Below are 71,504 nucleotides of genomic sequence, written 5' to 3'. Positions count from 1 at the left end.
ACATTATGTTTACTCATTTTTATGTGTAATCTCCATTAATCATAAAATTCTATTAAGATTAAAATAGAAAATATTAATTAATTGTACTTTAAATTTCTAAAATGAAAAAGCAGGAGGGAGTATTATTCACGTACAACGTACTAATTATATTTAAGAATGGGCGGGTGCTTTTGTAGGAGTTCCAAAAGTGTCTCTCCTCAATTCAAGGCACTGCTTTTCTACTTTTGACAGAACTTAAGTCACTTTGTTGCATTTTGTCTTCTTTGGTTTGTTTATCTTGATGCTTTTCGTAAGGCTGGTTGATTACCTTTAACATGTTTGACATAATGACTATTTGTATTTTTTTTTTCCGGATTAGATCGAGTATAGTGGTGGAAAGAAAATGGAGACAATGAAAATTGATTGGGTATGTATGAACAAAATTGTACATGTGAGGTTTTTGAGAGAAAATTGTGTTAGGCTTGATCCAAAGCGAATAATATCATATCGTGTTAAGTGTATCTCTGAGCTAATTTAACATAATTACGGGTGTTAGAGCTAATGATTTGGTGTGACTAGTATGAAGAAAGCGACGTGATGGTGTGGGGCCGCTGCTATTGCCTTTGCCTATCTATGGATCAATATATGTACTGGTAGCATGGAGACGCACAAAACAAAGAAGCATATGGATTGGTAGACATCAATTACTCAGATGATGTTAGGTGACATACAATTAATTTTTCTTCAAATTAGCTCATGAACGATGATGAGTCAAATGAAACTTAGTTCATGATGAGATTGTTAGGGGTGTCGAAAAAAAGTTACCAATAAGATATTGAATATTCTTAACAGTTTGAGATCTTTTGGGGAAAACCGTACACATTTAATTTCAATATAACGATCTTACACCAAGTTAACTGTAGCTTTGATCAATTTCGCCCAATAAATTGAAAATGACAACAAACTCTCACTAGCATTACCAAACTATAACCTTTGGGGGCGTTTTGACTTCACAACTTGACCTTAGTATTGTAGTAACTGGGAATCAGAAAAGTAGTCAATTTTTTCTTTATACTTTCTCGGTCCCAAAATGAACGAAGGCTTCAGAGAATGAAAGCCAGCACAATTTTGGTGCAGATTTTGGGGTGTAAATTAAGCTGCACCTAAAAGGTTTTGTTGAAGTAAATGTAGTAAACATGAAGAAAGATTTATTAACTTATAAACATGAAGAAAGATTTATTAACTTATAAACATGAAGTAAGATTTTGCCTTGCATAGTGTTTAACTGAACATATGAACAGTTATGATTGATTAGTGGTTTTGTGTAATGCAGATTAGAGGAGTCAGATCAAAGATTGGCAAGAATGAGTGTCTGCTTTGCTGCGTCGACTTCCTTTTTCATTTGGTTGAGACCTTAGTCCGTTTCTTCAATAAATATGCTTATGTCCAGGTAGTTTGTCTAATACTTTTGGTGCCATATCTTTGTCCATTCTTGAAGTCATGTTTTGATTTTTCAATATATTTGTAAAATATGTCCCTACAAATGGACATTTTTACGAAGGTCTTATTTCACCTAACAACGGCTGACCATCTTTCGGGGACGATAATCTCTTGTCCAGACAACTGAACTTCAGATCCACAATTCCCTTTTCTTCCTCAATTGCCCATCCGTTTGGTACCCTCTATAAGTCTTGCATGGTCACTTCTTACCAAAATAAGTAGCAGTTCCATATCAAAAACTAAAGAGTAGCAGTTCAACATCCCAGAAAGCAGTTTTCTGTAATTCATGATAACATATAAGAAGAAGAAAATAACAACAATCTAGTTAACAGTATGCTTAACAGACTTTGAGTCAATTACTTCTTTTTGGGATCTTACCTAGTGGTACTTCCCTTTTTACTCATATTGAAAGAGACTGAGTGAAAATCTTTTGATTTTTTTCTGTAGTAGTCATTGTAACATCATTCATTTGAGTTATCTCCAAAGGATTGACGGAGTGGTTGAGGTATAGGAGTAATGAACCTGCAGATCCCATGATCACATCCTAGCTACAACACTCATCATGAACCCATCTTCTATATTCTTGAGGAGCATCCAACACTTGTACCTGTTTATTATAGGCTGCCCGTATTAGTTGAGATGTGCGCAGGTTGGCTTAGATACCGCCTTAACAAAAAATATTCACGTGTCATATTCTGGAAATTAGGTGTATAAATAGTATTGCATACATGGATAATAATAAATCTTTGGAGTAACTAGAGAGTGACACGGCTTTAAGTTACACATCTCAAGTCTTTGTCCCACTTAGGGTTGTGGTGAAAGGAATTTAAGGAAATATGTGATTTAAAGTGGCACATGCACTAATCAGTTAGTTCTTTGAGTAATTAATCCATGTTGGCTTTGGGATATTGCTGCCCATAAAATGTAAATGGGCTTCCAGGCTTGAGTCACGACAGAACAAAGAATGGGCCACTAATGAGGCATGAAAAGGATGCTGAAAAGCATAGTCTCTATTTGACAGTCTTTGACTTCTGTAATTTTTATATAATACATGTAGTTACCTGCATTTGGATTGCTATTTAAGCTGTTGCCAAACAGTTTTATCTTTCAAGATAGATGGATTTTCAGCAAACAAGGCCCATACCATACTTCCGTTTCCAGGATGAGCAAGATCTGAGATGGGAAGGGTCCTTTGGAAACCTTTCATATATCTTCCTTTGAACCTAATATACTTCTTGTACTTTAGATACCTACCACTTTTGTCTTATTTGATGATGATGGTGTTCTTATCATGCATATACAAGTCGCACTTAGCAAAATTTTGCGTTGTAGTGAATTTTTTTAAATTTCACCAGAAGCAGATGTCAATGAGTTAGTGAATTTAATGTCATATTTCAAACATTCTCCTTCGCAGATTGCAGTTTATGGTAAAAACTTTAATCGCTCTGCAAGAGATGCCTGGGAGTTGTTCCAATCAACTGGGGTTGAAGCACTTATTGCCTATGACTGCTCTGGTGCTGTTATATTGATGGGAACTCTTGTGGGTGGGCTGGTAGCGGGAACTTGTGCAGGAGTTTGGACAAGGATCAAGCATCCTGACAGAGTGATGATGGTTGGTTCTACTTCCATGTTGATGGGAATGATCGTGGTAAGTCATAGTGTCAGCAAACCGCACCTCCCGTCTTACTTTTAGTATCTGACAGGGTCTGCCTCGTTTTTTCTCTGTCTGAAACAACTCCCTGTCCATATCTCAATTAGTGGTTTTGTATTGATGTGGAAAAAGAAATCCATTCACACTAAAAATAGCCACATAAGTTGAGCCAGATCAATGCAGAGAGCTAGAAACCGTGATTCGGTGTCTTCTTCATCTTTTTATTTTTAATTCTCTTTTTTTGTGTGGGGGGAGGGGGGTTGGCTGCTTCATTATTTTCTTTCCATTTGTCTGAGTCTTGATGGGATAGTTATTCAGTACCTCTGCTGGTGGGATGTAGTACTCGACGAGATAGTCGAGACGCTGGGGTGGCTTTTGGGTGAAGCCTCTAAAGCCTAGGCTTTAGGCCCCTCATTTTTGGGGGCTCCATTTTTCATCAATATAGATTATTTTTGAAAAGTTATAAAGTATTTTAAGTACTTTTTTTACATTAAAAGAAAATAGTTAATTAATTTACAGAAAATATGGCCCCTAAATCAATAAGTAATGTATAGTATACAAATACTCAATCTATATTTACTATATTGACAAAAAAGAAGGCCCTAGATTGGTTTTTCGACAATGCTCAATCTACTTTTAATCTTTCTCTAAATTCTAGTATACTTCTATGCTTTCACATTCTTCTTTGTTTCTCCAAGAGAATCTTTGACCATGTTGCTATGAAAGACAAGCTACAATCTATGAATTTGCTATTTTTGTTTATCTCGAGCACCAAATAAGTATGAAATAAGTATTCTCAAATCAAGTTATCAACTTCATAAATCAGGTTCATTATTTCAAACTTTTCATTTTTTTTTCCATCTAAAACTGGCTTGTTTTTGATATTTTACTGCGTAATATATATTGTCTCTTTAACTATTTATTAGAATATAAAATATGTCAACTAGAAAATATGAATCCGGTTGTTCAAAACTTAAAAAGGAAGAATTGCATCTTTGGTACAATCTCAAAAAGGAGCTCTTGAGGAAATAAGTGAAAATAAGTGAGATATCTGACGTAGATCCTCAAAAAGTAGACTTCAAATGAAAAATAATTATGAATTCCTTTTTCTATTCTCGTTTTTGTGATAAAAAAAAGTTAAGGCTCCTCATTGAAGTTTGGCTTTAGGCTCCTAACAGTATTGAGCCGCCCCTGTCGAGATGTGCAAGATATTCCGTATACATACCATTATAAAATAATAATGATTGTTAGTCGCCAAGTTAGTTGCCTTTGAGATCAGCACTACACACTATTTGATGCTTAAGCTTGTTTTTGGTAACAAGGTCGATGCGAAAAATGTTGGGGATCTTTGCAACTAACCCTCTTGTGTCATGGCTCTTAATCTTCCCTATTATTTGTGACGTATGATATTGGCTTTCAGGTCGGACTGGCTACAGTTGTGGTGGAAAGCGCGGTGACATCCATATATATCTGTTATGCCGAAGATCCTGTGTTAATACAAAGATGGGATGCAGAGTTTTTCAACAAGATGTCGGAGATGCTCCACCAGCGATTACAGCACAGAAGTTCACGGGCAACACAAGTATTGACTAGCAGATTCGACAGCCAAATGCAAGAACCTGCTGCTGTCTGAATTCCTCACTTTTAGAACATTCATGTCTTAGCTCCTTGTCTGCATGTATTAGTTTTTTTATTGTTAATAGGTCTGTAGATAGATAAAATCCATTTTGGTCTATTTCCCATCTCAAAGGGAAGGGAAAGCCTCAGTTTAAGATGATCCCAAATAGCTTGTCTTTGATTTGTTTTTGTTTGTTTTAATTTAAATTTCTTAGGTTTTAGAGTGAAAGGGAAGTGAACTTTGAAGTTTGTCCTCCATCTTCACAACCCATTTTGGGAAATTGTATTTGTATTTATGACTCAGGTATAGTCTGTTTCTTTTAAGATTGAGATGTTTGAATGTGAATAAATAGTTGATTATCAAGTTGCTGTCTCTAAATATTAATTAATATGCATAATTAAGGCAGCTTGATTTCTTACTCCCTCCGTCCACTTTTACTTGTCACGTTTCGCTTCTCGAGAGTCAAAATTGTATAAACTTTGATCAATATTTTAAGATGTATTTTTTTATCATATTAATATGAGCAGAATTGCAATTTAATTTCTTACTCCCTCCGTCCACTTTTACTTGTCACGTTTCGCTTCTCGAGAGTCAAAATTGAATAAATTTTGATCAATATTTTAAGATGTATTTTTTTATCATATTAATATGAGTAGAATTGCAACTTATAGTGTTTTTCATATAGTTTCCGAACATCTAAAGATAAGTTTTAAAATATTGAATTAATCTCATTTAATTTAACTCCAAAAATTAGTCAAATTGACTCTCGAGGAGCGAAAGGTGACAAGTAAAAGTGGACAGAGGGAGTAGCATTTGAATGTTTATAGTTCGTCTTTATTTAAATGCTAATAAATATAAAATTTAAATGTAATTATAAGTGTATTATATTCGTAAGATATTTTTGAAAATTATTATTAACACGGTAGCTGATGACGTTGTTTATGAGGTGCTGCTAGGCAGTGATGGATGTGTGGTGGTCATGAAGTGGTGGCTAATGATTGTGGATTGTTGTTTTGGGATGATAATAAATAGAGTGGTGGTAAAAAGTTACCTTCGCTGGAACCTTAAAATGAACAATTTCGTAATAATTTGCTGACTTGTGTAAGATCCTACGGGTTATTTTGGTTATTGAGTAGAGTTATGTAGGAATTAGTTATCTACGGATTAATTATGCAAAGTTTAATTATTCATATATTAGTTATTTTACTTTATATTCTGCATAAAATAATACATAAATTGACTTATAAAAACATATTTTAGTTGTACGGGATTGTAAATATGTAATCAAATACACTGATTTTAATACATGAATAATTCACTTACTAACTGTGAACTAGGCTTGCTTAACAAAGTGATTTTAAAAGAAAGAATCACAATGGGCAATTCGCAGAATTGCCCTTCTTTTGGGGTGGTCTTTAAATTTTGCCCCTCATAGTTGAAATGTTTAAATTTTGCCCTTCGGCTAACACCCATAGGTTCCAGGTTCGAACCCACGCAAAAATTAAAAAAAAAATTCGCAAGGCAAAGTTTAAATTTCGCTATGCGCTTAACGATACACTTGTGAAGGAATTACCAAAGTTATGTCGACCCAAGATACTTATGCCTTGTGGGCGACTTGGCATAAGTATGCCGGTCCCATAACTTTGATAATTCCTTCACAAAGTTATGCTGATCCGGATAAAAGTTTGCCCATCAAAAGTATGCCCACCGCATAACTTTGTGAAGGAATTATCAAAGTTATGCCGACCCGATACGCAGCCTTAAGGGCGTACTTGGCATAAGTATGTCGGTCCGCATAACTTTGATAATTCCTTCACAAAGTTATGCCGGTCCGCATAAAAGTATGCCCTCACCGCATAACTTTGTGAAGAATTATCAAAGTTATCTGACCAAGATACTTATGCCAAGTCCGCCCATAAGGTACGAGTATGCCGGTCCCGCATAAAATTTGTAATTCCTTAACAAAAGTATGCCGGTCCCGCATACACGCGACCCAAACCTTGTCTATGTATTTTTTTTTTTAATTTATGCTTGAGCGGGGGTTCGAACTCGAACCTCATGATTTCGGCGCGAAAGCTCAAAGTTGAATGCGAAGGGCAAAAATTAAAGACCAAAGAATACGAGGCGATAATTTAAAGACTATAAATATGAAAAAAGAAAAATTTAAAGACCACCCTGAAAGAAGGGCACTCCGCGCAAAAAAATGAATCACAATAGTGCTTGTATCAATCAGCGACACAAGCCCAATCCCTAGTCACAAACATCAATAATTTTGTTATGGCCATGTATTGAAGGATTTTGTTTAGGCAAATCCTCAAAATGTCTTCTATCTTAATTAGGCCTTATATAATTGTCAGAACTTTACTAATAAGGATAAGAAAAAGATTAGATTTATCCCATCTCATCGTTTTTTGTATTGAAATTAAATAGTATAGTGGGGACTGAATTAGTGAACAAAAGAAGCGAATGGGCTTTTAAAGGGGAAAATGGATCCCCTTAATTTTGAGTACAACAAAACTTGGGCAATTTGCAGGATTGTCTTCCGCTGGGGCTGGTCTTTAATTTTTACCCCTCAAAATGGTGGTCTTTAAATTTTGCCCTTCAAGTAGAATTTTTGTCTTAAGGCAGAATTTGCATGGACAGCAATTCTCTGTCTGTACCCATCTGCCTTAAGGCCCAAATTCTGCCTTGCTAATTTTTTTTTTACTGAGTTGGGATTCGAACCCACAACCTCAAAGTATTAGGCGAGGGGCAAAACTCAAGGACCACCAATTTGAAGGGAAAAAATTAAAGACCACCCCAAATGTAAGACAATCCGCGCAAAAAAAGACAAAACTTTGTCATCCGTATCTGTGGACTACTTGGATCTACCCATCAGATCTGGACCACAGTGGAATTCAACCTAGGAAGCATGAATATGTAAATTGGATAAGGACCCCGGATGATAAGGACACATTCATTAACAAAATTGTATTACTTCTTTTGTTTGCAAAATCATCTATTCAAACCTATTGGTCCAACTACTTCTAGTTTGGTATTGCAATGCTTGACTCATTAAAGAGAAGCAGCAACAACAACAACATATCCGGTGTAATTTCACAAGTGGGGTTTGACATATGCATATCGCATATGCATGACTCATTAAAGAGAAGCGATTCTTTCTAAAATTTCTTCAGTTCGGCAACAGTGAGTGAAATGAAACATGAATTCATAAGATCCCAAGTCACAGGGGGAGCAAGGGTTCTAACTGCGCGCTTGTTGAAGAATGAGCGTGCGACTCATAGGTAGTGGCTTGGTTAGTGGCATTAACCGGTGTTGTAGCGTAATTGTTATTGCTTATGGACCCTAACCTAAATGATTTATCCATGATCTAGATGAAACTTGGTGAAACTAATTGTGGACATTTGAATGATTGTTGTTGAAGAATCAACTAGTGAGTATGTGCTTGTGGTTAGGGATGAAATGCCGCCTGAATCAGAGTTAGTTGAGTCTTCCCAAAATGTGTCGCTATAACACAAAATCTCAAATTAAAGATGGAGGAATTACATACATCCCACTATACTCTTTAGTGATGCAAATTTACATTAATTATGTTTTAGAATACAATCAAATATACATAATCAAATAGTTAAGGCCGGCACCATTTTTCAATTAGTATGAATTTATCTCGTTCACTAGTTAGATGGACTAAAGAATCATAATCCCATATTTTGCAAAGGAATGTAAATTATTGAGTAAGTAATTTTGATGGAATCGAGAATACAAAATACGAGGATATACAATTACATCGACCTTGTTTTTGTGGAATTTATTCAAGCATAGGAGCAGAAAAAGCCAAAATCGCCACAAATTTTATGAGACTCCCTCCTTCTAGTGTGTATACCCACGAGTCTAAAATCTGCTCTTTATAGAACAAGACATAAGTGGATTAAAATTTTATATTTGCAATGATATATATTAATCATTATGAGCTTGCAAATACAGCGGTCATTTCTAAAATGAGATTACGTTTTCTAAGTTAATGGTTTATGGATAATTTTTTTATTGTAAGTCTGATATAATAACCTAAAAATATAATAACAATCTGTTAAATCTACTATAATTTAATTGATAGTGTAGAAGCTTATTATACTGCAAGCATATATAATTTAAATCCTTTTAAAAGTAAAGTTTAACTTCTATATAAACACACTGACTTTTAAATCCTGTTAAAGTAAAGTTTAACTTTTGTATAAACACGCTGAGCTATGAAATAAATTTTACACTATTATGTTCCTTAAAATAGTTACATACATGATGTATGAAATTAGTAACCTAGGATATAAAACGAATAATTAGCTATAAGTCTACAACAAATAAAATTATATATTGTCTTTTTGTATGGAAAATTTAAACTAAAAATCATTACACCAAAGATTGTTGGTGCTAGCAATGTAATGCCAAGTTGAAGTTGTTTGCGCCATCCATATTTCATTTCAACTGGCACGACACTTCTAGCTTAAAGGCTTACTTTCTAGGCTCCTTATTTATCGTCAAGGACAAATAAATTGATCAGAAATAGTTATCCAAGATGGCTAGCTTCACTATATTAGTTATTTTACCTTATATCCTGCATAAAATAATACATAATTGACTTATAAAAACATATTTTAGTTATGAATGATTGTAAATTGATAACCAAACACACTAATTTTAATACATAAATAATTCACTTACTAATTGTGAACTAGGCTTGCTTAAACAAAGTGATTTTAAAAGAAAGAATCACAATAGTGCTTGTATCAATCAACGACACAAGCCCAATCCCTAGTCACAAACATCAATAATTTTGTTACGGCCATGTATTGAAGGGTTTTGTTTAAGCAAATCCTCAAAATGTCTTCTATCTTAATTAGGCCTCATATAATTGTCAGAACTTTATTTATCAATAAGGACAAGAAAAAGATTAGATTTATCCCATCTCATCGTTTTTTGTAAAGAAATTAAATAGTCTACACTGTTGTGGGGACTGAATTAGTGAGCAACGAAGCAATGGGCTTTTAAAGGGGAAAATGGATCCCCTTAATTTTGGGTACAACAAAACTTTGTCATCCGTATCTGTGGACTACTTGGATCTTCCTATCAGATCTGGACCGCAGTGGAATTCAACCTAGGAACCATGAATATGTAAATTGGATAAGGACCGCTGATGATAAAGACACATTCATTAACAAAATTATATTACTTCTTTTGTTTGTAAAATCATCGATCCAAACCTATTGGTCCAACTAATTCTAGCTTGGTATCGCAACGCATGACTCATTAAAGAGAAGCAGCAACAACAACAACACACCCTGTGTAATCTTATAGGTGGGGTCTGACGTATGCATATCGCATAGGCATGATTCATTAAAAAGAAGCGATTCTTTCTAAAATTTCTCCAGTTCGACAACGGTGAGTGAAATAGAACATGAAATCATAAGATCTCAAGTCATAGGAGGAGCAAAGGTTCGAACTGCGCGTCTGTTGAAGAATGAGCATGCGACTCATAGGTAGTGACTTGGTTAGTGGCATTATAACTGGTGTGGTAGCGTAATTGTTATTGCTTATAGACCCGAATCTGAATGATTTTCCATTATCTAGATGAAACTTCGGTGAAACTAAGTGGAGATTTGAACGATTGTTGCTGAAGAATCAACTAGTGAGTATGTACTTGTGGTTAGGGGTGAAATGCCGCTCGAATCAGAGCTAATTGATTCTTCCCAAAATGTGTTACTATAACACAAAATCTCAAATTAAAGATGGAGGAGTTACATCCCACTTTACTCTTTAGTGATGCAAATTTACATTATGTTTTAGAATACAATCAAATATACATAATCAAATAGTTAAGGCCAGCACCATTTTTCATTTAGCATGAGTTTATCTCCTTCACTAGTTAGATGGACTAAAGAATCATAATCCCATATTCTGCAAAGGAATGTAAATTCTTGAGTAAGTAATTTTGATGGAACCGAGAATACAAAATACGAGGATATACAATTACATCGAACTTGTTATTGTGGAATTTATTCAAGCATAGGAGTAGAAAAAGCCAAAATCGCCACAAATTTTATGAGATTCCTTCCTTCTAGTGTATATACCCACGAGTCAAAAAATCTGCTCTTTATAGAACAAGACATAAGTGGATTAAAATTTTATATTTGCAATGATATATAATCATTATGAGCCTGCATATACCGCGGTCATTTCTAAAATGAGATTAAGTTTTCTAAGTTGATGGTTTATAGATAATTTTTTTATTGTAAGTCCGATATAATAACCTAAAAATATAATAACAATCTGTTAAATCTACTATAATTTAATTGATAGTGTAGAAGCTTATGATACTGCAAGTATATATAATTTAAATCCTTTTAAAAGTAAAGTTTAACTTCTATATAAATACACTGATTTTTAAATCCTTTTAAAGTAAAGTTTAACTTCTATATAAACACGCTGATCTATGAAATAAATTTTACACTTACGTTCCTTAAAATAGTTACATGATGTATGAAATTAGTAAGGATATAAAACGAATAATCAATATATAATATAAAGCTAGGAATAAACAATCCTATGTGGCACCTCTCAATGGCCAAGGATTCTATTTATCTTTTTTCTCCTTTTTTTGGCTTTTTATATCATTTTTAATTATTTTATTTCAATTTAAAAATTCATCTCCATAGCTCACACCCCTTCATCTTCATAACTTGTATTAATTAGTATTAGTAATTAATTTCATAATTCTAATTTAGTATACAAGTTATGACACCTAATTAAAATCACCAACATTATATATATTAATTTTTCAGTAAGAAAAGTTCAAAGGACAATGCAGGAAATTAAAGCTGTTTTTAAATAATTTTTTAACAATCCTACTCGGTACTTCCTCGCTCCTATATTTCTTCTTATCATGTAGTTATAACTAATTTTCTGTCTATCTCCCAAATTTTTTAAATTTTTTTTGAACAGTAAATGAACAGGACAAATGAACAGTACTTTTTAAACAGTACCTTTTTTTATTTTTTTTGTATATTTTTTTATTTTTTTTTATTTTATTTTTATGGTTTTTGTCCAGTCACGAATTTTGTTATACCGTTCATCTCTTTCTCTTAACCTTTGTTCTTAATAGCAGTCTTCTTTAACCACACCCCGGTAACCACGGCCAACATCGTCTTGTATTTAGACATTAAAACGGCCTCTTTTAAACCTAGAAATTTACAGGTTAATCCATCGAGGTTATTAAGAAGTTAAGAGAATAACCATATACTAAGGATAACAAATTCATGAGGATAAGGAAGTAATTACTTAAACATAATAATCACAAAGTAATTTACATAGTAGGGAGATTAGTACAGAAAACATAGTAAATAAACTTACATGGTTTGAAGAAGGAGGGAGGTTTCCCTTTCGGGGAACCCCAAAAACTACTTCACACTAGGGGGTAGTTATTAAAAAACTTAATACTATTTTACAATAGGAGTTTATATTACACTGGTTTTTGGCTGGGTAAGGGATTGGAGCATTTGATGAAAGGGAAGGGGAATATGAAAGTTTTCTAGAGAGAGGTGGTTGTTGCTCTTGTTCGTGATGTCTTCGCTTCTCCACAAATGCTGCTATTTATAGGTGTCTTCGCGGACTTCAACTCCGGATTTCAAAATGTTGAAGAATCTTTTGAGTTCAAATAGGGTCTCTCTTTGGGCCCCATCGTCACGTGAACTTTTTCAAAAGAAAACTTTATCTTCTTGTCCGCTAGCTGATCTGTCCATTTACTGTAGCTGATCTGTCCATTTACTGTAGCTGCTTTATTAAAGTTACTTTTAATAAAGCTCTCTTTTTCTGCAAATGTCTTCTAGCCATTGCTTTTGTTCAACGAGTCTTTTGTCTCATCATGACTATTTTTTCCACTACCTTTGTCCGATTATTTTGCTTTTCACACATACACATACACACACACACACACACACACACACACACACACACATATATATATATTACTATTATATATAAGAGGGAATGTGAGGACTTTTGTAGTCCTCACAATAATTTCCCAAATTTTTAAAAAAAATTTTATTAATTACTTTTATGTCCTAATTTTATTTATTTAAATCAATTTTTTTGTTTTTTGTTTTTAAAGTCCACTTTTCAAAAGCTATCGAGCCTGGGGACTTTTGTAGTCCTTACAATAATTTTCAAATTTTTTTAAAACTTTTTAATTAATTACTTTTAGGTCCTAATCTTATTTATTTATGTCAATTTTTTTGTTTTTGTTTTTAAAGTCTACTTTTCAAAAGCTATCAAACCTCCTACCTCATTTTTCACGTTCTTTGATTTTCGATTGGTGCTCGATATCCGCATTTGAGCCCAATTAATCCAGAATAATTCGCACCGCATCGCGCTTATTCGGGAGCGCTTCCTCCAAAGATTTTTTCCATATCCATGTTCAAACCCCTAATCCCTAATTAAGAGAGGAGCGGCTCCATCTGTCCGCACAAGTTAAATTATGTATTTGTCTTAAAAGTTCATTAACTATGTATAGATTATTTATTTAGAACTAAATAACTTCAGAAAATTAGGATACATAAGTTATAATTTCATCAAAATGGAAGTTAAAATATTAAAGGAGTGGAATGAAAATTTTGCTTTTATATAACTACCCACTTGTGGGACTACAATGGGTATATGGTTGTTGTTGTTGTTGTACACTTGTACTAACACAAATTATATTTTTTTAGTTAAAATATCTGCTTTATATCTTGAGTTTGGCCCGGGCCTCACATAACTAGTTAGCTATAAGTCTACAACAAATAAAATTATATATTGTCTTTTTGTATGGAAAATTTAAACTAAAAATTATTACACTAAAGATTGTTGGTGCTAGCAATGTAATACCAAGTTGAAGTTGTTGCGCCATCCATATTTCATTTCCACTGGCACCACACTTCTAGTTTAAAGGCTAACTTTCTAGGCTCCTTTCAAAGATAGACTTATCGTCAAGGACAAATAAATTGATCAGTAATAGGTTATCCAAGATGGCTAGCTTCACTATGAAGGGGTGAAAATCGTTCACATCCGATAAAATTGAAAAAATAGCAAAAATAGCTATTCTAATGGCAAATCATATATACTATAGTTTGTTAGATTTAGTAGGCGTTTGGTCATAGATTTCAAATATTTTTAATTTTATTTGGAACTTAATGAGTTGGCGTTGAAGATGAAGTTGTGTTTAGTTATTATTTGGAATAACATTCATGCTTGAATGTACTTAAATAATATAACTTCAAAAGTGAAAAATGAGTTGGAAAACATGTTTAAACTGTTTTAGAAATTTGAAATAAATATTGTCAAGTTGGATTTAAAATTTTCATGGCCAGACATTAATTTTTAAATAAAGTGACAAATTATTTGAGAAGAAATTGAATAGTTTTTATGGCCAAACAAGTAGAAATTCATCCTTCATTGCAAATATTATTTCAGTTAGGTGATTTTTTTTACAGGAAATTAATATACAATGACACACACAATTAAGAAATTACTATTTTTCCACTGAAATTTCTCATTAAAAAATATTCAATGGCTATTTCACACTGAATGTCGGTGAAAAAATTTTAATAGTAGTATTTTCACACAAAAAATTAGAAAGTTTCACAGCATTTCAATGAAAATTTGTACCATGTGTTTTTTAGCGATCTGATTCATTAAAAAAAAATTATGTTTTATAATATAAATTTCACACTGAATGTACTAGGAGAAGATAAAACACAATAATACGAGTAGATCTTAACATCATTTTTCAAAATGTAAATCATAAGCAAGCAAATCATTTTCTTAACTTTTTTCGCAATAAAAGAAGTAGGAAGAAAATTGATGAGGTGATGTGATGTTTATAGATAGAGAAGTAAAGACAAGATAGAGCCAAAATAGAGAAAAGATTCACATTCCAGAAAAAAGACCCCTGACATTTCCACAGCGCCGTATCAAATGAGTCCGTCATATGTATAGGCGGGCCCGTACACATTTCTCACTTCTCCCTATTCAACTTGGGCTGCAACATGCTTGCTTCCAAGCAAACCCCTTCTATTTATTACAAATCCTATTCTTTATTTAATTCTCCCAACTCCCACAATTTAAAAGGAGGTAAGATATTTTATCCTTTTATTCTTAATAATAATTGTTGTGTCCGCATCAGCTTGAACACAATTAGAACTGTCAAAATGAGCTTGGCCCCCAAGGCCAGCTTAACCCAACCCTTTTTTTCAAGGAGGGTTGGTCCAAGCTTTTTTAGTCCATTCAAAAGTGAGGCTCAATAGCCTAGCTTTTCTTGGCCACCTACTTAAGGGTTGGACCGAGACCGCATTAGGTTTTAGAAAATAATAATTAATTAATTAGTAAAAAGTTATGAGTAAATTAAACAAAAAGATAGATATAATGAAAAAAGAAAGAAAGTACTAACTACTGAGCAGTAATTTAGTTAGACATTTGTGTGGCTGTAAATCTTCTTATAAAGTTAAATTGTTTCTAAATATAGAAAGAGGACAATTTTTTGGGATAGACTAAAAAGGAAAGGAGGACAATCTTTTTTGAGACAGAGGGAGTATATGTTTAATTTTTTTGAACCTGACTTGAATTAGTGAATAAAGATAGTAATTTATATTTGTTCTTTTGAATTTATTTTGTTTATGTAATGTGAGTTCGTGCATGAATGATACAGTAGAAAATTCTATTTCAAATTACAAATTTTTTGTGTTCAGATTGTCTAAAAATCACTTAGAGAATGCTCTTTCGGAAGAACAAAAACCTTAAAGGGTTGGCTCGTCTTAGACGCGGCCCGCATAGGGCTGAGTTGGGTTGTCATTTTAGAGGCTCTTTCATAAAAAATAAAAAAAATAAAAAAAGCCCATTTTGACACCTCTAAACACAGCTATACTAATTTTATATATCTATTATCTATTACCAAAATAAATATATTTATTTAATTATACTCTCAACAATATATATATATATATATATATATAATTTATAAATAAAATTACCAAAATAAATATTGAGAAATTCGGTCTTCCATGGCTTAGAATCTAGAATCTCGTGATTCTAAATCCATTTTATTAATTACTAGATCACATATTTTAGTGCAAAAGTTAAGAAATTATTCTAACCAAATATTTTTTGGAGCGGATTTTTTTTAATAGGATGTTTTTTCTCTTATAGGTTTGATTTTTTCTTTTGATAGTGTCCAGGTTAGTGTGTGCGCACTTCAACTAATTTCATTGGATATTCGTCATCTCCATCACCAACAAGTAATTTCAACATAGGAAGAAATCGGTGTTTTGTCTATTGGATATTCGTCATCTCCATCACCAACAAGTATTGGGTCCACCAAAGGTAGAACATATAGGAAATAATTTAATGTTTTAAATCATGTCTAAATAACATTCGAGCCAAAGATGAAACACCTTGCATCATAACTAAACCGACTAGTCTATGAAACCTCTAATCGTGAACCCCGACGCCATCAACCCATTTTATTGAGATTCTAGATTATATGACACGATTCTGAATTCACCAAACCTATGCATTCCGAGAATGAAATAAATACAATATCAACAACATATCAGGTGTACTTGCACTAATCACTTGCACGGGGACACGAGATTTAATAATGAAAGGATAGGATGTATGCAAAATTCATCCTTACCTTTGTGAGGTAGAGTGACTAAAGTTTGAAATGGTTTTTTTATTTTTATTTTTTTATTTTGGAAATGATTAAAGCGATATTTTTTTTTACTCCACTATTTTTCATTTGCTATGACACACTTTTTTTCATACATAATATAATCATGGACATGGACCTAGGGTTATCATAATAATGAAACTTTTTTATACATTTAAAAACTTAATTTTAAATTTGTTATTTTATTATTAATAAAATAATTTATATAAAAATATCTATGTTATATTTTAGACTATGATTTTTCTGAAAAATATTTCTTTTAATTTTTTTGTGTCATTTAAATCCATTCACGTAATTGAAAGGTGAAATAAACAATTAATCCAAGAAAAAAAAAAAAAAAAAAAAAGGAGAATTCCACAACCTTCACTTTTCATACTTCGAATGCTTTTCAATCACGTCACCATCACATCATCTTTAGTGCCCTAAATATTCTGATAATATTGATCACAACTCCCTATATTACAAATTTTTCCACCATTTTATTGCATTTAAGACCACAAGCACACCTTCCCAGAGGGGTACTCAGCAACATATCCAGCCAGTATTCACAAGAAAAGTCATTTAACTGTATCTAGAGTGACTAAAGTTTGAAATGGTTTTTTTTTTTTTTTTTTTTTTACTCCACTATTTTTCATTTGCTATGACACACTTTTTTTATCAGTCAGTTTACATAATAATGAAACTTTTTTATACATTTAAAAACTTAATTTTAAATTTGTTATTTTATTATTAATAAAATAATTTATATAAAAGTATCTATAGTATAGTTTAGACTACGATTTTTCTGAAAAATATTTCTTTTAATTTTTTGAGTCATTTAAATCCATTCACGTAAATTGAAAGGTGAAATAAACAACTAATCCAAAAAAAAAAAAAACAAAAAAAAAAGGAGAATCCCACCACCTTCACTTTTCATACTTCGAAAACTTTTCAATCACGTCACCATCACATCATCTTTAGTGCCCTAAATATTCTGATAATATTGATCACAACTCCCTATATTACAAATTTTTCCACACGCATTTAAGACCACAAGCACACCTTCCCAGAGGGGTACTCAGCTATTCACAAGAAAAGTCATTTAACTGTATTTTACTCCCTCTGGTCTAAAATAATTGAAGTTTTAAGAAATTCATTCATACCTAAAAAATTTAAAGTTGTTTTGACTAAAAAACTCTTAATTATGACTTTTTTTTTAGATTGACATAATTATTATAAGAATATGAGAATGTATCAAGGACAAATTAGAAAATTAAAGCTAAATTCTTTTTTGATTTTGTGAAAACTCCATTATTTTAGAACATCTTTTAGAGGTTAAAACCTCAATTATTTTGAATTGAAGGGAGAAAAAATAATGTATTCATAAGATTTTGTATAACAAATTAATAATTAATCTATAATATAAAATATTGCATCATTGATATATTAGTCGTTATTAAAATTTGCTACTTCGGGAGCAGATTTCTGAGTTTGCTACTTCGGGAATAAATTTTCGTGTTTACTACTTAGGGAGAAAAGTATAGAGTATATAAAATATTTCTTCTCAATTGTTCTACATCTTTTGAAGGTATCTCCATAATAACTGCACGTCCGTATTTATTAGCTTTTATTAAATATTGTCACATTCACTTCATGGAATGAATCTTTAGTTGTAATATTAATCAAAAGTTCTCATTCTTCAGGAATGAAACATAATCATGTGAACATGCCTTAAGTATATTAAACCGTGATAGCTTAAAATCTCTTTTAAGATGTTGCTACATCGTGAGCAAATTGAAGCATATGTATAATGCAGAGAACTTTTCCAACATATCTTCAATTATGTAATCAACAAACAATAGCTTTATCCAAAAACCCTCTATGTGATTCATGTAATGAAAAGTATTAATGTCCTTGACGGGTAGTAACATAAGCAACAGTATCTACCAAACTGATTTGAAGTATATAGCAATAGATATACGAGATAGAAAACTACATACCTTTGGGTCAGCAAATAAAACTATAAATTTGGAGTTCAAACCTTTGGGACGATTACGTAGCGAACTGGAAACGTTCCACAACTTTACATTACTATCCAATTTCTTGATTGGTTAGAGCCTTGTGCTGATAACCTGTTATAAAATAATTAAGTAAGAGAATAATAATGTGGGGAAAGAGAGGAGAGACGATAATTCTTCTTTTTCTTGTTAGGGATGTCAATACAATGAAGAGAACCTCTTTATTTATAAGGAAAAAGTAATTTGGTCTCAAAATCACAAACTCTAAATTTTTGTCCTAAAGATAGACATCCACAATAATAAATAATATTTATAACATAAGGATTAGTTTTTTAGTAGGCCTGCAGAACGTGATTCGGTATTACCGGGTTGGTAGTACCACATGTTTAATGAGTACTTACCGATTAAAAAGTGAGTTAGTCCATTTTCTAGGTATTAAATACAGTCTTGTTTAATCTCACTACAGCTTTTGTTTAAATTAGATCACATTTCATGTAAGGTCAATTTTTTTGTCATAGCCCTGAGAAAAAAAAAGGGATAAATTCACGATCAGAATAAAATTTGTTAATTTACTGGATTGTAGTTACGCTGGATGCTTAAAATTGTATTTGAATTTGAATTTTCGAGTGTTTTGTATAGCATAGAAAACATAAGATTGTGTAACATTGGATGCTTAGAATTGTATTTCAATTGCTGATCGAGTGTTTGTATAACATATAGGAAACACAAGAATTGGGTATCCAAGATGAATCTACCATTAAATATCTGCAAACACTTTTGGGAATACATTTTACAATAGAGTAAATTAATAGGATCTTCCTATAAGGTGTTACACTCGAAAAAAGGGTAAAAAAATTCCCCCATTTGATGTTTCGCATCAGTCCAATGAATATATGATATATGTCTTCATTACACTCTAATCACTAAATTCCCTCCGGTTCAAAATAAGTGTTCACTTAGCCTTTCACACATCCCTTAAAAAAATATTAACTTTTAGGCAAAATTAGGTGTTTTGACTAAACTATCCTTAATGCATAATATTCTTGATTATCAGTAATTGTTTGAGTAAATAAGGGCAAATGTTAAAAATTAAGATTAATTCCTTCTTAATTATGTAAGTGAACACTTATTCTGAATCAAAATGAAAAGACTAAGTGAACATTTATTTTGAACCGAAAGAAGTAGTTGATTTACAAATTAATTCTCACCTTAAGTTTTAATTTAACCATTATAAATGTGTATAATTCTGTGTAATCATCAATGCACGTAAGCTTTTACACTTGAAAAATGAAGGGTTAATTGAATTTTTTAGTCCTTTACTATTTGGTTTTTAGTTTTATACCTTTTGTACAAAAAAAAAAAAAAACTTTATTTTTACACACAAAAAATTAGAAATAACAACCAATTTTTTTTTTATTTTTACAATAATATCATTTTCTTCTATTTATTAAATTGTTAAGAATTATATTTACCATTTCCTCCTTAGGAAACAGATGAAAAGAGAAAAGAATAATAAGGTGCTACACATTTGTTTTTAAGCTGAAATTGATCAAGCATCTAATTTATTACCATTCCTTATATATACATTTTACCGTATCGTACATGAGAACTCTACTTTGTTTATTAGTACAAAGTCGAAGTGAATTTTGCAGTTTTACTTTCTCAACGTGCAATTTTGTCACAGTATCTATTGTTGGAAATTTTACGGACTTACACCTGCAGTTTTACTTACAGTAAAAACCATTATAACACGTAAGAAACAATTTTCAAGAAGAGCCTGCAATATGTGCAGAGTATCTGCAAACATAAGAGACCTTACCACAGCTAATAATAATAATAATCATAATGAAATACTCACAGACAGAACAAAAGCATCTGTACTAAACAACACTATATAATAACTAATGTTTCTCTTTTTCGATTTTTTGTCAGTATTAAATATTTGTATTGAAGCTCGATTAAATTTAAAACAAAAAAATCTCATATATTTGTGGAGATAAAAGAACACTATCTAACAGAGAAGATTGGTATCAACGAACTCCAAATATCTCGTTAAAGACGAAAACGTATTTGCCACTTTACTACTAACAACTTTTATTGATAGTAGTACTATATAGCTAAATGCTATTAAAACTAGCACAAGTACTTCTGTTATTAGCTATAGCCTTGATGTTATTTTTTTTCGTCTTGGAAAGTGCACCTTAATTTTTTTTGTCTTTTTTTCTTCATGATAAAATCTATAACACTGATATCATATCCGATTTCCGATCGGAGAATATTATTACATTATGGTATAAATTTTGAATAGTTATGAAACTGAATCTTCAATATCTGCTTGTATGAATTACTCCGTATTATTAGTAGAGTTGTGCCAAACATTCTAATATGACTCAGATTTTTTTTTTTAAAAAAAAAAAAAAGAAGGGAAAATTAAAGCTTTAGATTTGCTCTTATACTTTGCAAAAAAGTTGAACTTTGTCTACATTAGAAGTTTAGTTCATCCATACCTTTATCATTATAATTTTGGCTCGAAATTATCTTTAGTCACCACCGACAAGGTAATTACTGAACTAATCTTTTAACAACAATAATAAATTCGGTCTTTTCCCTATTATAAATAATGAGTCTATGATTATTTAGATTAGCACATAAACATAATTACCAGGTGGCTATATTACCATAGAAATGATATTCACAACGATCAAAAGCACACAAAAGTATTCCTCCACGACACAACTAAAATGCGTCATGGCTAAACAGAAGAGAAAAAGAAATCTCCTTTTCCAATTCATTGTCAGCTTCATTTTGTGTATAAAATTCGTTATCTTAAAGTTTTGGAGTGATTTTGAACGCGAAGACCGTTGATGTTCCCATGATGAAGAATTATCGTGCATGGTATGAGTAAATGAAAGTTGTGATTTGTGGTAGGGAGAGTGGATTGAAAAAAAAGAGAAGATTTTTGATATGAAGTTAATGGAGAAGATAGAAGCGTGAAGTCAACATTTACATGGTCACTAACAATTGAGTATAGGTGATGAAAATGAATTACTGAGTTGTGAAAATAAATTGATTGAGGGACGATGAAATTAGCAAATACTATGGTGAATGTTAGTCCAATTAACTTTAAATCCCAGTTTATGCTTATATTTGTTCAAAGGAATACTCTTTTTTGACGCCTTAATATTTTTTTCACTAATACCATAGCAATTTTAGCATGTGGATCCTATCCATAACCTATTTTTATGACCAAAATATTGGACTATTTGGTACGTGAAGTGTTGGAATATGTAAAGGTATTATACTAGTAAAAGTTTTTATTGGGAGTCTAAAATGCTCAAATGGCAGGGGTCAAATTTATAATAATGAAAAAAGCTGAGAGCCTATCTGAAACTCAGACGTTCTATACATTAAATTACTATACCATACTTTAATAAGTAACGTACTGGTACGCAATCCTTTGTTTAAAAATATAGCTTTTCAAGATTTTGTCTTAAATACAGTGACACTGTAGTTTTTTTTTGTCCTTCTTGTTAGTTCTTCACTTCGTTTGCTCTTTTCTTTCACCACATTTTTGAAGCAGCACAGAGAAAAATACAAACAAAATTATTGGGAAAGAAGAGTCTTTTTGTTTTTATGTTTTAAGAAGTTGGTGTTGAGAATATAGAGGAAAAAAAATGCAAGCTTTCAAAGCAGCAGTAGTACCAGCTGTTACTCTTAATAATAATAATAATTATAATTCTAATATGTATAGCCACTCAAATTATTACCTTAGGTATCATACTCCTCTTGTTTATTTCATTCTTTTTTAATGTTTTCAACTTGATTTGTGCATGTTTATGGAGGTTAAGTTCTTATTTTTCATGTATTCAGCGTGATTTGTGCATGTTTTTATGGGGTTTGATTTTTAAATTCTTGTTTGGATAATAATAGGCTTAAAAAGATTAAATTTTTACATGTTTTTTGTGGGGTTTAAGTTTTCTTGGCTTTTAAGTTCTTGTTTGAGTAAAGGGCCTAAAAAGATATAAATTTTACATGTTTTCAGCTTGATTTGAGCATGTTTATGGGGTTTAAGTTTTCTTGTCTTTTTTTAAAGTTTTGCGTGAGTAAAGGGCTTGAAAAGATATAATTTTTACATATTTTCAGCTTGATTTGTGCATGTTTTTGTGGGGTTTAAGTTTCATTGAGTTTTAATCTTTTGTGTGAATAAAGGTCTTAAAAAGGTTAAATTTTTCATGTTCTTAGCTTGATTTGTGCATGTTTTTTGTGAGGTGTAAGTTTTCTTGGTTTTGAAGTTCTTGTGTGATAAAAGGGCTTAAACAGATCCATTTTTTTGTTGATGTTTTCAGCTTAATTTGTGCATAATCATGGAGTTCAAATTTTCTTGGTTTTTAAGTTCTTATGTGTTAAAGTTTCAACTTTTATGTGTTATATACAGAAATGATGATGCAAGTAGACATGCAGCACGTTTTGCAGATATTGGAGAACTCGAACAGTCTGCAGGGTTCACTCAAGAAGATACTGTTGATTTAAGCAGAAGTATACATTTTTTTTTTTTTTTTTTTTTAAATTATATCGCCACCAAACAATATCTCATTTGTTTTATTTCTTTGATTGTGACCTTAACAAGATTAATTTTTTGTTGGGTTTTTGGTTCTTGATAGGTTCTCTGTATGGTGAGATGAGGCCAAACAATGGTGGTGTAGTTTCTTGTAACAACAATAATAACTTACACTTTGGTGAACTTAATACGGTAAGTGGAAAGAAAGAACAATCTTTGCAAGTATATAATCTGTATATTTTGTGTATATGTTATGTATATGTGATGTGTGAAAATGGGAAATGCAGAGTATTGGGTCATCAGAAACAGGGGTGGATAATACAGGGAGGTTCATGTTGCAGCACAAGGCACAAACAGCAATGGTGGGGGGTGGTGGTACGGTGGCATTGGGAAATGTGCAGCATTTTGAGAACTGGGGTGATTCTGGTATTGCAGACCATAGCCAGCAGACTGACACTTCTACAGATGTTGATACTGATGAAAGAAACCATCAGGTTTTAGCTTTTCTTCTCCCACCCCAATGATAATTGCAATTTTTGACATTTAGCAGTGGTTCATCGTTGTCTTTTTCCCCCTTAGGGGTAGTTTGGTTGATGGGATAAGGTATAACAATCTTGGGATATTCTGTAGGATCATTTTATCTCGTGTTTGGTTATGACTATTAATTAGTCTCGGAATCCATTTTGGGATAATAGCGATAAAGACAGTGAAGATTCATGTAGTCGACCCCAGTGAAAATTTCAATTTTTGACCTTTAGCTATAGACTATAGTCCATCCTTGTCTTTTTCCTCCCTTAAAGGGAGCAATAATGTGATATAGACAGTGAGGATTCAAGTAGTTGACCCCCATGAAAATTGCAATTTTTTACATTTATCAATAGTCCATCCTTGTCTTTTCTTAAATTGAGCAACACAAACACTTAGGATTCATATAGTCGGTCTTGACTTGCGTGTGATTGAGGCATATTTATCTTTTTTTTTCTTCTGTAGTTTTAATGGGAATTACTATTTTACAAGGTTAGCAGAGTCTAGTTAGTGGTTAATACTCCCCCTGTTTCAATTTAAGTGTCGTGGTTTGACTAAACATGAAGTTTAAGAAAATATGAGAGACTTTTGAATCTTGTGGATCTTAAACTTAAGATATGTGTAATGTCCTAAACTGCTCTTTGAATCTTGTTGCATTAAACATGCCATATAGAGGATTGGATTTAGAAAATTACTAAATATAGAAAGAGGTAATTTTTTTTGAAACAGACTAAAAAGGAAATTAAGACACATAAATTTAAACGGAATAAGTGGTACTTGGTTATCTTTATATGTTGGGCTGGTGAGTTCATAACAGTTCCATGTATAATGAATTAAATTGTCGGAGATTGTCTAAGATTGTAATGTTATGCTCGAGCTTCATGTGTAAGGAGATGTGTTAATTTCACTTATCTGAAGTTGGGCTAGGTAGGTAGCATTGATCTTATGTCACTCCAAAATCTTGGTTAATGAAGTGACTTCATTGGCTGACTACTGAAGTAAGCTTCTGTAGAAGAATTTAAACTTAGATCAGTGCTTTTGGTATAGTTTTTGAATATCTAAATTTTAATGTTAAATTATTGAGTTGATTTAATTCAGTTTAGCTTCAGAGATCATAGTCAACTTGACTCTCTGGAAGCGTAAAGTGCCACGTAAATTGGGACGGAGGCAGTATCTTTGGAATTTAATGGATGATTGGGTTGGACTGGGGAATGGATAGGAAATTGTTCAATTAATGAACTGGTTTGGTTTGTCCTTGGATTCGTTTTAACGAATTTTGTGGATTATTTTTATTATTTGTAAATGCTTTTGACCCGAGAGGGGTCGAGACATCTGGATATGATTCGATGTATTTATAACTAAGCCATCCCCTATAGTAAACTGTTTGTATTTATATGTTTTAATGTCACAGAGCCAAGGAGTTCAGCATGGTGCATTAATAGCTGTGGACTCCATTGATCAGTCCAAAGTAAAGCTTGGAGACCAGAAGGTGGTTGTAGTTTTAATTTACTCTTATCTCTTTATTCCAACGGTTAGTCTATTGGATTGGTTGTTACATTTTACTGCTGTATTTACTTAACCTAGCTTACTTGCAGACACTTCGCAGGTTGGCTCAGAATCGAGAAGCTGCTAGGAAAAGCCGATTGAGGAAAAAAGTAATATATTCACCTTTTTCCAAAATTTAAATGAGATTCATTTGGCTCATCCCAAGTTATTGATATTTTTTCGAACCCAATAGCTTTAGTTCAAACCGTATTTGTCTTAAAAATTAAGTTTATAGCCTAGTTACTAACATCATCTGATGTTGCTATTCTAGAATTTTGAATCCATAAATTCAAATCCTAAGTCCGCCTCCATTAATACGTGTACATTTGCAACAAACAAATAAGGTGTATTTTCAACTTATGCCAACCTAAAGTTTCTCTCCCTGCAACTTATCAGGAAAAACAATAACAGAAATTTTCCCTCTGCTGCAAAATTAACAAGATATCTGAAGCTCATAGATTAATGTTTAGGCTGCCTGAGTTGTTGATTATTGTGATCTACGAGTATTTATTTTAAGTCTACTTCTATACTTGATGTTTAATTGATTATTAGGTTTTTGTTTTGCATAGGTATATGTTCAACAGCTGGAGAATAGTAGGCTCCGACTTTCACAGTTAGAGCAGGAACTAAAACGAGCCCGCCAACAGGTATCTTTAGTATTCTTTTTTTAAAGAGTCCGGTTTTATGCTTTTGTAATAAATCCATATTTTAAAGTCATTTCTGTCTTGCTCATTTCTTGGACGCAGGGCATATTTATTGCTAATGGATATACGGGAGATCAGAGTCTTTCTGCTGGTGGAAATGGTTAGGAAATTTCCAACCTTGTTGACATTTATCTCATTTGTCATATTTTCGTGAGGAAGTTTTTGATAAATTTATGATACTTGCTTAGGGGCACTGGCATTTGACATGGATTATGCACGTTGGCTAGAAGAACATCAACGACATATCAGTGATCTCCGATCAGCTGTAAATTCTCACAGGGGCGATAATGAACTCCGCCATCTTGTTGATGGAGTAATGTCACATTATGATGAAATATTCAAGTTAAAGAGCATAGGTGCAAAATCAGATGTTTTTCATATGCTGTCGGGAATGTGGAAAACTCCTGCAGAAAGGTGTTTCATGTGGTTGGGCGGATTTCGTTCTTCTGAGCTTCTCAAGGTAGACTAGGCTCTTGCCTTTAGTTATATAATATAAGGGATAATTACATTTATAATAGCCGACAAATGTATATGTTTTATATATTTAGTATAAATATACATAAATATACATACATATTATATAGATAATCAGTGTGTTAAGGTTTGTATATTTCAGCTAGAGCCTGTAATTAATTTTGGTCGACTGGCCAAAAATGAAAAAAGCCCTATATTTAAGGTGTCATATGCTATAGCTTTTTTTCTTAAACTGATGTCCGACGTGGGGAATACAGATTCTTGGCAACCATCTTGAACCGTTGACGGAGCAGCAGCTCATGGGCATATGTAATTTGCAGCAGTCTTCTCAGCAAGCTGAGGATGCTCTATCACAAGGTATGGAAGCCCTGCAACAATCTCTAGTTGATACACTTTCATCTACGTCTCTCGGCCCTACTGGCTCGGGAAATGTAGCCGACTATATGGGGCAAATGGCAATCGCAATGGGCAAGCTTGCCACACTCGAGAACTTCCTTTATCAGGTAATGTTCCTCTGTTAAAAGTTCTTTACAACTCTTAAGGGGGCGTTTGGTTGCTAGTTAAGAAGTGAATTACTAATGTATTAAAACCAACATAACTTGTAGCATGTTTGGTAGCAGTTCAGTTTACAATCCTGCATGTATTGTTTTATGCAAGATAGAAAATGGAATAACTAATACTTAAGGGGTCGTTTGGTACGAAGGATAAACATATATAGTCCTGGGATAAGAATTTAGCAATTCCTTATCCCTTGTTTGGTCATTAATCATGGGATAAGTTATCCCAGGAGTAAAAATAGTGCTGGGATAACTTATACCTGCCACAGGATGGAATAAGTTATCCCAGGATAAGGAAGAAACCTCTTCTTTTTAGAAATTATCCAATGTATAATACTTTTAGTCCAACATACCAAACGGTCAATAAAAATAAAAAAAAATCCCATGATAACTTATCCAACATAATTAATCCCAAAGATAACTTATTCCAAACAAATTTGTTTTTGAACCAAACAACCCCTTAATGAATAACTAACGTTGCATTACTCCAACTAGCAACCAAACGACCCCTTACTTCTCTCTGTGCAATGGAATTCAACTTTATGCTTTCTTTATTGCTAGGCTGATCTTCTGCGACAACAAACTTTGCAACAATTGCATCGAATCTTGACAACCCGTCAAGCTGCTCGAGCCCTTCTTGTCATAAGCGATTACATGTCAAGGCTTCGGGCACTCAGCTCGTTGTGGTTAGCACGCCCCAAAGACCAACTCTAGTAGCCCATGAATATTCACTTCTACAAGGTTCCTCCTCCTCAGGGGGACATTTTCTGAACCTTTGAATTGTGAAGACAAGTCATTTATATGGTTGTTCACAACTATCAAAAGTCCGTCATTCGAAATGGCACGATGACAGCATATAGTTCTCGGCTAATATCTCGATCCACACTGACTCCAAATATCTTGTGACAATTAGTGATCTGTATACTATTTTTAGTTCTTTAAAGGTACTACTAGCTATTTTCTTGTACTAGGTATGTTAAATGCCTATTCGAATATATTGCTTAGTAACTCCTCGTATTTAAAAGCATCAGCCTTCTGGCTGCTGGTTGGTTATGGAGAAAGCTTCTCACATTTCTCTCGTCGTTCTGTTTTCGGATAGTAAAACATTTGGAGATTCGCGTTTTAAATTTCATTAAAAAGAATTTTTACATGGCTAATACAGCTAAACTTCAGTCTTGTATGACTATATTGTCTACATGTATATATGTGATACAATGAGTTTATTATGATGATTAAAACAACTAGGAGTAACAGTTTCCTGTTGCCACTGGCTTGTATGCTTTTCCTCTTTCAGTGTTCTTCCTTCCTGGAGACGGACATGAGAAAAAAAGTATAAGAATATGAAAGGAAATTCTTGAAAGGCAGACTAACTATAGACAGACATGAGAAAATAATACAAGCAACAAACAAACGAAAGGAATTTTTTGATACGAGACTGACAGCCTGTATGGACATGATTCTTTTTTCAAAAAATATTTTAAACTGTTGCTTGGCTGAACATTGGAATGATTTCTTAGTATTTTGAAGATGAATTTTCAAAAAGAATTTCAATTGAATTTTTTTCACTCACAGCTTCAACTTTATTTTCAAGTTATAATGCGTGATCAACCATTGTTTCAATGTCCAAATTTCATTTTTCAACTTCAAATTTAAAATCTCTCTCTCTCTTTTTCTTTTTTCAAGTTCACCAAATTTATGTCCAAATGCCTGCAAGCTATCGAAGCAGCCAAGGATGTGGCCTAGTGTCAATGAAGTCGGTTGAGGATCATGAGGTTTTTGGTTCAAATTTCGGCAGAGACAAAAATAATAAGTGATCTAAGTGATTTCTTCCATCTGTTTAAGTTTTAGTGGGCGAAGTTATCCATAACGTGTGTTGATGGGAGACAGTAGACACCTAGTAGAATTAGTTGAGTTTCGTGAGGTTTTTGGTTCAAATTTCGGCAAAGACAAAAATAATAAGTGATCTAAGTGATTTCTTCCATCTGTTTAAGTCTTAGTGGGCAAAGTTATCTGTAACATGTGCTGATGGGAGGTAGTAGACATCTAGTAGAATTAGTTGAGTTTCAAGTTTGGTGGATAGAGTAGCCGTTGCCTAGGTTGGTGGGAGGTTGTAAATATCCCATGGAATCAATTGAGATATATGTTGGTTGATCCGGACACCAGTTATAAAAAACAGGACTAACTATAGATCCTTTTTATAGAAAAGAAGAGAGAACATACTTGACTTATTTCTTATTAAAAAAAAAAAAAAAAAAAAAAAGAGAGAGAGAGAGAGAGAGAACATACTTGACTTATTTCTTCTTCTGGATTTAACAATATGTGGTATGAAAACTCCAGTTCCATTGAACACTTCATCTCTATTGCCATTTCTCCACAAATCTGATAACCATTTTGGAACTTTGTTATTATCCTCTCTATCTCCAGACCAATAAAATTGAATTCCTTTAGGTTGTTGCAACACTGAAGATTTCATTTCAACTCTGTTTGTATTCTTGATTGCATTTGATTGATGACCATAATCTTCTTCATCTTCTTCTGCTGTCAATATTAATACTTGTCTTCTAAGTTCATCGTAAAACTCGTCACCTTCGAATTCGTCCCGGAAAGTCCCCATGTTTCTCTTGAAAATTTCCATTGATGAATCCTAAAAAATATGGTTGGTTGATTTTCTTGAGTTTTTTGTTTTGGTATTTATAGTGTTTGTGTGAGGAGAAGGTTCTGTGATTGTGGTCAAAGTTACTAGTGATAAGAACTTGGTCTTTCAATACGTCTCCAAGTGGAAACAAATCCATAGAATAGGTCCAATTTTTTGTACATTAGTCTATACTTGCACATTAACCTTTCATTATCTCAACGAAAAATGTTCAGATTTGTTTTTTTTCTTACATTAGTCTATACTTGCACATTAACCTTTCATTATCTTAAGGAAAAATGTTCAGATTTTTTTTTCTTTAATCATATGAAAAAAATTTATACATATTAAATGAAATTCTTAAGACAAATAAAAAATGCGAATCAGAATTATAGGATTCTACCTAACCTGCTTCTTTGCTCGCTGTTGCAATTTTGGATTCACTAATGGCGGGGTCGATGGGTGAACCAAACTTTTAACCACAGGGACAAATTTAAGCACGGTTGATTCGATTTTTGTCGATCTTGGCTTTTTTATACACCAAACCAAACCAATTGCGTCGGGTTTTTTAATTTATACACCATCAAATTTTTTTCAACCTCGGGTTTTCTCGAGTTATTCGCTTGGGTTTTTTTTTTCGGAATAGTTTGAAATTTTTCTTCAAATATGTGTAACACAAAATTTTTAAAATATTCAACAAAATTTAAAAATCGGTTAAAGTAAATATTGCTAATTAAAAAGCCATAGAAAAAAATGACCATAATCTAAAAATACTAAGTCATGAAAATAAGTATAATAAGTATTAATTACATGACAAAGAAAAAAAAACTTAAGTTATGTATTTTCACTCTCTAAATCCTTCTTCTTTGCTCGCTGTTACAATTTGGGATTCACTAATGGCGGGGTCGATGGGTGAACCAAACTTTTAACCACAGGGACAAATTTGGACCTTTTACCTATTATATATGAATTAATATCTAATCAATTAGATTAGCAGAGGAACTTGCATGCCATGTGGCTTCGCTGCCACATAAACACAACTTCACAATAAATCTGGACGTTTTCCTCATATAATATTGGTAAGTTAGTAACCAAGAGCAATTTCGAGCTAAGTGGAAACAAATGCAAAGAATATGTCCAATTTTTGGTACATTAGTCAATGCTTGTAAATTAAACTTTCATTATTGTAATTAAAGATAACTTATTCTAATGTTTACGCGTTGAATTTTCGTCATCTCGTTTGCGTAATGGTCGTATATTGTTTGAATATAGGTCAAAATGATAGGAATGGACCCTTCGTTTTCAAGTAAATTATTCTATTAATTCCCAAAGTTAAGAAAAAGATACTCCACTCAACCTAGAGGCTAGAAGGATTGTATTATTTTGACTTTTCAAATATAAAAATACGATCTATTCACATTAATGTCTTCTACCAACTTTCCCAAGTTAACTAGTGAATAAAGACAAGTACTTTAGACTTTGTGGAAGTGTAGGGGTAATATTAAAAAGGGTTAAGTTATATATATCAATTCTGTCATTAAATTGTTTGAAATGAAATAATTTCGTTTTTCGTTTAATTTTCAACGCAAATATATCCTTATCGTTAGCCAACTAGCTAAAAATGCACTCTCGGCTGACGATTGCTTCAATTTAAGATGAAAAGGAGCCAATTTTGCTCATAAATTGTTCAAAATGAAATGATTGTCCTCCACAAGAAGTCAGTCATTATCGTCTGCAATAAACTTAGGACTAATGAAATTGAAACTCTAGTCATTTTTAACATGTTAAAAATCATCCTTAACATTTATAAAACGTCAAAACATTTGGAAACTAGGTCGAAGTTGTGACACACATTAACGTCATTTTTGTTTACTAAAATGATTCAAAATATAAGAAAATAAACAAACAAAGAAGCCAAATAATTTAACATCTACTGTATGTATATAAATAATATTTTTAACATTATCTATATAATATATTTTTTTCAACGAATAGCTGGTCAGCTCTAACAATGGTGATACAGGCAGTGTTAGGTTTCTAATCACTCTCAATTTTTAGTCAGCTTTATCAACTAATGTGTTTTCAAAAGTACTAGAATTATGTTTTTCATTGGTAGTGTACATACCATAAAAATCAGTTAGAAGAATCAATTTTGTAAGGTAAATGGGTGGACTGCTAGTTCACAATTTAGTGGGACATCCAAACGCGGTATTGGGATTATGATTGGAATCAGTTTGTCAGTTAACATTTGGAGTTTTGTAAAGTGACATTTTAGTTCCAAAACTATCTTGACTTGACTTGACTTTTAGCCGCCATTTGTTTCTTTTTCCACGCTCTTGTTTTTTTTTCTTCTTTCTTTAACGGAACTAATGATTTGTTCTTCTAAAAAAAGCCATTTTTCTTGGTTCTTTCGGCCTGCCTTCCACCTCTTGGAATATTCTTCAAAGTTTGGTATTTTAGATCCACTCCAGTAAACGTGAAAATTAACGGGCTAGCCATTTTTCAGGAATGATTTTAATAAAGGGAAAACTACATATATATTAAGGAGAAATATTTAAGAAACGTAACGATAGTTTTCCTTATTTACAAAACATAACGATATATTACGAAACATGACGGATTTTCATATATTTTTCGTTTTTTTATTTTTTTTCCAGAAAATATATATTTTTATATATAAAAAAATTATTTTTATATATTTTTTTTAAAATAATTTTTATTTTAAGGCTAAAAAAATTACTTCAAATTTTGTGTATGAAAGCTGTATGAAAAATGTATGAAATGTGTATGTGTGAGAGAAATTTTTAATATAATTTTCATACACAAAATTGTGAGCGAAAACTTTAAGCCTTGAATATTGTATGAAAGTTGTTACAATGTTTTTGTAGTTGTATTAATTTTTCAGAAACCTAATATGAACTTTATATACAAAAAATGTGAATGAAATGTGAATGAAATTCTAAGTCTTGAGCGAGATATGCACATTTCTTTCCATTCTCATGCATAAAATTTTGAGCGTTATGTTTAAGCCTTGATCGAGATATACACATTTCATACGTTCTTCATACATAATATTTGAGCGAACTTTTTAAGCCTTGAGCAAGATATACACATTTCATACACAAAAATTTGAGCGATTATTTTAAGTCTTGAATGTTGTATCAAATTTGTATACAATGTTGTTGTAGTTGTATTAATTTTACAGAAATCTAACATGAACTTTATACACGAAAATGTGAGCGAAATTTTAAGACTTGAGCGAGATACAAATTTCATACTGTTTTCATACACATAATTTTGAGCGGATTTTTTAAGCCTTGAACGAGATATACACATTTCATACATTTTTCATACCGTTTTCATACACTAAATTTTGAGCGAACTTTTTAAGCCTTGAGCGAGATATACACATTTCATACATAAATTTTTAAGCGAAAAAATATTTTAAAAAAAGAAAAAAATATTTTTTTTTTTAAAAAGAAAAAAATAATTTTTTAAAAAAATAAAAAATAATTTTTAATTTTTATTTTATTTTTAAAAAGCATATTTTGTATAGGGTTTGTAATGTTATGTTTTGTAAATATAAAACTATCGTCACGTTTCGTAAATATTTCTCCTTAAGATGTATATATACGTAGTTGTCCCTTTAATAAAAGGACAAACCCATCGACAAACACCTGTGGTCGTCCACTTCTTTCACTTGAGCACCTAAAGTGACCCTTGTTCCATTTAGATACTTCAGGTGGGCCATTCCTATTCCACTTAAACACTTTTTGCACCGTTATCGAGCAAAACCAACACCGATCGTCTCCTACGTGAATTAAGTGGCCAATTAAATTGTGCTACCATTTAAATTGTGCCAACTCAATTAAATTGTGCCAACTCATTTTAATTGTAAATGCACTTATTTGTAAATTCGTGAGTTTTGACCATTAAAAATTGGGGCTTTTGGGCCGTTGGATGTGCAATGAGGTGGCGCCCTTTGGTGTTGGTTTTGCTCTAGATAACGGTACAAAAAGTGTCTAAGTGGAATAGGAATGACCCACCTGAAGTGTCTAAATGGAACAAGGGTCACTATAAGTGCTCAAGTGAAAGAAGTGGACGACCACAGGTGTATGTCGATGGGTTTGGCCTTAATAAAATAACTAGTGTTTGCAAATTCATCCAAAAGTAGCCACTTTTCATCAGGGCCAGCTCAACGTCCATGGTGACCTAAAGTCTAGTTTAAGAAAACTTCTTATAATATGAAGTATATTTTTCTAATCGGTGCATCAACACTGGTAACATATGTATTAGTTTTTCTTTCCCTTTTTAGTTAAAATCATACCTTTTACTTTTAAATACTACTCTCTCTGTCCCAATTAATGTAATACTTTTTACTTTTCAAGAGTCAACTTGATTAAATTTTGAAGCTAAATTTGATTACATTAACTCAGTATTTTAATATTAAAATTTATATATTTGAAAACTACTTGAAAAGTACTATAAGTTACAACTTTTTTCATATCAATTTGATGAAAAAACATCTTAAAATATTGGTCAACAGTGGCGTACGCAAGATTTTTCATAAGCAGTGTCACATTTTAAAATAAAAACAAGTAAATAAAACACTATAACGTGATATTAAAAAAAGGAACATAATATAAATTAAGGAAAACTCACATATATTACTATAACTCTCCTCGGTGAATTTTTATTTTTTGACATGTATTCAAGATAAGCTCATTAGAAATGATATTAAACACTTCTTTATATATATATATATATATATATATATATATAAGGCACCAAACGATCATTTAAAAACTTGTCATTCAATTGATTCCGCAAATCAATCTTAATCAATTTTATTGACGAGAAAGAAGATGAAAGAAAAAAAAATATAGCACACAACTAGGTAGAAAAGTAGCAGCATCCTTCCTTAATCAGTCTAATATTATGTTGTCTGAAGAACTGAGATTCTGTACTTTGGATTGATTGGTTCAGAGTTTGGTTAGATTCTAACAGGTCCATCGTTCGAATCTGGACAAGTATCAACAACAATAACAACATACCCAGTGTACTCCCACAAGTGGGGTCTAGTAAGGGTAGGATGTACGCAGACCTTACTCCTACCTTTTGGGGTAGGGAGATTGTTTTCGATAAACCCTCGGCTCGAGAGAACAAATCAAGTATCGTTTTGTAATTTGTATATATGAGGGCGATAAAATTTTTAGAACAAAATGTAGCTATTGAGTTTCACACTCACAACTTCTAACCGATAAATGAGGCTCCTAACCAAATGAGTTACGTCGCTCGTTTTGCCAAGCAGTGTCACTTTATTTTATTTATCACTTATTTTGCTTTTGTCTTCCAATTATGTATATACATTTAATAAAATTTTCCAGTGAAGCAGTATCACGTGACACCCCTTAGCCTAAGGTAGATCAGCCCCTGTTGGGCAAAGTTCATGAAATTTGAATTTCGGGAGGAAAAAATATCACATACATTAGGACAGAGGGAGTATTTTTTTTTTTTTTTTTCAAAAAAATAATTCATAAACCTATTATTAGTGAAAATGGCCCCCCAAAAATTTTGGGGGCTTTGTTGCCTTGCCCTTCAGCCGGCACTACTTTTCATGCGGAGACATCAGAAAATATTTTGGGTTTGGAACTTAAGCAGATAAAAAATCCAAGATAATGCCATGATTCTTGGAATCCATACCAATGTCATGGATTAAAAAAATTAGCTATTTTTCAATGACTTTTGAACCTATGATATTTCTCAATTACAAAATCGAAAATGGCTATGTTTGAATTTCACCCTATCACAATTGTTTAAATTTTCGATTTATTTTAACCCATCTCATTAGAGTAACATTTTTAATGGAAGGGAGGCATCACTAAAATTTAATATATAACAAATATTAACTTAATTAAGTTTAGTGATCTTCTTACTCATTTCACATTTTTACTAGCTCGGCTCGTTATATAAAAAGAGCCAGCTCAGTTCGATTCAATTTAGGATGTGTTTGGTATGAAGGAAAATGTTTTCCATGAAAAATGTTTTTGGGAAATGTTTTTCATAAAAATAAGTGGGTTTCTTACCTATTTTCTTGTGTTCGATACGTAAGCAAAAAATATTATGCTAAAAACATTTGTATATACTCTAGACAAATACTATGAGGTGCGGATGGTGTGATGGTGGTGGGTGGGGTAGGTAGGGGGATGGGGGAGGGAGGGAGTGGTGTGGGGCCGGTGTGGGTAGTGGGGTAGTGAGTGGGTGGGGTGGGATGGGGTTGGGGTGTGGGTTGGCGGTGGAGGTGGGGGGTAGGGGGACGGGTGTGAGGTGAGTTTCGAGAGTGGGATGAGACAATCAATGTGGAGTGCCACTTGTGAGACTGGTTTTCCATACTTCCATAGTTCCTAAATAATTAGCTTTTCACTTGGTGTGCGGTATATATCCGTATTGGAGTCTCGATTAATATGAATACACGCCGCGTAAGCCTCATTAAAGAGGACATTTTTATTCTATCCGACTCATATACAAACACATGTTTTAATTTACAAAATATAGCGGACATATGTACAAAATAAATGCGACGATCCTATCAGTCGATCATACATACAAAAATATATATAGTGATTATTGTTTGCACAATAATAAATATACAATTTGTCTGCTGGCCAGACAACTTTCAGACTTTGATTATCGACAATCTTAATTTCTCAGCAAAGATAATCTGTTGTTTTACGAAATTCGGCATTCATCTGTAGAAAAATAGGAGAGAGAATTAAATATGATCATAACACATTTAAAACCATGCAATGTGTCATGCAGTACTTCATTGACTTGTATCTCAATTTTAAAATGCATTATTGAAACTGAGTCTCACAATTTTCCCTCTTTCCTTATATGAGCCAGCACACAAACGACTCAAATATCAACAGATGGAGTTCATTAGGCAAAACTGAGTCTCACAATTTTCTTCAGATTATGAGTTGGCATGTGTGATCCATCAATATTTTTTTGGAAGCTCAACATTTTAATTAATGAAATATTACATTTTTTTGAGATTTTAAATGTATATGTTTTTTTTTCCCTTATAAAAAGTTCAAGAAAAATAACTTTTTGCATAGTTTTGTGTATAACAATCTGATTATAAGATCTAAAGGTTAAATGCTGTTATTATAAATATATGTAACAAACATCCGTTATATATATAACAATAAAAAAATATTAAGATAAACAACGTCATCATTGAGATATTTGAGTGTATACATCTTTACACCACTGCAATATGTGATGTATATCATGCAAACATATAGAGTTGACTCTTTAGTTTGAAAGAGATCTAGGACGGAAATCAGACCTGAGCAATAACTGTGATATGCATTGTGGTGCTGCCAAATGGCATAAAGTTGCTGCTCTTGATAGTTAAATGAAGCTTTTGAATCACACTTAATATTTCATCTATATTCCCTTTTTGTTGCTTTTTGAAGTATATTGTAATCAGAAAATCCTCTTCTAAACTTCTTACTTCAACTTCTGGTAAACTACATATCATGTCAACTGAAGATTGATGTCCATTTCGAGCCTTTTTCAACACTGCAGGAGTTTCTTCTTTTTCATTGTTTGCTTTGGTCTCCAAATGATCTTGCTCTATTTCTACCCTTTTATGAAGTTGTGTAATGAGAGTGGCTGCTCCCTCAACGATTGACGCTTTGTCCATCTATAATAATTTAAACATTAATCTTCAACATAATGAATTTAATTATTTTTTACATATTTAGTGAAATTCTAATATAAATAAAGATTTAGACTATAATTGCTAGGTTCGACCAAATTCGTAAGTAGCCTTCTATCTGAAAATCATTTTAGTACAAATCTTTGTAAACACATATGAGCTCATTAATATATAAATATAAAGTAAAAGAAATGTCTATATGTAAGTAAAAGAATTTTTAGAAATTCTCAAATTTCATAATACAAATATAAAGTAAAAGAAACGATTACATGTAAAAATCTATAATAACAAACAAATGAAAAAGGAGAAAACGAGAGAGTAACAAGAAGCAAAAATATCTAGCGAAGAAATGACTATTTTTAAGGTTAATGGATAAGATCAATATAAGAAAGTAATAGGGAAAATAAAGTGCGGCGGATGGGGCTGCTCCTCCCTTAACCAGGGGTCTCAGGTTTGAGCCTGGGTATGAAACAATCCTTGGCATGGAGCGCTTCCCCCATTTGGGCCCTACACGACGCGAATCCGGATTAGTCGAGCTCTAATGCCAGTACCAAACACCAGATAGAAAATAAAAAAAAAGGATAAATAATGTAGGAGGTTTGACAACTTTTGGAAAATAGACCATAAGAACAAAAAGTATTTTGACTTTAAAAAATAAGATAAGAACCTAAAAGTAATTAATTGAAAATTTTGACATTTTATTGCAAATCTTTGTGAGGACTACAAATACCCTTTGGTCGTCCCATATATATATATATGCGAAAACCATTAAAACTTTAACAAATATTTATACACTCATAATTTCATATGTAAAATGAAAATATAATCTTATAAATTGAACTTTTTGAGTTTAGAACTTGAATCCTCTTCTGCTCTACGCTTAAATATCATTTGGATTTTGTGATATTAAACATGCCAATCTTATAAGAAAGTGTCATTACGGTATATTGGAAATGGTAGAATTAAAGAATTATTATTAAATATCGAAAGTATTTTTTTAAAAAATAGGCCAAGATAAGGACACGAACCACTCCGTTATCTTCTGTCTTCTCTTTCTCTCAGCTAACAAATGTTCATGTGCTTGCTGCTCTGACCTTCTTGCGTAATTTGACAAATTGCAGCTCATGATGTGCACCAATAATAGTCTCATTAATCTGCAAGGAACTTATAGTATACTACAACTAGTATTTGCCTCAGGACCAGGGCCGGCTGAATAACAAGGCAAGTGAGGCAATGGCCTAGGGCCCATATATATATATATATATATATATGTATATGTATATATATATATATATATGAAATAAATTTTATATATATATATATATATATATATAAAGGCAAAACTATATATATATATATATATATATATATATATATATATATATATATATATATATATATAATATATATATCGTTATTTACACTCTAATTCTGCCCTACTTCAAACTCATTTTTTGTTTAAAAGATTAATTTTAGTTAACCAAACAAGAGATTTTAAAGATAACTCGATCTTAACTGATAATGTTGTCTTTATTTTAACATTATATGGCATCATTTAATAATTTTTAAAACTATCTTGAAAATCATTTTTGTACTAATCTTGGTAAACACATATGAGCTCATTAAAGTATAAATATAAAGTGAAAGAAATGCTTACATGTAAAAATCTACAATAAGCATTAAGCAAGAAATGAAAACGAAGAAAATGAAGAGCAACAAGAAGCAAGAATATCTAGCGAAGAAATGATTATTTTTTAGGTTAATAGATAAGATCAATGGAAGAAAACAATAGGAAAAATAAAGTCAATATCATTTTCCTCCCTTAACAAGGGATTTTGTGAATAAAAAAAATTGGTAGGGAGCGCCTCCAATCACTTAAACATCGAATACCAAAACTTATAAGAAAGAATGTTCACATAAGAACAAAAAATAAATTTGATTTTAAAAAAATAAGATTAGAACCTAAAAGTAATTAATTGAAAGTTTGATATTTATTGGGAAAATTTTGTGAGGACTACAAAAGTCCTTATGTTCTCTCTTATATATAATAGTAATATTTACTAAAAAGAAAGTGTATTGTACTCATACGTTTGACTCTATATATTAGGGTAAAAGTAAAAAGTAACATCTTCCTTTGTTAGGAGTGGGGCCCACATTTTGGGAATATTTTTGGGAAAAAAGTATAACTTCTGTCCTTTTTTTGGGGAGTAATTGTAACGCTAAATTGGGAGAATGTAAACACTTTTTTAGGTAATTGTAGATTTGATAGTATCCTTATTTATTTGGGTAACTATTCTATTGTTCATATATATGTATTTCTTCTTCCTTTCATCATTCTTCTACTCTTTTATTACTGAAAATTCTCAACTCTCTTACACTCCTAAATATTCTGCTGCAAAACATAGTGCTTACAAAAGATCAAAGATGTACTTTTTGACGTCTTCTTCAAATTATCAAGCAACGCAACACTATTTCGATATCATTATATCAACTTATCAAATTCTTGCTAACTTTATCTTATATTTCATTGAAAATTTGTCATTGTTGGTATTCTTCATAAGTATATATTTTTGCTTTAGTTATTATTATAATTTATTCCAACTAGAAAATATGAATCTAAACAAAACTAAAATTGATAAAATCTTACCTTAGATCAACAATATCTCAAGAGAGATTGAATGGATTAGCTATATTATCAATAAAAAGTCAAATAGATTATAAAACATTAATGAGTTTGCTAAAAAAGCAAAAAGAAACTTTAAATAAAAATATATATATGATCTTTCTTTTTCAAGAAAAAAAATTGCTATAAAGTATTTTGTTGAGACGGCCCTGGCCTCAGCCTTTGGGATCAACAAGGGTTCAAAATTCTGATGGTAATTATAATTGCACATGGCTGAATATTGTTGTGAGTTGTTGAATGAAATTATGCAAGACAAATTAGCAGCAGCCTTTTCATCTTCATGAAGTCGTTTTCTAGTTGTCTCACCATTATTATTATTCTCTTGCATCCCAATAGGAGAAGTAGAAGTAGTCTTATGATGATGAGAAAAGATAACAGCAAGATCGTCCATTTCGTTTGAGATTATTGAGGAAGATAACAAAGCCAATTAATATATACTCCCTCCTATGATGACCCGCCATGTCATCATGCCACCTAGGCACCACATGAAACTATTTTTGCCATGTAGGAAGCTTATGTGGATATGCTTACATGGAAAGGAGGCTAGCTTATGTGAGAAGGTTCTAGAGAAATATGGAGATTTCTCATGGAAGACTTTAGAACCTTATGGAATTGCATGGAAAGTCCTTGGAATATTCTAGTTGTGTAGAGATTTCTAGAATAGGGGCTTATTTATAAATATGTAGGGACTTGTACAATAATTATTATTTACATACTAGTCCCTAGGTGAGTAGTATAAATTGGAGGGTCATTCATTTGTAAACCATCAAGCAAAACAATTCAAGTTCTTTCTAATACAAAACTTTCTTAGCAAATTTCTCTTGTCTTGCTTATCTGTCATTCTCTTAGCTATCCTGAGTGTAGTAATCTAGACTGACTTGACATAGCAAAATCGTGAGCAAGTTGTGCAAGAACGTGAGCGAGTTGTCAAGTGCCGCACGTGCGCTTAGTTGAAGACTAAGGACGTGACACTCCGTCTCAATTTGTTTGAGGTTGAACGGTTTGAGATGTCAAACAACTTTTTCTTTGACTTAATTTTAAACATAAATTCTTCGAGTATTTTATAATAAAATTTATATACAGTATTTAAAAACTACATAAAAAGTAATATAAGTCTACATAATTAACAATTCACAATATGTGAAAAAGGGTTGGAGAAAATTGTAGTAAAAGAAAGAGTTGTTTGATTCCCCAAACTGGTCAATCTTCAAACAAATTGGGACGGAGGGAGTATTGTATACCAATAATAATCATGCTTCGCTGTGTAACTATGCCCTTATAGTGCTGAAAAATTAATTTCATAAGGGGAAGGTGCAAGTTGCTCAAACTGCTACTGATATTGCCCCTTAACATCCCTTACTTCGTGATTTCAATTAAAGCACTACTAAACTAGTTTTGCATGAAGAGTTAACGTGACTCAAAAAGGACGTCTTAGGTCGTCAAATCTTTATACTCTCGTTTAAATTTATGTGAAGATATTTAATTTGATAGAACACAAATTTTAAAGGAAAATAATAACTTTTGGTATAAACAAAAGAGAGAAATATATATATATATATATACACACACACAGACTCTTTAGATTTATGATTTTAAACATGTTCTAACAATTTTGTAGGTTACAAAAAGTCGTTAATAAGGGGTAGGATGGACGTTTAAAATTAAATTATTTTAAAAACGTAATGCAATATTATTTTTAAAATAAATTAAAAAATAACATCACATAAAATTGGGAAAAAGTAGCAAAAAAAACCTTTGTTTGATTTATTTAGAATTTTGTCTTGTTTTGGGAGGCAGGCGGCTGAGGAGGTTCAGTTAGATGTGGACCTACTCTGCCCAATTATTGCTAGTATATCTTATGTTGTAGTTTTATTATTATTGTAGCATATGGACTTGGAGAGGATTCTAATTTGAATATTCATAAATAAAGTCCAAATGGTACAACTTGCCAATGAAATATCATAGTATTCAAATATACTAGGAGCATTTGACATTTTAACTTGAAATTAAACAACTTGAAACTGATTTATACTCTTATTAATTACCTACTGCTTTATCTTTTTCGCCTTTTTCGTACCTAACTTGAAATTAAACGACTTGCCTAACTCTTTGTGGATTTGACCTCCTAAAAACCATAGTTTTCTTACTAGTAGTTGCAGTGGTGATATGATTATTATCGTTATTGGTTCTAAACAATTCATATATATTGGAAAATATTATCGTATTCGATGTTAGTACAAGATTAATAAACATATTATATGTTTCTTCTGCATAAATTATTATCAATCAATATGCGCACTTTCACCTAGGTACATAATTTGCCTGCTTTAATATATACCGCCTTAATTACTTGCTGAATCCCAAATACATAAAATTTCTTTTTGACAGTGAGAATTGAACCTAGGTACGTAATTTACCTACTTTAATATATACCGTATATAAGTGTACATTTAATTTCATCTAAATATTTAGTTTGTTGGAACTTATTTACTTAGGTATTATCTTAACTAGAATTGCCTATCTCCCTAAAATCAAATATAACTGTGCTCTGTCACGACAAGTCAGAAAAAAATAAGATAATTTATTGAATCGATAAATTAATAAAACGAAACTTCATCATACTCTACGACAGTGCTGACGGTATCCTATGAAAAACGCTGACATCAAAATAGTTTAATGATATTTTTACAACGGACAAACAAAATTGTTTTAAAAGACAAACAACATGTGCCACAATAACTAAAAAATGCATTTTTCTGTATTTTAGTTTATCTTAAAGATTAATGTTAGGTTTTACTCCCTCTATTTCAAAACAAATGATGTATTTAGCTTGTGCATATCCCTTAAGAAAACTATTCATTTCTAAAAAGTAAGATGTAGTTTTACTTAGTCTCAATAAATACCTTGAAGAAGATGTAGCTATTTACTAGTTCCTCCGTTCACTTTTACTTGTCCACTTTGAACTTTTCACGCTGTTTAAGAAATAGTAAATTAAGTGCATAATTTACCAATGTACCCATATTAATTAGTGCATATTTTTATTGGATTTGAAAAATAATTTGAAGTGAGTAATTAATACTATGGGTAAAACAGGAAAAAATAAATTGTCTTATCTTAATATGCTAAAAGTGACAAGTAAAAGTGAAAAATCTATTTTTGGAATACTGGACAAGTAAAAGTGAACGGAGGGAGTAGTTTTTTGGTTATGTAAAACTCCCTTTATTTAATTAAGGGTAGAATTGAAAGAACATCACTAATGTTTTCTTGATTATGTGAAACACTACTTATTTTAAAATAAAATCAGGTAAAAACACCACTTATTTTGAAATGGAAGGAGTGGACCAACAGCAGGTAGCCGACCTTTCGTATAATTTCAAAGACACAAAAGTTTAGTCAACTTTAATTAGAGCGGAAATCCACCTAATTAGCAAATGAATTCATTAATATCATTGTCATCGAATGCATGGAAGTTCATCAGTCGATGTTACCCAGAAGAATTGCATACATTATCCCAGGAAGATAGAATACTATTGACAAAAAAGCTGCCACGACAAACAAATTGGAAACAACCTTTTATTTTAGGGAATTTGGCACGGTGTGGTATCTTACATACAAAATTGGCATATTTTAATAAAATACTCAATGTAAACATTTTGGGTTAAAAGATGGGGTATCCACGTTTACAAAAAATTTGGAGTAAAAATAGCTCCTTTCTCATTCTCTCTCCATAATTTCCTTCTCTCTCTTATTTTTTCTCCTAAAATCTCTTCAATGTTTCTCTCCCTTATTTCTTCCATCCAGGCATTAGTGTATCTCTCCTCCACTTTCATACTCTTTCTTTTTTCTTAAATTTCTCCAATCAAAATTGAAAATCTACTATGATATATTGTGAAGTATCATGTATACATTTAGGGAATTCGATAGAAAAGAAGATTACCATATATATATTACAATTCGATAGAGAAGAAGAGTACCATGTATACATTCTTATATATATTGTGAAGTATCATGTGAAGTATCATATATATATATATATATATATATATATATATATATATATATATATATATATATATATATATATTGAAGTACCATGTATACATTCGATATACATTGTGAAGTACCATGTATACATTACGGAAATTCGATAAAAAAGAAGAGTACCATGTATACATTCGGGTACATATTGTGAAGTAACATGCATACATCTTGTTATATATTGTGAAGTACCATGTATACATTCTGGCATACATTGTGAGCATGTATACATTCTGGTACATATCATGAAGTACCATAGTATAAAGTGTAAAAGATAATAATATACAGAATTAGTTCTACACAAATCATGATATAGAGGTTAGAAGTTAAAAGATAAAACTTTAATTGACATGAAAAAAATTCAGTTTCAAAAACATGAAATAAGGGAAAACAAAACAATTGAATCCCTAAATTTAGGGATATCTCACGTGAAATAAGGAAAAAATAATTAGAGTATTTTAAACTAATACTTACCGCAAATATAAGGGACAACATGAACAATTGGATCCCTAATTTTAGGGATTTCCGGTAACCAAATAAGAAAAAAACTCCCTAATTTTAAAATATCCGTTAAATAAGGAATAGAATAATTGCATCCTATTTTTTAGGCACCTCTTCCCTTAAGTTCTACTTAATGCCAATTCTTTAAGGGCTAAATTATGCTACCATGTTTTTGGTTAAAATTATGCTACCATGTTTTTGGTTAAAATTATGCCAATAATATCTAATAGTTGTATGATAATGTCAATTTTCCTTTATTTTATTTTTTTACAAATATTGGCTTTTGCAAATATGGCATGATTAACACCATCACCCTAACGGCCTTTGCAAATATGGCATGATTAACACCATCGCCTAAACTCGTCAACCGGTCCGGTTTAACCGGTTCAAACCGGTAATCGGATAGGTAAAACCGGAACAAGAACCGGTTAACCGGTTTTGGTTAACCGTATATTACTTACCGGTCCGGTTTCGATTTTTTTGAAATCGGAACCGGACCGGTTAAACCGGCGAAAATTAAAAAAAAAAAATTTAATATAGCCGTTGGGCTGTCCGTTATTGGACCGTTGGCAACAGTCCATTTGCAAAAATGGCCGTTGCCAAATGGCCATAAACCCATTTTTTGCCCCCACCAACCCCCCAAACTTTTTTTTAACACTTTAACCCATCCCCCACCCCTATATAAATCATTCTTCATTTTCATTTTAATCCACACCAATTCACTCTTCTCTTTCTCTCAAATCTCAATCTCTCAATTATAGTTACTTTGCAACAATTAGCCACTTTAAATTTCTCTCAAATAAATATTATAAAGTCTTATTATAGTTTCAATTATTAATTTTGCAATTATAATATTGTTGGTGGAGTTAGTGATTTTGCAACAATCCGAAGTAGCTTTGGTGGATTTGCAATTCTAGCCGCCTTCACTTTGTTGGAAATTAATCCGCAATTTGGTACCTTCGTTCCAACTCTATCTTTATTTTTCGCAATTTAATTTACGCAATTTAATTCTAGCAATTTAATTTGTTGCAATTTATTTTCTTGTGATTTATTTGAGTGTGATTTAAATTAATTCTATTTAATAATGGCAAAGAGATTTAGATGTGGTGCTTGTAGTAGTGGTATTGTTAGGGGTGGGCTTAATGAGAAACATTTGTGGAAGAAACACCTAATTTAGGTATTGATGTTGGTGGAAATAATCCACTTTTAGGTCATGAGGCAATGCAACAACATTTTACCGACACTTTTAATGAAATTGATGATGAAACACAAGCCCCCGAAAATCCCATAGGAGATACATGTCCTGCACAATCACATACACAAGACAAACCGCCTAGAACTCGTAAGCCAACCGCTAAAATTTGAAAATTTATGACTAAGGATAGGAAAGCCAAACGCTAAATGTACCCTATGTGGACAAGTATTTGCTTTTAGGCAAGAAACTAGTAAGGATGATGGAACGGGTACACTAAATGATCATATGAGAAAGAAACATATGGATGTTTGGGGAGAGCAAACGGGTTCAAATGTGGGGGGTATTCAAATGACAATAGACCCACGAACCGGTAAAATTTTTAAGTATAACAAGAAAAAAGAGCGTGTAGAAATAGCTAAAATGGTAGCTTATGATTGTTTACCATTTTCCTTTCCTTCGGGTTTGGGGTTTGTTACTTACATTCAACGTTGTTATAATCCGTTATTTGAGGGTATTCCTAGAAGTACTTGTAGAGCGGATGTTATAGATTTGTATAAAAAATATAGATTTTATTTGCGCCATGTATTTAATTCTTTAAATTGTAATGTTTCTCTTACCGCAGATTTGGGTCTTAGTCTTAACAAGTTAGATTTTTTTGCTATTACATGTCATTGGATTGATGACAATTGGGTTATGCAAAAAAGAATTATAGCTTTTTTATATGATGAAGGAAAAGGTCGTCACGATGGAAATTTTTTAGCGGATTCAATGTCTACTATTATGAGATTTTTTAATATTTATAGAAAAACACTTTGTATTGCTTTAGATAATGCTTCTAATAATACAAAGGCGATTGGTCTTTTAAAAAGAGAATTAAACCCTCCGCTAAAAAATATTTTTTGTGTGAGATGTAGTTGTCACATTTTAAATTTAATTGTTAAAGATGGTCTTGTATGTTTTGACGATTCTATTCAAAACGTTAGAGATGCGGTTGCGTTTCTTTTTTGTAATGCTAATAGGAGAAGACTTAGAGATTTTAAGAATGCTTGTGTGGAAAATAACCTTAGACCTAGGAAAATTCAAGTAGAAATTGAGATTAGGTGGAACTACACTTACATTATGCTACAATAAGCATATGAGCATAGGATTCTCATTAAACAAGTTCACAACAAATATAATATTAATAGTGATGATTGGTTAAATTTTACGCATTGGGAAGATGTTAAAGAATGTGTTGAACTCTTAGAAATTTTTTATAATGTAACTCTTGCTTTTTCTAAACAATTCTATCCCACGGTAACCGGAATTTTAGCCTACTTAGCGGAAATAGCTAGAGTTTTACAAGAGTATAAATATAAACCCGGTTATCAAGCGGCTATTTTTGATATGATAATCAAATTTAAGAAGTATTTTTTTCCCATCCCAACTTTATTTATATTGGGTTGTCTTTTAAATCCTTGTTTAAATGTATCTTATACTAAAGCATTGGTTGGTCAAATTTATATATTTTTAGAAATTGAAGAGGGAGTTCAACGATCTTTAGTTGAAGCCGAACTCACTATTGATGACGAGTTTAGAAAAGTTTTTACTCATTATTCTAATTTGGAAGAACGTGCTACACCCGTTGCTCCACGCCCTACTACTTCTCAAAGTAGCAAAAAGGGCTTGTCGAGTTTGTCGCATTTAAAAGTTTTACATTCATAGCCAACTCCTTCTTGTAGTGCAAACTTTGATGAATATAACTTTTATTTGATGCAGCCAAATGTGGATATCAAGGAACTGGATGAATTGGACGTCTTAGCATGGTGGAAGAAGTACAAGGCAAGTCATCCGATACTCTCAAGAATGACTCGAGATATCCTTACGGTTCAAGTATCAACCGTGGCTTCGGAGAGCGTATTTAGCCAAGGAAGACAACAAATTGGAGACCATAGACACTCATTATCCGGCTTTAGCTTGCAAGTGCTAGTGTGCATTCGCGATTGGATTAGATCGGAGTGACGCAACCAAAACTTAGAAGCGGAGGAAGGCGAAGAGGAAGAAATTGAAGATTTGATAGCAAGTGGACAGGACCAAATGGAAGACTTTGAAGATATCTCCATGGCCGAATATGATATGGGGGAAATTAATGAAATGATTGAGAATTGGTGATTTTATTATTCTACTATTTCTTTACAACTCATGTATTATTTGCAAGTTAAAAAAAACTACAACTTGCAAATAAATGTTATCCAAGAATGAATAAAATATATGACTCATTGAGCTTTCTTCTATTTACTTGTGTTCATATTTTTACTTATATTAAGTTAGGAATATACCTAATATATACTAAGAATATACTTATAATATACATCTACTTAAATTAAAAACTAGAAAGTTATATACTTGAAAAATAACTAAAATATACTAAGAATATACTTATAATATATAGTAATATATATATTTTAGGTATATATAACTTAATATATATATATATAGTGTATATATATATATATTAAGTTATATGCTTAAGTTATACTACATATACCTAAAATATAGTAAGAATATACTTATATATATCAATATACTTAGGTTATATAATATATATATATATATATATATATATATATATACACGTATATCTTTGTATTATTCGACTTGTTGTTAACTGTTAGTCGATAAATATTTAAACTTTACTTATAAACTTATATAACATATGTAAATATACCTACAATATACTAGTAATATATATATATATATATATATATATATATATATATATATATATATATATATATATATACAAAAAAGAAGAAGAAGGGGTTTTGGACTGTTTGAACCGGACCGGTTCCGGTTTCGGATTTGTAACCGATAAACCGAAACCGGTGGCCGGTTCCGGCTTTTTAACCGAAAACCGACCGGTTCCGTAACCGGTTACCGGTCCGGTCCGGTTTGAACCGGTTGACGGGTTTACCATCGCCCTATCAAACTAGTACTACATAATTTTATGGCTAATAAAAAGGTTCAATTCACATATACATGCAGCTATGGCAAACTAAAGTCGTTTCAAGCTTCAAAAATTTGCTTATTTTGAAAATTGCTTTTTGTGTAATGGTTTTTGAAAAAATACTTTAAGAAAGTAACTTGTTTGACTAATCAATTTTAAAAAGACCTTTGATAATGTTAGAGCATTACTTCGTACTTGAGCAAGTTTCCAAATGTGCTTCCGGAAAAAATCTACCTTTTCAGCTGCTGAAAAACAGTTTCTACTACTACTCAAAATAACTTTTCTCCCCCTAAAAGTTTGATAAACACCTCAAATCTCTAAAATAAATACTATCTTTTTAGAAAAATAAACACTTTTATCTTTCAAGAAACTTGACCTAATAGGCTAAAATTAGGTATGCAAAACAAAAAAGAAAAGGCAGTAGGTCAACAACAAGAGTATAAATTGTTTTGCGCTAATGCAAATGTCAAATGTTCCAATTATATTTGAATACTATCCCCTCCATTTCAATTTATATGAACCCATTTGACTGGGCACGACATTTAAGAAAGAGGGAAGACTTTTGAAACTTGTAGTTCAAAATAAGCCTTAAAAATTTGTGTGGCTGTAAATCATTCATAAAGTGAATTTGTTTCTAAATTAGGAAAGAGGTCATTTATTTTGGCACGGATTAAAAAAAAATAGGTTCAAATAAATTGAAACAGAGGGAGTATGATATTTCATTGGCAAGATGTACTACTTTAGACTTTATGTCTGAATTTTCAAATTAGACTACTTTTCAAGTCCATATGAGAGTAATAATAGATAACAGACTTAATTAAGGTACTAATTTAAACTAGGTAGTGTAGGGTCCACATCTAACTAAACCTCCTTAGCCGCCTGTTCCCTAGTCCACTCTCCTATTCGAACATTAGTCGAGACAAAATTTTCAAAATTAAACAAATGAAACGAAGGCTTTATTTTTATATTACAAAGAAAGGATTTGCTATCAACAAGGTTATGATACGATGGATAGAATCCCCTCGGTCAAGAGACTTGCATTTAGGATTTAAGTTTTATGGGTTCAATATTTAAGATTTTTAATATTGAATCTATTATATCTTTAAAATTATGAGTCCATATCTAATATTAATTTATGCTCCACGTCAAAAGTACTGAGTTCCGGCAATCACCGATACTCCACATCTGCCTCTTCCTTTCACCCTTAACCCTTAGGTTCGAGCCCTGGGTATGTCAGAAATTTTGATAGCTAGGTAGCACTTTCTACATTAATGGACCTTACGGAGGGCGAATTTGAATTAGTCGGACTCCAATGCTGTTATAGAACATTTGGCAGCGCAAAAAAAAAAAAAAAATGAAAGAAAGGATTTTCATCTAAGGGTGTGTAACATAGTGGTCAATGAAGTGCACCGAGAACCATGAACTCTTAGGCTCAATTTCAGCAGAGACAAAAACATTAAGTGATTTCTCTGCATTTGTCCAAGCTTTGGTGAATAGAGTCGCCCGCTACTTATGTTGGTGGGAGGTAATAAGTACCCTGTGAAATTAGTCGACCTAGATACAGTTGGATGCGCACAAGCTGGGACAGGCATCACGCTTATAAAAAAGAAAAAGAAAAAGAGAGGATTTGCTGACCGAAAACCTTTTTGCGTCACGTTATCACAAGATGAAATTACAACATGTGAGGTGTTAGGCTGTAACATCGGTAGCAGTTTGAGCAACTTGCACCTTCCTCTTATGAAATTAATTTTTCAGCACTATAAAGGCATAGTTACACTGCGAAGCATGATTATTAGTACACATTATATATTAATTGGCTTTCTTAGTCTCTTTCTCAATAATCTCAAAAGAAATGGACGATCTTGCTCTTATCTTTTCTCATCATAAGACTACCACCACTTCAAGAAAACGACTTCACGAAGATGATGAAAAGGCAGATGCTAATTTGGCTTGCTTAATTTCATTCAGCAACTCACAACAATATTCAGCCATATCCAATATTAACCATCAGATCGAAACTTTCTTAATCCCAAAGGCTGAGCCAAATACTATAAGTTTCTCACAGATTAATGAGAATATTAATATTGGTGCACAATTTGGAGGCAGAAGGACCGGAGAGCAAGCACAAGAACATTTGTTAGCTGAAAGAAAAAGACGACAAAAGATAACTAAGTTATTCGTCTCTTTGGCCTCTCTCCTTCCTGGCCTCAACAAGGTACTTCATTTATTTTTTTAGTTTGTATTTGAAATTAATTTACAATTACTTCATATTTGCACCGGGATATAGCCTATTTAAGAGGAAAATGCTCCCTATAAAATAATTTCCCGTTACAAAACCCGTGTAGAGCCCATTTAAGAGGTTTAACCGTCTTGCAAATCCTCAATCTTATGGGCAATTTGCACGATTGTCCTTCGTTGGGGGTGGTCTTTAGCTTTTGCCCCTCAAATTGTTGGTCTTTAATTTTTATCCTTCACCTAAAATACCCCTAGGTTTTGGGTTCGAACCTCGGGATTAGTCATAAAAATAAAAAAAATTCGCAAGGCAAGACTTTGCAAAAAGTTTTACCTTATGCGGCAGAACTTTTCCTTGCAGACTTTGCCTTAAGGAAAAGTTCTACCTTATGAGCAGACTTTTAGTTATGCCTTAAGGCAAAGTTAGCCGCATAAGGCAGAACCTTTTGCAAAGCCTTGCCTTGTGATTTTTTTTTTTTTAATTGAGCGGAGATTCGAACCCAAAACCTCATGATATTTTCGGCCACCTTTTCAAGTGAAGGGCAAAACTTAAAGACTAGAAATTTGAAGGGCAAAAATTAAAGACCTCCCCAAAAGAAGGGCATTCCGCGCAAAAAAAATGCAATGTTATTGAAACTTTATTTTTTTTGAAGAGTTCAATTCTTTGCATTGATCAGGTAAGATATATCTATTAAATGAGGTCAATTATAAGGTAGATAAATTTCTATATTAAGTACTAAGGACTAACTAATTACCTAGTAAAATGGTAATTAACTTACTACTACTTTTGAGAACTCCAGGGTTAAGTTAGATGGTTTCGAATGTAAATAACTAGTTAATTGGGCCGTGTTTCGCGCGGCTAAATATACAATTTTTGTAAATTAGTTCATATAAAATAATAAAATTATATATATATATTCTCAGGCTGGACGACACCAAAACTGATTAATTTTACTTGAAATGTGTAAGGACTGTTTAAACTAGGGGATAGGGAAAGCCCTAAATATTTGGAGTTGTATTTAAACACTCTTGGAAACTATTATATAGCAATGAAAAATCCTTTTCCTAGAAATTCAACTTTCGAATTAAAGATTTTTTTTAATTTTTTTTATCCCTGTAATCAAGAAGAAAGCTATGTTTTGAAATTGTATAAACCTTCCAAATTCTTAACTATATTGGTGCTTTACTTTCGTATTCATCACAGTCCATTTACGCTTTGATGTCAAGCTTTCGCCAAGGAAAAGAAATAAGAATGTTTAGACAGTACGAATTAACATATAAATTGAGAGAAGGTGAAGAGGAAAAAGAAGATAGAAGGATAAAAGATTAACAAAGCACGAACTTAGTTGTAGAACCTTGCGATGCATCATATGCATATATAATAGAAGTTACCGATATAACAATCGCAACAAGAAAGATAAGCCTCAACCATCAGAGTGAGAAGATATTTTAGAAGATCAACCTGAATTGGAATGTAACAAAGTAAATCATGTGGCAGACATATTAAACATAAATACCTTAAAATGAACCCTATATTACCCGATTTAATGGGAATTAGAAGAGAAATTACAAAACTATGGTCGTGAGTCCCTTTGAACCACATCAAGCGCCATAAGCAGAGACGACCGTCCGCAAGTAATAAATACAATCCGGCTCGTTGGGTTGAAGGATACGATTCTGGACGTCCATATTCATTTGATCCAAGCAAGACAGAGTTGGGGAGAAGAAAGAGTTACGAAACATCTGATTATTGTCCTAGCAGTTATTGTGGGCTTAGAACAGAAGCCACGTTTGGAGTCAGAAGTAAAATAGTAACCAGTTTAGAGGAAGTAGAAGGGAGGCGTTGTAACACGAGGAAGTAGAGACTGCTGGCCAAAATTAGAGGAAGAGACGCAATTATTAGGATTATTAAACGTATTTTTTTTGTGTTTTTTACTAAGAACCGCTAGCGGAAAAGCCAGAAATTACAGGGAAAAAGATAAATAAGTGTTCTGGACAATGAGCCATGCCACGTAAGAGGGCCTATGTCCTGTTATATATATATATATATATATATATATATATAGAGAGAGAGAGAGAGAGAGAGAGAGAGAGAGAGAGAGAAGATTGTTATGTAAGATGTAGTGCATAAAATATTATTTCATTCAGACCAATATTTTGGCTCAGGCCGTATATGTGTTAAGAAATTTACTTAATAAGTATAAATAACAGACTCTGAACGGTGCGATAGAATGCCAAACTCAAATCCATAATATTTAAATTCTGAATTCGGATGTGTAGTTTAAATATAACATTACTAAAAACAAGGTGGAGTAAACATGTTAAAATTATTACTGCTACTCTATAGATGGACAAGGCATCAATTCTTGAAGGAGCAACCACTCTCATTACACAACTTCGTGAAAGGGCAGAAACAATGCAACATCATCATTTGGAGGCCAAAACAAACAATGAGAAAAAAGAAACTCCTCCGGTGAAGGCAAGAAATTATGAACATGAATCTTCCATTGACATGATGAGTACTTTACCAGAAGTTGAAGTAAGAAGTTTAGAAGATGAGTTGCTGATTACAATATACTGCAAAAAGCAACAAACTGCAGGAAATATAGATGAAATATTAAGTGTGATTCACAAGCTTCATCTGACTATCAAGAGCAGCAATTTCATTCCATTTGGCAGCACAGCAATGCATATTACAGTTGTTGCTCAGGTTTGATTTCCTCCTCCTCTTTTAAGGGAGTAAATTTGATTATTATAATTATTAATTTTCATAATTGATACCTCTTATTAAGGGCGGGGAATGTTATCCATTTGGTTACTTTTTTTTTTTTTTTTTTTAAACTAATGATTATACTCTATTCGTCCTAGTTATTCGCTATTAAAAAAAAAAAAAAAAGGAAATTTCTTAAAGAAACTTTTGACGGAGTCCAGTGTTGAATCGTTAGAAACATTATATTTCCGAGGAATTTTCTTTCGGAAATTATTTATCAACGAGCCAATTTCTGACCGAAAGTAGGAAATTTACTTTGTTTGGTAGTGATTTGAAAATTGACACCATTTATCTGGATTAAATATAAATAATTAATGGATTTTGAACCATACAAAGTTTTTAAATGTAGAGAATGACATTATTAGTTGAATGGTACACAATTTTTTGAACCTTCAAAGAGACCGAGAGAGCATATATGTTGTAGCATTGGTTTGAATAATCAACTTTTTCTTCTCTTAAACTTTTGGTCTAATTCTACCTCTGCTGTTAGGAAGTCTAGTTTTTGGTGTTGACCACTGATAAGACTATAATCCAACTGTAATTTTAAGTCATATTCAAAAGTTGTAGGGAGATAGTGTATTTTTTTCTCAAAAATTTTAAACACCCGTCGTATGTTAATTTTTTGTTAATGACAAATACGTAACAAGTTGTTAAAGGTGAACTTATGATTATACTGACATAGTATTGGTACTATTTGGTAGAATACTATTTTCTTCACTTTCAAGTTTTGGGTGTTGATAGAGCAACCATAAAGGCAACTTTAATTTTTTAATTATCATTATCAACTAAAAGGCACAAAAGCATATTTGAGAAAGCTGCTTTTAATTATCACCAGCCACTGCTTTTAATTAAAAAACATACCAAAGTACAGGATCAAACATTATCCATCAAATAAAAAAATAAAAAAAAAAAAAAGGGGGGGGGGATTACACATGCCAATTATTGAGAAAACACATGTCAAGAAAATTAAGACCATTAAGGGTGTGTTTGATACATAGAATAACATTTTTTTGAAAAATAAGTGATTGTCTTATTTATTTCCGATATTTGAAAAGTAAGCAAAAAATATTGTCTTAAGAGTATTTATATGTAATGAAAACATTTGGACGGTATGGTGGGGGTCGGACAATGAGCTTGAATGCCACTTATGAAACTTGTTTTCCCTAATCTGTGATTTTTAAGAAACTTATTTTCCAAAATATTTTGACCAACTAAATATCAAAAATTTGATTTTTTTTTTAATTAAAAAAAATGTTTTCCTCCGAACTAAATACACCCTAATTGATGGATCACATGCTTACTCATTGATAGGGAACATCTTTAAAAAGCAAGATTAATTAAAGTTCTGGCTTTTCTAGTTAATTGCATTAATAAGCTACATGTATACGCATTGAGTGATAGCTCACGTTGGTGAGAAAAAAGGGAACATTTTAAAACATATGAATTGCACGGGACATTACTCGGTTTAATGTACGTATTCCATTTGTTATGCTTACGTTTTTATTTTCTATTTTATTATTTTGCAGATGAATAACAAGTTCTGTGAGACAACAACAAATTATCTTGCGGATAGATTACGACAATCAATACTCAAAATGTGAAAGTTGTTCAAGGCAAGCTAGCCATGAACTGTAATATAGAAATTGTAGTAATCATTGTGAATATTAATAATTGAATAATTTGCGTTTGCTATTGTTGGTTGATAGCATAAAATATTTTACATACGGTCTATAATAAATCATGCATATAATCTGTAAGTTGGATAAAGAATTATTTTCAAAACAATTCTTGGCATATATTTATATAAAAGTTTTATCCATTCAAAAGAATTTTACCAAATTATTTTTACCTGCTGTATTAGGTAATTTGAACTAACATAACTTAAGAAAAACTTCTTTAAAACAATTCCAAAAGACAGTCTGCACTTGATAATTTTGGGACTGTCAAAAACAATTAGATGAGAAGCAGAACTAAACATCTGCTGCTCAAGTTCAACTATTAATGCTTAAGACTACCTAGGATTTCATTGATCTCCTGATTCAAAGACCAGCATTTTTTCATTAGAGGAATATAAGAAAAACTAGTATATTTTTAAAAGATATTCTGGACTCAATAATTTCGGAATTGTCAAAAACAATTAAATTAGGAAAAAAACTAAACTATTTGTTGCTCAAGTTCCATAACATTAATATCCAGGGTAAAACTAGTTTAGGAAGATTATAAAAATTCAACGCAATATTATGCTATGTACTAGGTTGCTTTAAAGTTTAAACAAAGACCAATCGAAGTAGTAATAGGATACAAACGAATCCCTCACGTGCACACATGGATTTTTTTTTTAGAATAGTGAAAGAATCACTGTCCCAAGAATAGAGCGTTGTTCTTCCCCTTTTGTCTTAGGTAGGTTGATTACAAAAAAATAAATAAATTAATAAATAAATTATATACCGATAATGTTAAAAAATAAAAAATTACACTATCATATGAGTTATTTAAAAGATAACAAACATCGTATAGGTAACTGAATCGTCCATTATAGACGAGAGTGATAATTAACTTAAAAAATAAGATAAGTTATTTACTATAATAGATTTAAAATATATTAACATTGTAATATTTCTACGGTACGGGGTCGTTTGGTACGCGGACAAAATTATCCCGGTATTATAATCCCAGGATTATAATCTTGGGACTAATTTATCCCATCTAAAAGGTGAGATAAAATAATCCCAAGGTTAATGGGATAAGGTGGGATATCCCATCTTTAAGTATTGACCTAATTTTATCTTTTATTTGGTAGAAGGTATAAATTTATTTCAGGAAAAATTTATATCTTCTACAAAACGTGGTACAAAATTAATCCCAAATTAGTGCTGTGATATATCACCTTATACCGTGTACCAAACGATTGTATATACATGAACTCAATTATTAACAAATAAACAAGCATATATTCCCATGTTAGGCAAAAAAATAAAAGCATATATTCCCATGAATTATGCCATTCTGCTTGGTCCTAAATCCTAGCCACAAAAATCTAATCAGGCCCAGGCTCATATAGCTGTCTCCCCGACCAGCCGTAATCTATTATATATGCCATTTTTCAACTAGGAAATTAACTTAAATAGCCATCCATTTAAAGAAATAATATGTAAATGTATGATATATGTATATTAACTAGTGATTATAAGTAGTTTTAGTCAGGCTGCCAAATGTGTAACTTCTCCTTTTCAATTCTCACACATTGTTCAGTCCTAATAAAGTAATTAGAGATAGTAGTGTCAACTATCAAGCGGGTGTACTTATACCTCTAAAAGATGTGTTAGAATGATTGAAATCGTTTTCGCCCCTTAATTAGAGATTTTAAATTGATTCTTAAAATTTAAAAACTTCCTCCATAAAAAGCGTTCTTTAAAAACACATGCACGACCGTTTAACGTCCGATCTCGGGCACCCAAACCCACCTATCTTATGCAAACACATCCGATATAACATACAAATTTTGTTTTACAAATTAGCCCACCCTATCAATTTCGATGCCCATAATTATTACTTCACAACATCAAACATTTTACTGTCCACAGACCTGTTTTCCATTGACGGACATTGTGGCCCCGCCGTACGAACAAATCTGTTAATGCAACGAACGAATATATACCAAAAGTAGTTCTATTTAAAAAGATAATTTAACTAAATACAATAAAGTAGTCGTACTTAAATACTTATTTAAGAATTCATACATGTTCATATCAAAATCGACAATTATTCTCTTTAACTAAAGAGACTCGGTAAGTAAGATCATCATCATCCCATATATACATATTAGCGCCCGCCCCTCTCTGTATATCCCGCCCTTGTCCGGCTAGGCGAGGGTCTCGTGTATAGAATTATCAATCATCCTATTATCACATATCATATCGTACTTCGGAACCCATTTACGTACCAAAATCATATGCATAGAAATCTTCATTTCAAGCTCGACAACGCTTAAGTAATCATGCTCGAGGGTTAAATCATATCTCTCTATAGAAAAGTCGCGGGATTTATTGTTATCGAATCATTATTATAAACTAAAGAAAATTAATACGGGATAATAGTTACATCAAGTTTTCCCTCCGAAAAAAAACTAAAATTTTTTGAAATCATAGTTACGTGTAAAAATCATATGCATAAAATCATTGTCATAATCCAAAAGATAAGTAAAATAGTCATATTTGAAATAATAATAATTACAACATTTCTTTTAAAAGTTATCGAAATTACATAAAAGGGCGTCGCGGGACCAGACGGGTATAGACCCGAAAAAACATACTCGTCTAACAAAAAACAAAAAAAAAAGGCAATCCGAGCTTTTCTGTGAAAGTTATGAGCGTTTGTAGTTTTTGAATCGTTAAAGAATAACCTCTAAAAAAAAATCAGCTTTCATGTAACTTTTGCAACTTATGAATTCCAAGGATATAAGGATCAATGTTATGGCATATTAGCACAAGAATACCAAGGAAACAAATAATCATAGACAAGCTTGGCGAGAATAGAGTTTCCTGTAGATCATAGCCTATTTTAACTAAGGCATGCCAAAAGAAAAGGTTACTTTACATACCTCAAACGCTCTCCAATATAATCCAAACTCAAGACAAGTCCAACCTATGATTCGGGCTGCCCACGATCTATAAACAAGCCATAAAATGCCAAACATTAGCTAATGACTTTTTGGGCATTAAATTCCAATTTCGTAATTCTAGTAAGAAATTCACAGGCAAAGATTCAGTAATAGGCTACCCCGAGAATTTAACTCGGCCATATCAATCAACAACAACAACAACAACCAACCTAACAACATTAATAATCCATCCGAAAGGTAATTCAACATTAATAACTCTATTTTCCATTATTCAACAACTTACTTAAATTCATTTCGACGACTTGCATTCAAGCCAACGTCGACGCTTATACATTCAAATATTAACCCGAACCCATACCAACAATATTTCAAGACATTCTAAGCAATTCATACAACATTTCCAACAATCCAAATTTTTCTCCAATTCAAAGTTGAAGTTCCCGAGAGACTTAAACCATTCTTCATTTTCAAATCATGATTTGCATCCACAATTCACATTCTAACAATGCTATTTTCACCAACATACAAATCACATTAAATGTACAAAAATCTCCAAATCAGTCCGCAACAATCACAATATCATTTTGAGTCACTAAACATTCATTTCCAACATAGAATTCATAGCGACGACGACTAAAACATTAAGCGATATCAATTCGTTCATTGTCATATAATGTGACCCATTTCGACCAACACTACACATATACATATATGGATGATTGAAATCGTTCTTCACCCTACAATGATCATAATAAACTAACTAAACATTAATTCATCACTTCAATACAACACAACACACACACACACTACTAGAACTCCACACCCACAACTCACTTCCAACATTCCATATTTCATGATTTTCCATCCAATTAGCATACTAAACAAGCATACAACCTTCAAATCAAAACTTACCTTTCTTTCTTCAATTTCCAGGGACAAGATGAGGTTTGTCGAAGAATAATCAATTAAGGTTTGCATCATCAAAATAATTTTTGTAGGAATTCAGACTTCTTCAACTTCTCTTATTTTCTAATTTGATATTGGTCATCTTTTTAAATTAGCAAGACTTTTTAGTCCCTTGGCCCACATTAATGTGTCTATCAATTAAAAGATGACACAAAATGGTGTGGGCCACTCCACATTACAGTATGGAATATTTTCAACTTCTTTTATCACTTTTTCCCAAATTTTCCTAATTTCCATACCAATAAATTCACGCACAACTTATATTTCAAAATAAAATCTCTCCCGACTTTGTATCCCGAAATAGTTTTGTCCTTAACTTATCATAATTAGTCCGATTGTTCCAATGTAAAAATACGGTTCTAACAATACAAATCCAAATTAGCCCACCCTATCAATTTCGATGCCCATAATTATTACTTCCTCCGGTCCGATCCATTTTACTTGTCATGTAAAGTTAACTAAAAAGGTAATTTGACTAAATTATCACTATTTAATCTCTGATATCAAATTAATACTACTCTTTTTCACTATATTAATATCTCTCTATATTTATTGAGTAAGGGTAAAGGTGAAAATTAATACTTAATTATATCTTAATTTATTAAAATGATAACTATTTTGGATCATTTAATTTTAGCGAAGCAAGTAAAATGACCTAGAGGGAGTTTAAAAAAAAAAAAAAAAAAAAAGGCTACTCTCTTAAAAGAGCATAGACTAAGAAAGACCAGACAAGACGACAAAATGTCCTAAAATTTCCGATCTGTATGTAGAATTTAATAATTGTACTAGTACTAATTATTAGTTGGCACTTGGCAGCATCCATTTTAGTGAACCATTCTACTAGCTCCACTTGACTTTGCCAGTCAACCCCTGCAAGCAAACTCACAGGTGCAGCCATGGCAGATGTAGCAGTGAAGTTCCTAGTAGAAAACTTGATGCAACTATTAATTGACAACGCTGATTTAATTGTTGGTATAAAAGGTGAAGTTGAAGAATTACTCAGAGATCTAAATGACTTCAATGCTTTCCTAAAACAAGCTGCTAAATCACGAAGGGACAATGAGGTTTGTTGAATAATAATTTAAAGTCGTAGGAAATCAAACTTGTTTAGAATTTGATATTTGTTAGTATTTTTAATTCAAGTCTTACTATAGCAGGAGTATTAATATTATTCTTGTATTTACCTAGTCTTAGATTTGTATTACTATTAATATTATTCTTGTATTTTCTTAGTCTTAGATTTCTATTACTACTTGCAGTTTTCTTAGTTTCGGTTATCTTATTATCTTCTTGTTGTTTTTGTTTCTTGAGGGGTTTACATCTTTTTCTCATATAAATTTATTGCATTTGTATGATTCATGTCTTATGTCTAAATAGGAATTGTAATCAAGTTTATATAGGAGTAGACACAAGCGGATCGATGATTTAAGTTTTATGGGTTCAATATTTAAGGTTCTTGGCATTAAACACATTATATTTTCAAAATTATTGGTTCATAGGTTTTGTACATCTTTTCGTTATAAATCAAAAGGGTTCCAATTTTTAAAAGCTAGGTTTTGCACTATTATAAATAGGGTGCTACTGCTTATTTTCAAAAAATTAGCAATCATTCAAAGATTTATTGAGTTTATGAGTAAGTTATTTTCCTTCAGGTTTTGAAAGAACTGGTGAAGAAAATCAGGAAAGTGGTGAACGATGCTGAGGATTCGATTGATAAATTTGTGATTGAAGCTAAGAGACATGACGATAAAAATAAATTTCTTCAGTGGTTTCATCTTACTCATGTTGCTAGAGCTAAAGGGGTGGCCGATGAGATTAAAATTATAAGGGCCAGGGTGAAGGCAATTCGTGAGGATGATGCTTATGGTCTTCAAGCTATTTCATTTGATGATAATCCCAACAGAGGTGATGAGGAGAGGAAGGTATATTAAGTGGATTTCTCACTCTTTTAATTTCTACTACAGTCAAACCTCTATAACGGCATCGTTTCTGCTATAGTAAAATGCTCTTATAGTGAACATATAATACAACGTGACATGAAAAAGCCGTTTCAAAAAAATTGGACACGTTATAATGAAATGTTATTACAGAGGATGATTGTTATAGAGAGGTCTGACTTTAGTTGCTTTATTTTACATTGTTATGACATTTTAATTTTAATTTTATATTATCTTGGAATGTGACGAGCTTGAATGGGCAGGGACGAATGTAGAGACTAGAGTGGGAGTTATGAGTTTATCCAAACCCGTAGATTTGGCTCCGACCCTAATATGTGTTAAAAAACAACTGAATAAGTACAAATAATTGAGTTGTGGTAGAATCCTGAACTCAAACTCATATAAAGTTCAAATCCTGAATCTGCGTGAATAAAGCGATATGGATAGTGGGGATTTATATAGCCAACCCAAACTTGCTTGAGATTGACTGATTGCGGTTAATAGTTCTTTTTCTGTACTGGTTTCCTCTTTTTTTCTCTGTTTTTCTTGCTGATGTTTTTATTATCTTGTGCTAAGTGTCAAGCTGTGTGTTGAAACTAAAAATGAATTCGGACAACTTATGTCAAACAGTTTAAAATAAAACCACCAAGAAGTAGTTGAATTTTATTATGAGAAGCAGAAAAGGATAGGAAAAAAACAGAGGAGTAGGCCAAAGCTCCCCTATTAAAAATACAGCTTGAGAGAAAGAGGTGATGCCTCAAGTTAATTCATATCTATGTTATGGATTTCTGTAAATAAATGTGCTGCATGTTTACAATTCAAGAAGATTATGTATTTCTGGCTCTTTGTTCTCCATTTGAGCTATGTCCTAAAAAGGACAGGCAATCAAGATTGAGTGCAGACAGTCAACTAGGACTTTAATCACATTTATCCTCTGTACATTGTGTAAAATAGAGTGACATTCATCTAATATCATTTCTAAGACCTTATTCTTCTTTAAATTCCTAAAACAGGTCCCTGTAGTTGAGGAAGATGACGTGGTAGGTTTTGATGAGGAAGCAAAAACTGTAATTGATCGTCTCATCGGAGGATCAGATGATGTCAAGGTTGTGCCAGTCGTTGGTATGCCTGGTCTTGGAAAAACAACTTTGGCATATAAGATCTACAAGGATCCTAAGGTTGAGTATGAGTTTTTCACCCGCATTTGGGTATACGTCTCTCAAACATTCAAGAGAAGGGAAATATTCCTCAACATCATCAGCAAATTCACTCGTAACACCAAACAATATCATGATACACCAGAGGACGACTTAGCAAATCAAGTAAAGGATCTTCTTGGAAAGGGTGGGAAATATCTTATTGTTTTGGATGATGTGTGGACGAGGGAAGCTTGGGATCGCATCAAAGTTGCTTTCCCCAATAATCATAAACGGAATAGAGTCTTGATGACTACTAGACAAAAAAATGTGGCTAAGCTTTGCAATGATGAACCTCATGATCTAAAGTTTTTGACTAAAGATGAAAGTTGGGAGCTACTTGAGAAGAAGGTTTTTCACAAGGCAAAGTGTCTACCTGAGTTAAAGTTACCCGGAAAAAGTATAGCCGAAAAATGTATGGGCTTGCCTCTTGCAATAGTTGTTATCGCTGGAGCTTTGATAGGCAAAGGAAAGACAACAAGGGAGTGGGAATTGGTGGCTGAAAGCGTGGGCGAGCACCTCATAAATAGAGATCCAGAGAACTGCAAGAAATTAGTGCAAATGAGTTATGACCGCTTGCCTTACGACTTAAAGGCGTGTTTCTTATATTGTGGGGCTTTTCCGGGAGGTTTTGAAATTCCAGCTCGGAAGTTGATTCGTTTATGGATATCGGAAGGATTCATACAATACCAAGGATCATTGACTCTAGAGGATATAGCAGAGGACCACTTGAATGATCTTGTCAATAGGAACTTAGTGATGGTAATGAAAAGGAATTGTAGCGGTCAAATCAAAACATGTCGTGTTCATGACATGTTGCATGAGTTTTGCAGACATGAGGCTATGACGGAGGAAAATCTTTTTCAAGAAATCAAACAAGGGCAAGAACGGTCTTTTCCAGAGAAACGAGAGTTAGCCACTTATCGTCGCTTGTGTATTCATTCCTCTGTTCCTGAATTCTTGTTAACAAAGCCCTCCGGCGAGCATGTCAGGTCATTCTTATGCTTTGGCTCGAAAAAAATTGACATGCCTTTAAATGACATACCTGCCATCCCCAGAGCATTTCCCTTGCTTAGGGTATTAGATACGGAATCGATCAAGTTCAGTCGTTTTTCTAAAGAGTTCTTCAAGTTATTCCATTTGAGGTACATTGCTTTCTCAACTGATAAGATTGTTACCATTCCTCCGAACTTTGGGAATCTTTGGAATGTACAAACACTTTTAATTGAGACGCAACAGGGTACTCTTGACATCAAAGCAGATATTTGGAATATGACCAGATTAAGGCATGTTTGCACAAACGCCTCTGCTACATTGCCTTCCCCTAATCGCCCCAAGAGCGGAAAGGACAACTTGGCGAATCGTTGCCTACAAACACTTTCTACTATAGCACCTGAATGTTGCACGGCGGAAGTTTTTACTCGAACTCCTAATCTCAAGAAATTAGGCGTTCGTGGAAAAATAGATGCACTTTTAGAAGACAGTAATTTGTTCAGTAACATAGGTAAGTTAGCTTGCCTCGAAAATCTGAAGTTGGTGAACGATACTCGTCTAAGTAGTAAAGAGCTACGCCTTCCTCCAGCATATATTTTTCCTCAGAAGCTAAAAAAGCTCAGTCTGATAGATACTTGGTTTGAATGGAAAGATATGTCTATATTGGGTCAATTAGAGTACCTCGAAGTGCTGAAGTTGGAAGAAAACGCGTTTAGGGGACAGTTGTGGGACCTGGAGGACGGTGGTTTTCCTCGTCTGCAGGTCCTGTGGATCGAAAGGACAGATTTAACTTCTTGGAAGGCCTCATCCGGGAACTTTCCACGATTAAAACGCCTTGTTCTGATAGCATGTGATAAGCTTGAGGAGCTCCCAGCTGAACTGGCTGATGTGCAAAGCCTCCAGTTAATGGAACTCCAGAGTTGCAGCGAATCTGCTGCTAAATCTGCACGAGCGATACTAAAGAGGAAACAAGAAAAAGAAGGCGGCGGATTCAAGCTTTCTGTATTTCCTCCAGATCTTGGATTGTAACTTTAAAGATTGCTTCATTGGCACTTGACAGGTGAGTTAAAAGTCAGACTAAGTCTTCATATGTTATTTAGTTATTTCTCTGTTAAATTTCCTACACTTACCCGAGTTCGCGTCAACCAGGATTCTTTTTTAATATGATGGTATTCTTGATTCTTTCCAGCATTTGATTCAAACTTAAAATTAAATGCACAAACCAACAGATTTTCGTCAACAAATCAAAAGAATCAGCATATATTTATTACATTTCCAGTATTTGATGTGGTAACCAGCAGAATTTCGTCAAGAGTGAAAAGAATCAGTTTTGACTCTACTATCTTTCAAATTCCGATATCCTTTAGCCAGCAATATTGTATACTTATTATATGGTAATTGTTGCAGTAAGTAGCACTTTCAATGATTTAACACTATTTTTATCTGCTGGTGGAACCGAACTAATAATGGTTGAGTGAGCAACTGAGCATTGAATACATGTTTTGCTGAGTTGAAAGTAAGGGTGTTTAGGTATATTCAATCCAATCTTCTGATCAGTTCATAGTAGGACGTCGTGTCTTGATTTCTTGAGCAGCTGAAGCACTAAGATGAGTACTGTTTGTGCTAGTGCTGCCTAAGGTCGAATGTTGACCGTCTTTTTTTTTTTTTTTTTTTTTTTTTTTTCTTCTCTCTTTTTCTAATCAAGACAAACATTATAGATCGTAACCAAGACAAACCTTGTCTGTGTGTTTGGTATGACGGAAAATATTTCACTTTTTCGACAGATATAAAGTACATGCCAGCTGATCATGCATCGTTTTGCATAGGGGCTTTTGTCATTTCTGATACCGGAGTCACTGCAAATCCTTCAGCTTGCTACTACTACATTTGCCTTACTGGTTATATATAACAGTATTAACAGAGAAGTCTCCTGCTAATAAAAGCTGCATTTGGTTTCAAAGAGACTTCCACTGCACTATGCCAAAATGAAGATGAGTTTGGAGCATTTTTTTTTTTTTTTTCTATTGTTGTGTCTAGATTCACACTGAAGAAGAGCCTGTCATTGGCAATTAGTTTCTATGTGTACTGTTGCCTTGTTGATTGTGACTTCATTGTTGTAATTTTAACTTGTTTTGTGCTCTTTCTTTGTTTCTGTAAATCGTCTTGGTTTTCCCCTCTCTGGACTTGGTTCTTGATGTACATTGATGAATTCTTGTGAAACAGTAGTATGTTATCTTATTGTTGTTGCTCATTTATTTTGTTAGGATCGAAATAACCAAATTGAATGTTACTGGTTCTCAATGAAAGCTATCACATTCAACAGAGAGGTAAATTCGATATTATTAGTATCATCAACAAACAAATTTATTAATTAACGTGAGAATTACATAGTTAAACAGTATACACATATCACAAATACAACCTTGTAGAAACTACCCAATTTTACATTTTCTCTCCAATAGAAGATACATAAAAAGAAAAAAGAAAAAAAAGAAAAAAAGACATCATGGCACAAACAAACATCACTGTATTAAATATTGATTACACAACAGAAGAGACTAATTAACGACTCATGGAAGATGTAGGAATGGGTGGCGCAGTTACCCCTTCTCGTTTCCATTTCTCAACATTGCCTTCCCATCCTGACAAAGTCAATACCTTAATTATTATTGAAAATAAAATTTTCAGTAGAGAAGAGCATATTTATAATTTGTAGTGGTCGAGGAAGTATGGATTGTAGCAATTGCACTTAGTATAAATGAAAGGAGTGGAATAAAGTATTGCTGGGGATTTTCAATTCTAAACATGGGTATATTGAAAATCTTACAAACCCCTAGATTCCCAATTTTAAAACACTTCATGCCAAGATGACGAATATGTTGTAGGTGCCTCTACATGAGCTTCAGATTACCAAATACTGTATGAACGGCAGGTATCATAGGGACGTTGACGGCAAAAAAAGTAATCCACATAAAGATTTGGTGCGCAGATAGTTATACCCTTCATGTGTGTAGGAACTTATCCCATAAGGAATTTCACTACCTTAAGGCCTTTATAGTTACAATTGCCATTCACCAGGACTTTGGTCGTCGACATCCTTACCATCAGGTCACCAATTTCCGTGACCTTCTGGCACTGGGCAAGTTAGTTCTTTAAAAGAAAAGAGTGAATTTTATGCTTTGAGAATTTTAAATGCATTTGATTTTTGAGTTCAAGTTCTATATTGTACAAAAACATTTATACAATCTAAGTCATTCATAAGACAATTGCATGTAGTCTCTATAATTTTCACTAACCAGTATTTATATTGTCAGTATATATAACTTAAATTTATATTTTTACCAAGGGATGGATTGGCGCCACGGTTTTTGAGTTCCCTGTATTCTTGACAAATACCACAAACACAACAGCAGCAACTAATCAAAGTGTCCGAGTATGGCGTCTCTGGTAATTTAAATATTTCTCGCAATTTTCTTCTATATCTTCTTCCATAAATCCATCCACAGTGAATGCTACCCATAGCATAAGCCAGAAGACAAGCATGTCCTTTAGCTGCCATTTATGAAATTTGCATTTTAGTTAGCACAATTGTATAACAATTATTAAGACGAAATCGAGTAATGTTTAATTTTAGTGATACTAGGTGAAGTTTTATTTGGAATGCTCTAATTTGATAATTCTTGGTTTAACAAGGCGCAATTGGTGTGTTTGATACAAAGGAAAATATTTTTCAGAAAAAACTCTATCTCATTATTCGACCCTCTTTAAAATTTAGAAGCTATTCCAAATGGACTTTCATGGATTTACCATTTATGTATGGGTACGACAGGACCCAATATGTTTGGCTAGAACCATGTATATATATTAAAATATAAGTTCACGGATCCGCCTCTGCTAGAGAAAAAACATTAGAAGAGAAAGGTTCTTTTAATGAAAAATATTTTTGCTATTTGCCTATTTGGTTATCAATAAAACAACTTATTTTCTAAAAAATATTTTCCTTAATATCCAATAAACCCCTGAATGTTATAAGTTTTTCTTACATGTAGTGCCTTGATCAAGTATCTCAACGACCTCTCCCGTGGTAACACATGGACAAAAGCAAGTCTTCACACCTTCAAAAAGAGATTTTAAAAAATAAGGTTAAAAAATTGAAGGTTAGAATACTAATTAAGAGAGAAAAAACAAATTAACCACGGAGTTTTTTTAATTAAAATTAAGGGTTTATAATCAAAGTAATTACAAAGAGATCCATCATCCCAGCAGTCGAAGAGATTTGTTGTCCACTGGCCTTCTGTTTTCATCTTCTTCTTTTTTTCTGGTTATTGCAATAGGAAATTGAAGAATCAATTAGCTTGAGAGATTCTTGAGACTTAACTTGCTTTGTCACTTTAATTATAATCACTTGAGAAAATTAGCGACCCTTTTATACTTTCATGATACTGGATAACGTAAAGATTTGTACATTAATTTTTTCCCAGGAAATTTCATGAATATGTCCTCCAATCTTCACTTATTGTTATTCTTTATTTGCCACGAATGACCTTACTAAATTATTTTATTATCTATAAATGTATATCCGATTTTACTATAATAATTTATTGGTTACGTTCAAAATCATAGTGAGCACGCGAAAGCTTCACATTTCTTGGATATTTCGTTTCTACAATTCAAAGGCCACTTCAGGAAACAATAAAAGAATATAAAAATAGAAGATGGTTATGATATATAAATTATATAGTATATAATTAGGGTGGATTTGACCAACTCATATCTAAGTATTAACTATCATTCTCCTGAACTTATCTGGAAATTGTGGACAATTAATAAGTACTTTTTGTTCTTTTTATCAATGTCTTGATTTTGACCACTTAAGTTGGTCAAAAGCAACTCTAACTAGGTAGAATTTTTATTAAGGAGATTCAAAAATGAAAAAGGTAAACACATGAAAAAATTAATGAAATTTTAAATATAATATACATACATAAAATAAAGTAATCTTATATACACAGTGTAATTTTTTTATGAAAGAGATTTAGATAAACCTTGGAGCAGAGCTAGAGTATTGGAAGCGAATTCGGCAGAACCCAATAATTTCAATTTAAATCGTGTAATTATCTTAAGAGATTCATTTAATATGAAATTTTTAATTTAGAATATAATAACTGACTTAAATCTCGAACCAATAAAATTCAAATTCTTACTCCGTATTTGGATGAACTCCTTTCTTGTATGCTATATCTGCTTACATTATTAATTGTCAATTCTTTTTAGTATCATTGAGATTTGCGTTAATATTAAGGTAATGATACTACCTCTTCTTTTTCCTTCTCCTTTCATTAATTATCAAAGAGCAATTTGCACGATTACCCTTCGTGGGGTGGTCGTTAATTTTTGCGTTTCGCCTAAAATATCCTAAGATTCTGGCTCGAATCCCAACTTATAAAAATAAATTAAAAAAATCACGAGGCAAAGTTTTGCAAAAAAAGTCTACCTTAAGCGGCAAACTTTGCCTTAAGTCATAACTAAAAGTCTGCCGGAGACAACAGACTTTGCCTTATAAGACAAATTTTTAGTTATTGCTTAAGGCAAAGTCTGCCGCATAAGAAAGACTTTTTGCAAAGCCTTACCTTGCTAAATTATTATTTATTGACAGAGTGGAGATTCATCCCCATAATTTTTGAATATTTTCAATCACCTTTTTAAGTGAAGAACAAAAATTAAAGGCGACCCCCAAAACGAGGTCCATCCGCGCAAAAAAATGAATGCTAAATTGTGTCCTTTACTGGCTACTGGGCCAAGTTATCGTACAGTGACAATTTTTTTTTTTTTTTATAAAAAGACCGAGCTCAATAATACAGCGGCTTTGCCGCGTGTTGACCGCGTTTTATAATAGTATTGCGTTTACATTGACGACTTCCACCACCAACAATCGTAGGAAAAAAAAAAAAACTTCTTTCACCTTTAGCAAGCAGTAGCTAGAAAGTAATTTAGAAATTAAAAAAAAAATCACGACTGAACTAGCAGTGAATTACTTGGTAGAGAAGTTGTTAGAGTTAGGCCGCGAAAACGTTGAGTTGATAGCTGGGGTACAAGACGATGTGAATGATCTTGTCGCGGACCTTCAAATCCTCAAGGCATTTTTCCGTTACCAACACGCCGACGTGTCCGGATCAACTGGTCAAACTGTGCAATTAAAGACTAGCCCATTTGAAGGTTAAACTGTGCAATTAAATGCTAAAGGGCAATTTGCACGATTGTCCTTCGTTCGGGGTGGTCTTTAATTTTTGTCCCTCAAATTATTGGTCTTTAATTTTCCTTCTGAATTAAAATACCCCGGCGATTCTCAAACCGCAACCTCGACTCATAAAATAAAAAGAATATTGCAAACGAAGCTTTGCCAAAAAATGTCTTACATATAAGAGAGATATTTTAAGAAGGTATAACTAAAAGTCTATCGGAGACGACAGACTTTTGCCTTATAAAACAAACTTTATTAGGAATCTTATAAAATTTGAGTATTATTTAGGCATTTTTTATAAAGTCTTTTTGTCAAAGTCTTATCATTTTTTTTTTAATTATTCGAATCCATAATATATATATTTTCGATCATTTTTTTAAAGACAAAAAATTAAATACCACCAAAAGAAAAGAAGGTCCATCCGCGCAAAAAAATGAATGCTAAATTATGTCATTTAGTGGCTACTGGGCCAAGTTATCGTATAGTGACAAATTCTTTTTTTTTGAAAAAAAAAGACCGAGTAACTTAGATAGTAAGTATTGCTTTTAGATAGTAAGTATTGCTTTTACATTGAGGACTTCCACCACCAAAAATCTTAGAGAAAAGAAAAAAAAAAAAAAAAAAACTTCTTTCATCTTTAGCAAGTAGTAGCTAGAAAGTAATTTAGAAAAAAAAAAAAAAATCACGACTAACGTAGCAGTGAATTACTTGGTAGAGAAGTTTTTAAGAGTTGGGCCGCGAAAATGTTAAGTTGATAGCTGGGGTACAAGACGATGTGAATGATCTTGTCGCGGACCTTCAAATCCTCAAGGCATTTTTCCTTTACCAACACGCCAATGTGTCCGGACCAACTGGTCAGACAGTGCAATTAAAGACCAGTCCATTTGAAGGTCAGACTGTGCAATTAAATGCTAAAGGGCAATTTGCACGATTGCCCTTCGTTGGGGGTGGTCTTTAATTTTTGGCTCTCAAATTGTTGGTCTTTAATTTTTATTAAGGCTTGCCTAAAATATTCTCGGCGCTAGTTTAAATCCCGTAATTACTATAAAAATAAATAAAAAATCGCAAGGCAAGACTTTACAAAAAGCTCCGGGAACATAATTTGCTTTTATAACTGCAAAGAATAAGATATAGATTTTTTATAAGACAAAGTTACTCCTCATTTTCTCAAATTTTTTTTTTTTTTTTTTTTTTTTAAGTAATTCAAACCCTAATCTCAAAGTATATTTCGCCATTTTTTAAGCGAAGGATAAAAATTAAATACTACCAAAAGAAGGTCCATCCGCGCGAAAAAAATGAATGCTAAATTATGTCATTTACTGGCTACTGGGCCAAGTTATCGTACAGTGACAAATACCTTTTTTTTTTTTAAAGACCAAGCTCAATAATTCAACGACTTTGCCAACCCGTTGACCGCGTTTTATAATAGTATTATTACAGTATTATATAATAATGGCTTCAATTGAGGACTTCACCACCAAAAATCTAAGAGAAATGAAAAACTTCTTTCATCTTTAGCAAGTAGTAGCAAGAAAGTAGCAGTACTTTAGAAAGCAAAAAAAAAAATCATGACTGAAGTAGCAGTGAATTACTTGGTAGAGAAGTTGTTAGAGTTATGCCGAGAAAACGTTGAGTTGATAGCTGGGGTACAAGACGATGTGACTGATCTTGTGAATGATCTTCAAATTCTCAAGGCATTTCTAAAAGACGCTTCGAAGATAAATAGAGATACTGCTCAAGGTTGGAAGCAATCATTGAAAGAGATCAGAAATGTAGTTTATAAAGCGGAAGACTGTGTTGACAAATTTTTGGTTGAGGCCAAGAAACACCAAGATGGTCATCCAGCTGCAAAATGGATTGATGTTCCATATTGGTACAAAGTTAAAAATGTTGCTAAAGAGATTCAGTCCATCAGAGTGAAAGTGAA

At 32.4% G+C, this 71,504-nt stretch overlaps 7 protein-coding genes and 1 pseudogene across 8 annotated transcripts in view; 5 read left to right on the top strand and 3 right to left on the bottom strand.

Moving 5' to 3' along the window:
• The first annotated feature begins 1,288 nt into the window (after window positions 1-1,288).
• Window positions 1,289-5,111, top strand: LOC132067701 (protein PNS1). The gene is made up of 3 exons (XM_059461003.1): window positions 1,289-1,429; window positions 2,894-3,127; window positions 4,551-5,111. Exons 1-3 carry the CDS (start codon window positions 1,307-1,309, stop codon window positions 4,761-4,763), a joined length of 570 nt encoding a protein of 189 aa, XP_059316986.1. The 5' UTR covers window positions 1,289-1,306; the 3' UTR covers window positions 4,764-5,111.
• A 16,879-nt stretch (window positions 5,112-21,990) lies between these two features.
• On the top strand, window positions 21,991-28,127 carry LOC132067699 (transcription factor TGA2.3-like). The gene is made up of 11 exons (XM_059461001.1): window positions 21,991-22,269; window positions 22,933-23,033; window positions 23,159-23,247; window positions 23,343-23,549; window positions 24,992-25,069; window positions 25,176-25,235; window positions 25,695-25,772; window positions 25,872-25,929; window positions 26,018-26,289; window positions 26,561-26,806; window positions 27,422-28,127. Exons 1-11 carry the CDS (start codon window positions 22,172-22,174, stop codon window positions 27,572-27,574), a joined length of 1,440 nt encoding a protein of 479 aa, XP_059316984.1. The 5' UTR covers window positions 21,991-22,171; the 3' UTR covers window positions 27,575-28,127.
• On the bottom strand, window positions 27,975-29,579 carry LOC132067700 (uncharacterized). The gene is made up of 2 exons (XM_059461002.1): window positions 29,147-29,579; window positions 27,975-28,166 (listed from the first exon to the last, which is right to left on the bottom strand). Exons 1-2 carry the CDS (start codon window positions 29,493-29,495, stop codon window positions 28,102-28,104), a joined length of 414 nt encoding a protein of 137 aa, XP_059316985.1. The 5' UTR covers window positions 29,496-29,579; the 3' UTR covers window positions 27,975-28,101.
• A 6,589-nt stretch (window positions 29,580-36,168) lies between these two features.
• Window positions 36,169-40,295, bottom strand: LOC132066168 (transcription factor bHLH18-like; annotated as a pseudogene).
• Window positions 40,296-50,427: 10,132 nt separating this feature from the next.
• LOC132066754 (transcription factor bHLH18-like) lies at window positions 50,428-55,407 on the top strand. The gene is made up of 3 exons (XM_059459973.1): window positions 50,428-50,836; window positions 53,201-53,563; window positions 55,150-55,407. Exons 1-3 carry the CDS (start codon window positions 50,474-50,476, stop codon window positions 55,222-55,224), a joined length of 801 nt encoding a protein of 266 aa, XP_059315956.1. The 5' UTR covers window positions 50,428-50,473; the 3' UTR covers window positions 55,225-55,407.
• Window positions 55,408-59,942: 4,535 nt separating this feature from the next.
• On the top strand, window positions 59,943-65,585 carry LOC132067697 (putative late blight resistance protein homolog R1A-3). Of its 2 annotated transcripts, none has more exons than XM_059460999.1 (4): window positions 59,943-60,274; window positions 60,863-61,132; window positions 62,161-64,396; window positions 65,163-65,585. In XM_059460999.1, exons 1-3 carry the CDS (start codon window positions 60,107-60,109, stop codon window positions 64,363-64,365), a joined length of 2,643 nt encoding a protein of 880 aa, XP_059316982.1. In that variant the 5' UTR covers window positions 59,943-60,106; the 3' UTR covers window positions 64,366-64,396; window positions 65,163-65,585. The 2 variants fall into 2 exon arrangements, with proteins under 2 accessions (XP_059316982.1, XP_059316981.1); XM_059460998.1 differs by having other exon boundaries at window positions 59,944-60,274; window positions 65,121-65,585.
• A 73-nt stretch (window positions 65,586-65,658) lies between these two features.
• LOC132067698 (protein PLANT CADMIUM RESISTANCE 9-like) lies at window positions 65,659-67,744 on the bottom strand. Its single transcript, XM_059461000.1, has 4 exons — window positions 67,580-67,744; window positions 67,380-67,451; window positions 66,679-66,888; window positions 65,659-65,978 (listed from the first exon to the last, which is right to left on the bottom strand). The coding sequence occupies exons 1-4, from the start codon at window positions 67,638-67,640 to the stop codon at window positions 65,899-65,901; spliced, it is 423 nt and encodes a 140-aa protein (XP_059316983.1). The 5' UTR covers window positions 67,641-67,744; the 3' UTR covers window positions 65,659-65,898.
• A 3,298-nt stretch (window positions 67,745-71,042) lies between these two features.
• LOC132067696 (putative late blight resistance protein homolog R1A-3) overlaps window positions 71,043-71,504 on the top strand; it is a 6,501-nt gene continuing 6,039 nt past the window's right edge. The window contains exon 1 of the mRNA XM_059460996.1: window positions 71,043-71,504. This exon is cut by the window's right edge and continues 82 nt beyond it. Coding sequence (XP_059316979.1) covers window positions 71,146-71,504 — 359 coding nt within the window. The 5' untranslated portion in view covers window positions 71,043-71,145.

This window comes from Lycium ferocissimum, chromosome 8, assembly GCF_029784015.1.
Source record: "Lycium ferocissimum isolate CSIRO_LF1 chromosome 8, AGI_CSIRO_Lferr_CH_V1, whole genome shotgun sequence".
Classification (NCBI taxonomy): domain Eukaryota; kingdom Viridiplantae; phylum Streptophyta; class Magnoliopsida; order Solanales; family Solanaceae; genus Lycium; species Lycium ferocissimum.
Note: the sequence above shows the minus strand (reverse complement) of the source record. Positions and strands in the feature narration are given on the sequence as shown.

Excerpts from the sequence above, each read along its gene's own strand:
- LOC132067700 (XM_059461002.1), bottom strand. The coding sequence starts at position 29,495 with ATGGAAATTTTCAAGAGAAACATGGGGACTTTCCGGGACGAATTCGAA. Across the intron at positions 28,167-29,146 it reads CAGAAGAAGAAATAAGTCAA|GAAGGAAGAACACTGAAAGA; the intron begins GTATGTTCTCTC and ends GTCCGTCTCCAG.
- LOC132067699 (XM_059461001.1), top strand. The coding sequence starts at position 22,172 with ATGCAAGCTTTCAAAGCAGCAGTAGTACCAGCTGTTACTCTTAATAAT. Across the intron at positions 23,248-23,342 it reads ACTTTGGTGAACTTAATACG|AGTATTGGGTCATCAGAAAC; the intron begins GTAAGTGGAAAG and ends TGGGAAATGCAG. Across the intron at positions 25,236-25,694 it reads AAAGCCGATTGAGGAAAAAA|GTATATGTTCAACAGCTGGA; the intron begins GTAATATATTCA and ends TGTTTTGCATAG.
- LOC132066754 (XM_059459973.1), top strand. The coding sequence starts at position 50,474 with ATGGACGATCTTGCTCTTATCTTTTCTCATCATAAGACTACCACCACT. Across the intron at positions 50,837-53,200 it reads TCCTTCCTGGCCTCAACAAG|ATGGACAAGGCATCAATTCT; the intron begins GTACTTCATTTA and ends GCTACTCTATAG. Across the intron at positions 53,564-55,149 it reads ATATTACAGTTGTTGCTCAG|ATGAATAACAAGTTCTGTGA; the intron begins GTTTGATTTCCT and ends ATTATTTTGCAG.
- LOC132067701 (XM_059461003.1), top strand. The coding sequence starts at position 1,307 with ATGCAGATTAGAGGAGTCAGATCAAAGATTGGCAAGAATGAGTGTCTG. Across the intron at positions 1,430-2,893 it reads ATAAATATGCTTATGTCCAG|ATTGCAGTTTATGGTAAAAA; the intron begins GTAGTTTGTCTA and ends TCTCCTTCGCAG. Across the intron at positions 3,128-4,550 it reads TGTTGATGGGAATGATCGTG|GTCGGACTGGCTACAGTTGT; the intron begins GTAAGTCATAGT and ends ATTGGCTTTCAG.
- LOC132067697 (XM_059460999.1), top strand. The coding sequence starts at position 60,107 with ATGGCAGATGTAGCAGTGAAGTTCCTAGTAGAAAACTTGATGCAACTA. Across the intron at positions 60,275-60,862 it reads AATCACGAAGGGACAATGAG|GTTTTGAAAGAACTGGTGAA; the intron begins GTTTGTTGAATA and ends ATTTTCCTTCAG. Across the intron at positions 61,133-62,160 it reads GAGGTGATGAGGAGAGGAAG|GTCCCTGTAGTTGAGGAAGA; the intron begins GTATATTAAGTG and ends TTCCTAAAACAG.
- LOC132067698 (XM_059461000.1), bottom strand. The coding sequence starts at position 67,640 with ATGAAAACAGAAGGCCAGTGGACAACAAATCTCTTCGACTGCTGGGAT. Across the intron at positions 66,889-67,379 it reads ACTTGATCAAGGCACTACAT|CTAAAGGACATGCTTGTCTT; the intron begins GTAAGAAAAACT and ends CATAAATGGCAG. Across the intron at positions 65,979-66,678 it reads TGGCGCCAATCCATCCCTTG|GATGGGAAGGCAATGTTGAG; the intron begins GTAAAAATATAA and ends TGACTTTGTCAG.